This window comes from Curcuma longa, chromosome 16, assembly GCF_044706935.1.
Source record: "Curcuma longa cultivar G26 ecotype Majalengka, Jawa Barat chromosome 16, ITB_CL_G26_1.1, whole genome shotgun sequence".
NCBI classification, from domain to species: domain Eukaryota; kingdom Viridiplantae; phylum Streptophyta; class Magnoliopsida; order Zingiberales; family Zingiberaceae; genus Curcuma; species Curcuma longa.
The window spans coordinates 531888-603976 of NC_133876.1; the positions used below are offsets into that span (position 1 = coordinate 531888).

Genomic DNA, 72089 nt, shown 5'->3' on the forward strand with positions numbered 1-72089 from the left:
AAAGTTGCTAAGTAGGCTTAACCTGTTAGAAACCTACACAAGAGAAGCCAAAAGACATTGAGAGAGAGCTTGAAAGATTAGTAACTAAAGTGAGATTACTATTCTTGAGGATGATTACAAGTGGAGAGAAGGAAGCTATTTTTATGCATCCTCTTGAATATATGGTTAAGATTGGGTTGATCCCATAATGTATGTTACATGTATAGAAAGCATCTACAAAGTATCTAAATATTTCATCCTATAAAATACCTAAATATTTTCATGATTAGAAAATTCTAGAAATGTGTATAATAATCTCTAAAGGAAAAACATAAAAGAGAGACCATGGGCCAAAACCATGGATCAAGAGGGTGGACTAAATAATAGATCAAGAACCTCTCTTGAGCTTGAAATTTAGTAGGTTGTGACAGATGGCTCATAATGTACTACTTGTTCTAGTGGATACAGTAGCAGTAGTGGCGCAACACAACGGACAAATAAAGATGCAATCCTCAACCAAAGGAAAGTTACCGATTCTCACATAGAAACACAGAGGAAAGGAAATTGAAAACTCTATTAAGTCAACGACTGTATCATTATATGAGATTCTAACTATAGTTTGATAGACCCTTTAATTTTTCTAATAAAACTCTAATTTTTCTAATAAAACTTAATAGACTTTTCTAAAAAAACTAAATATTTTTTTTTAAGTTCTAATAAATTATAAAAATTAACAACTTAAACAACTTTTAATAGAATTAAATTTTTGACTGTGTTATTCTCCTCAACTGAAGAGAACTTGACTCTTTCAAATGGGAAGGTGGAGTAGTTGTCAAGCGGAGACACCTTTTAGCTGAATCAAATATTTGTTGGATTATTTCTTCAATCATTGCCTTTTTTGTCAATATCTTTCCTTATTTGGTTGAGTGGGAAGGTGGAGTAGTTGTGAAGCAGATGCGCAGGTCGAGTGGTAAGGTGGAGTAGTTGTGAAGTGGAGATGCATTTTTAGTCAAATTGGATAGTTGTTGACTTATTTCTTCAATCATTGCCTTTTTTATGTCAATGTGTTTCCTTATTTTCATTAAGTAGAGGCTTGTTTTAGTGTTTAGGTAATCGCTTTGTGGATGAGAGGAGCCACTTGAATTAAGAGAGATTGGAGATGTGCATTTGTTTGAAGGATTAGTTACAAGTTGAGGACCACCTATGAGATAAGGGCTACATAACATTTAAGTTTGATAAAGATGAAGTCAGCTCGAGCGAAGTAGGTACACTAGGAGCCATTTGACCAAGCTAGCAATAAGATGATTTACTTGACAACTCATAGGTCTAAGTGATATGGTTAGTATAGAACTATGTGGATCTTGATGCTTCTTAAGGAAGGTAAGTAGGCAACCCTAGAAAGCCAAAAGATGGTGCGGACTCAATATGTATATATTTCATTCCAATAATTATCTATGACATATTGATGTGGTACCAAATTTGAGACTGTTGAACTAAACATAAGATGTAATCATGCAAATATCAAAATTTTAATTATGAAATTTCTTTCTTTAGGTTTTTTAGAAATTTTAAAATTCTTATTTTATCTTTTTTATATAAATCTAGCTGACATGCCTAGTTTGGCATGGGCACAATGTGGCCAGGCTAAAGGCTCATGCTAGGTGTGAACTTGGAACACTCTGGAGCATGTTGAGGATGGTCTGTTGTTATGTTGTGCCCATGCCAGCATTACAGAAACCAGGTCAGCATGAGCCTGAGTCGTGCTGGCCTGGGCATGGCTAATTGACATCACTAGTTGGAGAATACTCAGCCCCAAAACTCAAGACACTGATATTGTGAAATTTATTATTTCTCTTAAGTGATTGCCTTGTGACTTGATATTAAGTGCCCCATGTATATGTTTACAGCTTTTTAGACTTGTCTCACTTGCATTCTTTTAATCCTTCTCGTTTTGCAATTTTTTTCTTCTACCAGTTAACCTTAGTATCAAAGTAATCTTGTGGATTTGTACCCATTTACTTGCAAGTCATAAACATACATAGCTGTTCCATAGCTTAAATGTTATCATGACTTTTCCTTTTTATTCTTGATAACATCTAGTTGGTTGTTTCGCAGCCATGCAAGTACTTTGCTTGCGACTCTTGTTTGAAAGGCGATGAGTGCCCATTTGATCATGAACTCTCCAAGTATCCATGCCACAACTTCAAGTCAAAAGGCACATGTCATAGAGGTGATAAATGCAAGTTTTCTCATAAGGTATCCTCTTGCATAGTGTTTTCTATTGTTTTCCATAAGTTTTCATCTTTAGCTTCTTTGGCCAAAATTAACTTCATTATTCATTTCTTTAGATTGTGGATGTTGAAGGTCCCTCTTTGCCAGATGCTAGAAAGTTAGTTTCTCCACCAACAGTAGAAAATTTGAATGTAGGCATACAAAATTGTATGAACAAGAACCATGCAAATGTAAATGCTTCTGCAAAAACTATCATTTCAAGCACTACCCATGTCTCATCTAAGAATTTGGAAGCCAATTTGGGTTCTGCAAAGAAACCTATGAAATTGCCGAAGGGAATCAGCTTTATTACACTTGGAAATGGGCTGTCAAATATCACGAATAAGCTTGGGAAGAGTTTGCTTCCTGAGAAAAGTATGCACAATGACGAAAACCCAGCAAAGGAATCCAAAGAGGGACATAAAAATACTGACTGCTTGACTGCTAAACCATTTGTCAAACCACAAAATGGATCTAGTATTTTTCTTCCTAAGAAAAGCATTGCTGGTGAAGTTTTGATTAATGGAGGAGCCAGCAGCAGTTCTGCTACAACTTCCATGTCCAAAGCTCTGCAAAATGAGGCATCTGAAGCATCAAAAATTTTGGAGGAGTTTCTATTTGGTGCTAGTGGCTAGCATTTTTTATTTTTGCCTTCTATATATTCTTAGATGATGCTAATTTCATAAGCAATGCTGCTAGTTCCAAATGTTGAACTAACTCCCTACTTTCATGTACTATGCAGCAATTGTATAGTGCTGCTAGATAGCAGACTATCTGCCAAAAGTGTGGATAGTTTTTATAGTAAATGATATATGATTTTTTTAAAGCCCATCAGCAATTTTTCTATATCATTAAATGCTTTTTTGTTTGGTTGTCTGCGCATGCAAATTTTTAAGTTAGAACTGTGTCATGAGATGTGATTTTCGAGTATTTTGTACTCGTAATCGTCGAATGAGTCCTCATGAACAATATTGTCTAATATTTAATTTTTTATTGTGGTTTCTTTTTCTTTCTATTCTACTGCATTTCCTGATATGCCCCTTCTTATGAAAATGATACTCACTATCTTTTCTTAATTTATCTCTATATTTCTAGTTTTCATTCAATTGGAAGGTTGAGTAACTCCAGCTCTTTTTTCCTCATTCAAATTACCATGTGGAAGAAATTTCCATTGAAATTGATATATGTTTTCTTCCACTGAAATTGATATATGTCTTATGCATATATGATTTTTTTCTTCATATTTTCATTATATTTTTAGTAACTTTGTCTACATGATTTTAATATTCCTACCATAAATATTTCATTCTCTTTGATTTATTTGCAGAGTTAGCGACGCTTGTTCAAGTAGTTATATTCATTCGTCTTAGTCAATCAAGTTTGTCCAACCAATTTGATCTTTATTCAACTCATTTGACATGTTTATATCACTTTGATACTACAACTCATTTGTCCATGCGACTACGGTGTAATAATAAAATACTTATATACTTAATTAATTATTCATGGATTGATTTTTAGTTATGCTGTATTATTGATTAATTTTAGAATGACAAATTATTTGTATTTTTCAATTTACTTTCATAGTCAATAGAAAATTTTTATAAAGCAGAATCGATCATCCATTAGAAAATATAATAATATTTTATGAAATTGAGTCGGTCATCATACACCTATTTGCCTCAACTCATTATCTCGTTCAATCTGGAGAAATTAATGTTGATAGTTTTCGGATTGAGGCCCTTGGAAAACAATTTTTAATCAATTACTCATGAACGAAACACTTAAGTTATTTTTATATGTACGGTAAAGTAGGTAAGAAAGGGATATATTAGGTAAATAGAATAAATAATGCTAGCAATTTGCAATCGGACGACGGTCGTCTTCCTTTCCGAATTAGAAATGATAATATATATGTTTCTAATAATCTCTATAGAATTTGAACTGTTTATTAGATCACATATATATCTACTTAAGTCGGACCAAATTCACATGTATTTAAATTTATAAATAGCTATAAATACTTATATATATATATATATATATTATATATATAATATATTATCCATTTAAATTTAGGATATATATATAATTTTTTATAATTCAGATATCTCATTTTTTTCAATTCAATTAATTTTAAAAATGATCGATCTAGTTTCACAAAATTTCTCAATAATTATCAGAATAAATTATGAAGTATAAATGAATCCTAACAAATGATTCAACATCATAAAACTTTCTACATATAATGTATCTAATGAGATTTAAATTTTTATAATCTAACAAGTCTGTCGTATCTCTCCTCATTGCATAATCTAGAGGTCTGTATTTATATATAACTGTGACTACTTTAGATACTCAATACCATATATTTAACTTGTTTCAAAGGCTGCATATTTAAATGGATACGAGTAAAGATAATGGTAATGGATAAGAGTAAAGATAATAATAATAATAATATATAATATATATATATATATATATATATATATATATATATATATATATATATATATATTATATGAGTTCATATATCTTTGTCAAGAAAATCAAAGTATGATCCAAGTACAGATGATCTGTTCTGCTAAGTGCTTATGGATTGATATATCCTTGATCAAGAAAATTAAATTTGATCTAAGTGGAGGAGACATAATTCGGCTTAGTGTTCGACTCCGCAACCCACTCGGCTCAATGCCTGACTCCGCAACCAACTTTGCTAGGTGCCTGTTTGAGCTCCACGCCCTAGCTCTGTGTCCGAGCTCCGATTCTATGTCTGAGCTCGAAGCTTCGAGCTTGAACTTCGTCTGAGTTTTGAGCTCTGAGCTCCAAACTTTGTGCCCGACTGGCTCTTCTCGATTGATTCCATGAATTTCAAGACAGAGGTCGACTCCTCAATCAACTTATTCTCGTCGAATCCGCGCTCTCGACCAAGTAGTCCCACTCCATCATCACTTCCCTCCTTACTCAGTTTGCCGAACCGTTGCCAGAAGGATATGTGGAATAATAAAGTATTCAATGGTAGATCACCTACCTCATTAATACAACATGGTATACCTGTACTAAATACATGGGTGACGAAATCCTCAACTACCGTGATGATAGAATATTTCTCTTATCGTCGATGTGACATCTTCTCTGACTTCTTATATATAAACCTTGCTTCTTGCTGTCGCAGGTACACATACATACACAATTAACATTTTTCACCTTTTGCATTCCTTCTCTATTTTCTGACGACGGACTAACTTGAACATCGGAACATGATTAAGTCAAACATCTCTGACCTCTGACTTCCATTTTAATTCATTTTCCTCTTTGTAATGTTAGGAGCATCTTTCTCTCTCTATATAATTAATCATCTTATTGCTATCCCTTCCACTTATCTATGATATTTATTATACGTTCAAAAAAAAGAAAAAAGAATTTGGACTTGACAGCGATTTGAGCTATTGATGAAAAATCCATAAAAGAGCATACTTTAAAAAGCATACTAAAACAATGTTTTATTTATAATTTTTTATTTAAAATAATTTTGATTAAAATTATATTATTTTAATTTAGTTTGGACCAAAACAGCTCTAAGATCAAACTGTTTTTGACTAAAATAATTTGAAGTTATTTCTACTAAAATTACTTTACTTTTGAACTATTTTAATTAAAATTATTTTAATCTTAGAGTTATTATAGTCAAAATTATTTTAATTAAAACTATTTAATCTTACAATTATTTTGATCAAAACTGTTTTATTTGTAGCTTTGATTAAAACTACTTGAAAATGATGAGACTGATGATTCATTTCTCATTATTAGATCAGTTAAAAATAAAAAAATATTTTAGATAATTTTTTAAAGTGAACTAATATTTTAATATTTCTTTTAATGGTCGATAAAGTGATCTAATATTTTTTTTCTGCGAAACTATTTCTATCCTCTTGTTTCTTTGTCCATCTGTTTTATAACGTGTAACGTGTTTGTGTGCATATTCTTTTACAATAATCATTAATAAAGTAATATAAATATAAAAAATAAATCCCACTCAAGTTTAGACTTTTATAAATAAATATCAATATGTTATTCTGAATTTCAAATTTGTCAAAATTGAAAATACAGCGAAAAATATATCACTCGTCCACTCTAGAGTTGTCAAACGACCATACGACGGACAAGTGGATCGACCCATCAACTTAACCGCCCAAAAAATTTACAATTCAATCTAATGTTAACCGCCGGTTCACGAGTTCGGTTCAACTCATATGCCTATCAAAAAATATTAAAAAATATTAAAATTTTAAAATTTATATAATTGTAATATTAAACGGATCAAGAGAAAATTTTTATAGTTTAATTACGGTTCAAATGGATCAAATCCACTAACGTCATTAAATCTTCTCCATTAATTTTAAATTTTAAAAAATAAAATAAATTTTAGTCAATCTGCAGATCAATTTATGCGGAACACGAATTGATCCCCACGGATCGGGCCTATAACGTATTCGAAATAATTATATTATATATAATATCGTATTGAAATTATGTATAAAAGTCATTGGGGTACAGTAGTGAGCCTAGGCGGATCGACTGTTCGTTCTTCATTCATCTTAAAATGAATTGAAAAATTTAAATATTAAATTCATTTAAATTATTCAAAAGGCATTGTAGAATAGTAGGTGTGATCCAACGATGTATTAAATTATAATTTAATTAAATAAAAATAAATATATTTTATATAAAAATATATTGATGGTTAAAAAAATCATAAAATTAAAAAAAAAAACCAAACCGGCTGTTACTGTTAACGACAAAGAAAAATCAAATAAATATAAAATCAATAATATATAAATTCGAGAATTTGATCTCTTTCACAAACAAATTACTTTCCTTTTGTTTGAATTTTAACGAAACAGTTTCTAGAGAAATGGGAAAATTCAAATACATCTCGGCCCAATTAGTCCGAAGCCTACGGCTGAGCCGTGGTTGGTGGCTGGTTACCGGCCTGTCACCAACCTACCGTTCCGCCTGCACCTGCAGAGATCGCGAGAGGCAAATTTCGGTGTCTGAGTGTCCGACGAGATTCCTCCTTCATCCAAATCTCTTCTTGTCTTCCTCGTTCTTCAATTCCAGAAGGTAATATTTCTTGCTTTTTTTTCCCGTATCTGATTATTCGCGTGATGGATTAGCATGGATTCGTACGTTTGGCTCCGAGAGTTTCTTCATACAAAGTTCTCTCCTTATTCAGTATCTGGAGTTTTCTTTTCTCAAGATCACGTTTGTCGCTGAAATCTCAAGAAGTCGGTTTGTGATCGCTTTTTTATTTTTACTGCATGGAGTCTGGAGACTCATATGAACTTCGTTAGGCGCATTTTTATGGTTGCGTTGATTGGATTGATAATTTGCGTTTTAATGTATCAAATTGTTTAGCTTAGTGGATGCTTCTGTATGAAGAAAGCTAACTAAGAAGATGTTGCACCTGTAGTTACTACTCATGGAAATGCGTACGGCACTTCAAATTTTCTTAATATATTTAGAAAGTTCCTGAGTTAGCTTGTAATTACTATGTTATGGTGTTTGATATCTCAATGTCCGTAAGTGAGCAATATGATTGTAGTTAGGTAGACATTAGCAATTAAAAATAAAATAAAAAATATTATGCCCAAGTCTAGCTGGAGACCTGATCATCTCACTACCCAAAAACATCCTTAATTATTAGGAAGTTGTGAAGTTTTGATTATTGTATAGTCGAACTGATGTTTACGATAAAGTAAAAATGTTGAATGGTTGTTTCCTTCAATGAGAATCTATTTTGGATTTCTTTCCCACTTTATGCAGTTTGTTTAATGAATCTACAATGTGGTGGTTCAATTTTTGCAACCTTATTCCACTTTGGTACTGTATTGATGATGACAAGAGAGGCTGTATAACTAGAAAGTACTACGCTTCAGTTCAGATATCTTTATCGTGATTTCTTTTAATTATTCTCATTTTATGACCTTCATAATGTGTTACTATCTTGTTCTTGCATCCAGATTTTGAAATAATTAGTCTTGACTGCTGACATGCGCTGTTTCTCTTTCTTGTTAACTGTTAAAAGAGTAATGTCAAACTAGAAAATATCATATATATCTTCTAGGACATAAACCCATGTGCTTGGTGACTTACTTCTAAGAAATCATAGGGATGTTATCCGGCCATGCTATTAGTCTTCATGGAAGAAGTGAATCCGATGAACTTTTATTGGAAGATCCTATATCCGAGGTCGGTGACGAAGAAGAAACATCTGGAAAGGTGATATATGCAGCCTCCTTTGACGAGCTTTCTAGAAACCACGTGCAGTATGATACAGTTATATGGGTCCTAATATCGCTGTTGCTTGTTTTGGCCTGTGGAGTTGGTATTGTTATGCTCTTGTACCTTCCTATCAGAAGATATGTGCTCCACAAGGATATTGCTTCACGTAGACTTTACATCACTTTGGATGAAATAGTTTACAAGGTACTTGCTACAAACTATTTTTTTTGTAGTTTTAGATTTTGAAGAAATTTATTTTGGTAAATCCTTTTGCTTAAGAGAGTAAGTTGTTTATGATAGTGGTTTGATTTGGTAATTGTCAAATTGTAGAATGGGAGATTTGTCAGTTCAATTGAGTCCTTTAAGTACAGGATTATTTGTTTGCTAGAATAAATTTTCAAATTTTTATCGATCGGTCCTTTAAAAGAGATCTTAATTCCTCCATATTAACCATCTTCTTCGTAACAATATTGATGCATTGAGTTTTTATGTTGCATATCAAAGTCACATTCTTGATTCAATTTGTTGTTTCATCCCTCTCTTTTGCAATCAATTCACAAGAACTTCTCATGTGCACCTCTTCCCCATTCATACAAAACTTATAAACTTCATGAATCTCTTCAACTTCCCTTATATCAATGGAGTCCTTATCTCTCTGAGTTACTGTTGTGATCTTTGTTAAGGAACACACTCCTCCATAAATGACAATACTTGTCTTCAATGAGCATTACAATCCTCACAGTCAGATCAGACATTGTTGGTTGCCCCTTTAAGCTCACAACCTTGGCACAGTGCCTACAATTGTTCTTAGTATTAAAACAATGAACCAAGGAGGTTCACCCACCTTTTCCTTGCCATCACTACCTCGGCTGCCTCCAAACCCGCCATCTCCCTCCAACCCTTCCTCTTCCAAAGCAGCACTAAAACAATCTCTCCTTCATCTTTCCCTAGAGTTGCTACCTCCACAACAAAAAACCATCTTTGGCGCTCCACACTTCTCCAAAATTGACCACATCAACTCCTCTTCGCCTACACCAAATCTGCATGTTGCAACTTTCGATAGATAGATTCCTTCTTTGAAGTGCCTTTCTATGTGCCTTTCATTTTCAACCGTGTTAGAGTTCCAAAACTCTGAATAGAGACACAAAACACAAAATTGTATTAGGGTTAACACAGACAATTTGGTAAAGAAACTCTCTCCGCTAGCCAAAGCCAATGCTCTCTTCTGATAGTAGTTCTTAGATCCCCTCCCCTTTAACTTCCCACAAACTTATAACTACACACATACTCTAAAACATGTTAACATAACTGCCACAAAGATATAATTGACTCTAAACATAAACTGTCTACTATATATTAATTCTATTCGGCCCCTTTGTGTTTTGCCCCTCTTGGAATATACAAGCCATGTTTTGGGCTTGTTTCCCCCATGATCCAGCATGTTTCCCCCATGATCCAACACCTGGTCCACATCTAGAACTTGGTTCCTATCAAACCGCTTCACATGGATGGCTACAAAGCTTTGAGTAAATATGCCTCAGGAGCTCTCCTCACCATGCATCAGGTCTACAAATGCCAAAGTAACAACAATTGGGTAACCTAAGAGACCTCTTTGTCTCGACAGATTGAGGCCCCTCTTATTTCTCACCTCCTCCTTTAATCATGTGACAATCCAAATCCCTCGTTGCCCTAGTAAACATTCTGCCTTTCATCAACATGTGGGACTTTAAGGAGGTATGTTCTTTCAACTTGATCTCCTATTAGTGGTCATAGGTGACAATGTTAACAAGAAATCTGATCCATGCAATTCTGCTTCCCTACAAATCCAAGTTGTTCTCCTTGCAGATCTACTTGCAAAATAGGCTCTCCATAGGGTATCCCACTCTCTAATTAATTCAGGTGGGCCTCATCTGATTTAGAAAAAGGAAATTATTGAATGATGATATCATTGTTGGATCTGATACAAGGATTACCTAGATTTAGTCCAATTATCTTAGCAAATAATAAACTATGATGCCTTCTGGGATTTGGTCCAGTACCTATCACAAACAACTCTCATAGTTATTTATCAAACTCGGCTGATTCTAATACAATTCGATTAAGTTGGAATGAACAGTTGTAACAAGCTATTATTTCTATAATATATTCAAACCAACTTGAGAAGAAGTGTTAAGGTTATGATGTTTATGGACAATTGTAAAGCGATAAAACTGGAAAGTGTGTTACTAATGTCTTTTATTGATCAATAATTCATATTAGGTTGAAGGGAGTTACCAGTGTGATGAACAATAATTCCCCTTAATTATATCACATGCTAATCTTATGATATGATGCTAGATTATTCAATATGATACATATTGTACATACGAATCTGATAATAATATTAGATTGTTATATATCATACATAACTTATTAATCTACTAACATGATTTCAGATTTATTTATAATAATAATTACATTTAATATCATTGTCACCATTAATATTATTTGATTTTTTTTTCACAAACTTCTCTTTAGATTCCAATCTAACTGATTCTACTAATTTGCTATTGCTGATATCCAATTTTTTTAAATGGTCAATGTCGATATTGACTGCCATGACAATACTTGTAAGGTAGATTGGGATTCATTTCAAGGTGATACAAATTCAATGGAAAACAAACTTGTAAAATTACAAGAGAAAAGAGGGGCACCCTTGTGAATTTGATTTGAGACTTAAATTGTGGCAACTTTGTTTGTGGATTAAATTCACATAACCTTGATACAATTACAATCTTCTTTTCAAAATTATTTTCAAATTAGAGGTTTTGCTATCTCACCAACAAACATTATAGACTCCATTCCTATGTGTAACTTTGTCATGGGTTGTACTCCTTTGGTTTTGGTGATTACACTCTTATCTTTCGTAGCACTATCATTTTCAGATTCTATGATGGTAGAGCTATAGAGAGCATTTTTGCCTTGTGATGAGTTGCAATGTTCCTTACTTAGGAAGGGGTGGCCAAAAGGGGGAAAAGTCAAAGATTCATTCCTTAAGGATTAAAAAGAAACTTAAGGTGCAATTAGTTTTTATTCATTGGGAGGAATGAAATAGAAAATATAAAATGCATAAATTATGTTCCTTGGAGGTTCAAATGGTGTAGCTACAACAAAACACCTAAATAGGAGATGCTGACAACCCACCTGGAGGTGAATTTTCCTTTGTAGTGGAAAATGATGTAAATTAGGAATTTAATTTTTTAAGTTTTAGACTTTGTAAAAGTTCATTTTGGCAGATCTTTTTGTGTAAGAGAGTAAATTATTTAAGATAGTTCTTTGATATGTTAATTATCTTATTAGAGAACAGAGGATCTATTCCATGTCCATTTGAGTTCTTAGGTATAAAATGATTTCTATCCTCTAATTTTGCAATTGCCTAATTTCCCATGTTAGCCATCTTGTTCATAATAATATATTTTTTTAGTGAATTGTGTTTTTGTGCTGCATCTAATCTAAACTTGTTTCTATTATTGGTTTATTACATTTGCTTCATAATTTTGTAGGTCACCAGACCATCTATTTTACCCTTATTAGGGTTGATCAAGGTTGAGCAGCGCATTCCTCTTCATGCAGTTATTGGCATTGTTATTGAGCAAGGTGCATTACTGACTATAGAAGTTTTTTACCGTTAGATTTCTTACTGTAATCCATTGATGTTCTCATGTTATTGTTAAAGACTGCATTTAAGAAACCTAGTCCATCCTCCATCATGGTGATTTAACCCATAGTTCAATTTACTCCAAGTGTATGCGATTTACTTGAAATGTAGGGTCACTTAAGATCACTCTACGTGGACTGTGGCTAGGTCCCTTTTCAAGATTCCCACTTATGTTTTTTTGAATTGCTCACTATGGCTCCAGTGTTAGTAGTCACCTGCCTTACCACATTCAATTTCAACTTATTATCTTCCATATTTAATTCATCTTCTTCCTCTTGAAAACCCACTGTTGCTGAGGTGATGCCGCCTGATCTATAGTTACCTAGACCTTGGTTGGCTACAATTAGATTTGCTAGTTGAGTATATGATTATTCTTGCATATAAGTCTTTTTTATAGGTCTGACCAATTTTGGATTGCACAACTATAAGTAATATTTTACAAGGAGTTTTTCCTTATAATTGTTTTATATCAACTGTCATGACAATCTCTCTAGCTCTTTAGAAGAATCATAATATGATTAAATATACAATTCCTTAGAAAGGAATCGTGAACATCTAGGGCTGCTGATCACTTATCCCATTTTATCAATCAATTTGGAGGAAATTTATTGCATTGATTTTCTTGTTATGGATGAGTCGTAGCATTTTGTGCTATTCGTGCTTTCAGTGTTTTATTCTGCATATTTGGTCCTTGTTTTATACTTTTATGTGCCAATCTCTCTATCAAGAACTTGCTTATCTTTTGTGATAAAAAAGAAATCGAGTAGCCTAGACTTATTCTACACAATTGCAACACACACGACTAGTAGTTTGTGAACATACTTAGGAGAACCCTAGGAATACAATGATGTTTATTCGACTTGAATTCAAGGCCTATAGGACCATCATACATTTTTATCCAAAGTAGCTTGATGGCGATTGATCAATTGGAATCATATCCAATCGACTACCAGTTGTTAAGTTGTCAACCTTTCTAATGGTAGCCATGTAGAAAATGGTAGATGAACTAACATGGCTAAAATTTGAGCTTGCTTGGGGGGGTGGGGGGGGGGGGGGGGGGGGGGGTGCTAGTAGGCATAGTCAATGCTAGGTGATGTAATGATGTCAAAAGAATCATTGTTAAAGAGAAGAGTGTTGTGTTGATATCTCATATGGATGAGGATGCCAAGATGGCTTCACATAGAGGAGGTGCTCGCAAAGGGAAAGAGTTTGTTGTTTTTGTATTCACACAAACATGCCAAGACTCACTTAGCCTAAAGGAGGAATTGGTGATAGGTATCACCATTGTGATAAGGAAAATTGTTAGTGTTTGATATTCATGTAGTTTCGTTTATTTGTGGTTGTTATTCATCAATGTAAAAGTATACTTCACCCTTTATATGAAATGACATTTGCAATTAGATCTTTAGTATTTACAACTAAGTTCCGATGATGAATTCTCTAGTGGAAATCCATCGGCAAAGAAACTCAAAACTTGCTTGAGCAATGCAAGCCCTTTTCCCTCATACTTGGGTGGAAAGGTCTTTCTTTTTTGATAATCCAGGTATCCAGACATAGCCAATGTTTCAGATTTTTTATCCCACTGGAGGAAAATATCCTGCAGTGCACCGTAATTGAGATTCAAACCGTGGGTGCTTGGTTAATTGTTGAATGCCTTGTCGTTGCACCATGCCTAGGGGGGGGGGGGGGGATGTGGAAAGGTCTTTCTTGGAACTTGAATGAAGCATAAGATGGAAATTGGAAGCACTAATCATAAGCGAGCCAACACTTTGTCCAACCATGACCTTCTGTTTGGACAACGATTGCAAGGACCACAAATTCCATCAATTCACTTGCACCATTAAAAATGCACAAACACAATATCTTCTAGGGGATTTACACTAGCAAACTTACTCAACAAATACAACAAGATATAGAACTTATAGATGGGTTTCAAGCACATTTCCTAGAAATATAAAAAGTGTGCAAATGTTAGGTTTTTACCTGGAATTCAAATTCTAACATTGCTTGTTACTCTAGCACTTCTCTAATGTTAGATGAACCAAGTGCTCACTACAAGAGTCATTCAAATGACGCGGTCTTCACCTTTGATATTATCTTCCTCACAATGTTGGATCTAAAAGAAATTGCATACTCTTTCTAACTGGTCCTCCATACTTGATCATTATTATCCAAATCAAAATTCCATGGGATTATCAATGTCAATGAGTCTCCACATTAACGTCCACATGATTGGTCATTATAACTCTTTTATCTAGGTCGATTTTACCTTCATCCAATCCACCACCATACTCCTAAGCCCCTTTGTGTCCTCATTGCCTCAAACATGATTGTTGCTTATCATCCTTTGCTTTGCATCTATCACTATGACAAACAACCAATGGTCTACTAATCCATCAAGTTGCACTCTAGATCTCCTCACAGAAAACCTAGGCCCAAACCAAGCGGCCTAGCTTGGACCTAATTCTTTTTAAAAAATAATAATGATAAAAGGGAATGTTGAAGCAACAATTATTTTTTTTCTAAAAAAACAAGATTTGCTTAAAAATAAAAATGTATTAATTGGAAGAAAGGGAGATTTGATCTAAAGATGAAAGATTTTAAAGATTTTTTTTTTAAGTGTCACAATATCTTGCTTTTATTTCTCCTCATTTTCTCAAGTATTGCTAGATTATGTCTCACATTCTCCATTTTTGTTGAGTGCTTGATTTAAGAGACGCTAGTTCTTGTTTGTCTCTTTTAACATCTCTTGTCTAAATGTTGGCATCTCTTTTGATGACTTCTCTCTCAAAGTAAAATGACCAAAAACTCAGTCTCCTCTCGACATTTCTCCCTTCTCAAGAAATATAATGGAATCCTAAGCCCTAACCCAAATTCAAATTTTCAGTTGTGCTGAAGATTCAGTCTTTGACTGGAATGTTACTGTTTTGATACCATGCCAATATTTTGACGTATTGTGTTGGTGGTAGATTGTAGGTGAAAGGTGGAAAGACATGAAGAAGAAAAAGAAGAGAACACATCTATATATCTAATTTGGACTTTATGTTCCCTCCCCAATGGTATAATTTTGACATTATATTGTATGAACACAAGGTCCAAAAAATAACAAATTTTATTTTAATTCATCTTGACATATGTTGTGCCAAGCCAAAGGATGTGTCAAGTGTTGGCATGACACAATTGACACAACAACATATAAGAGATTAGCTGTACTGAGTAGTATTGAGTTATATTAATTTATTGGAATGATACATTTTAATTGAGTTGCTTGACACGGTACGAGTTCTAACCTTAGTTTTATGTGCAACAATTCCTTCCAATACCCTCACTCTCAAGTAGGTGTTGGAACTTTAATCGGTTTTCTTTCGAACATCCACGTCTCTCATAGTAATATCCTTTTTTACTTTGTTTCTAGTGCAGTAATTCCTTGTCTTGTTGATACATTTTAAAACTCTTCACTCTGCAATATATAACAACTTGTCATTATATCCTTGCAAGCATCATAATTCTATAGTATCTTCAATTTGAGGGAGAATTAAGGAAGAAGAGTAGATCAGATGTGTGAAGATCATCATCAACTTTGTCCTTTGAAGATACTCTCTTGAATATTTTTACTCACTTTAACTGTGAGTATTATCCCTCAATTGCTACTGAACTATTGAATCACCTTTATCCTTGTCAAATGCATTTGCCAACTTTATTTATTTTTCTTTCTGTAAGATTTTTTCCATTTTGTGTAACAAGCAGAACTTATATATAATAATAATATAAACAACTTATTGTATATATATGTATGCTCCTGTTTGAAGGTGAGTGTTATGAATTATGGGACTCAATAGTTATGTGTTACGGGTTTAGTTTGGATGCTATGTCTGAGTCCTGTAGATATATATGCATCACTTATGAAAAATAATTCTTGATTCTTTTCCTTAAGAGTCTTTTTTTCTCCTTACCCTCTTTCTTTTCCTAGCTGTTGCTTCCTTGTGGGGAACAGGGAAGTTATTTTGTGAGAGATCTCCCCAATATTAAATTTTCGTTTCATTTATCTTTTACATTATAGGTTCTGCATGAAGATATCAGTTGCATCTCTAGCTTTGCTTGTATGGAATTGGGTGTTAGATGCTGTTTTATATTCCACAAATTGTGTGTTAAATGGTATTTTACTAGCTAATGATTTATGGAATAGTTGACCTTGCTAACGTAATGAATTAGCAAGTAAAGGCAAATTCTATAAATCTTTTCATCTCTGCACTTCTTTACAGTACCCTAACTAACTTGTCATTCTTTATAAACTTCTATGCTGTGTATGTATGTAAAACTATATGCGCAAGTTCCAAAGTTGCTTTCAAATGGAAAAGTTCCTAAAATATCACTTGACAAAATTTCTTAATGCTTCCAGGTTGCTTGCAATCTATTTATGGAGTACATACTTTTAGGATTGAATGTATAACTCATGGAAAAGCTGCACCTGTGGGTGAACTGCAGTTTCAAGGTGTTTCCAACCCAAGACTACTAAGCAAGGTATTTTGCCCAACTCTACAGGATTATATAGAAGTGAAAATTGATGATGTGTTAACTACTGTCATGATAACAATAAACATCATTTATGTTCTTGAGAATTCGATGAAGATACGCATCATATATTTTTCTCTCTATTTAATTCAGTTTAAATTAGCAGTTGTTCCAGCATAGTCCTATACCTAACAGCTTCTAATAGTACCTTTGGAGCACTCCTTTTTTTGTATGTATAAAGAATTCTAGTTCTGTTGTGGCAAAATAAAGAATATATTCCCTTTGAGAAAAAAAGAGAAAAATGTATGTCTTTAGATTTCTTTGAGAGACTCGTGAACACAATTTATAGTGAGGATATTGAATAAGATAGGCTCTCTTGTTGCTAGTGCTGAAGCACAATTGTTTCTGTTCTTCAAATTCAATTATTTTACAAATTTAATGCATTGGTGAGGATGATCTAATTTTGGTAACATGTTTTCTTGGTTTGAGGTTATGAATAATTGGAAAATCAGTGTTGCTGTGAATGCTTAATTTTGGGGTTCGAGAAATATGCTGTCCAAATGATCATAGGTTTGCCATTTGCTGCATGGACAAGGGAATTCAATGAATTATGGGTGGTTCAAATTCTTTACTGCAAATGCCCCTTGCAACTGTGAATTTGCATTAGAATAAGATCTTATAAGAACAAGATCTTTTCATGCTAATAGTATCTTACATAGTTACATTGCACCTCCCACTTCCACCGCATTACTGTACATGGCCTACTTATGAGACAGAACTGGATGGGTTGAAATTTGGCTGCAGTAAGTGATGGCATAATTGTTCATTGACATAGTCAAATATTCATAATTTTGTCACATTGCCCTTGAAAATTTGTATGGTTGATAGTCATGTGACATGGTGATATTGCACGAAAGCTTGTAGAAAATGTTCAAACACAGATGGCTGTTCGGAAATATATAGAAATATATTATTTTTATTTGTCCATAACCTGAAACATTTTTCTTTTTGAGCAGCATATTTCTAGCTAATCAAGTGATGCAACACTAAAATAAACCCTCAAATCACATAAAAAACTAAAACAAATTTGATGAAGCACAAAGATAACTATCTCATACAGAGAGAACAGAAACTCACAGACATAAAAAGAGAACTTATCCTTTTCAGTTATAACAATGCTGTTTTTATTTAGTGCTGGAGAGCTTTATCATGTGAGATTTGATGACACTCCAGTTGTTATATTCTCTTTTCTGAAGGCTGTTGTAGTTACATAGCTGTCATATATGATGTTGAAAATTGAATGCCAACATGCAGATTTGGTTGGCTTCTTGAAGTGCCATATTATAGTATTATCCTATATTGGTCTGAGCAAGAAGGATTAATTTCTTATGAAACTTCTCTTACTATGCAGAAACCCTGCAATAATGGTTGTTTCATCATCTCATATTCTTAGCTAGTCAATTCTGTTCCGGTATATTATACTTTTGATTTGATGCATATTCTTTTTGGTGTTTGTGAAATGGATAATTTCTGAGTCATGTTTCAATCAAGTTTTGTAGAACAACAATTAACCCCAGATTTTGCCCTTCCACCTTTCCTTTTGTCTTTTTGCAATTTCCTGCTACTCTGGTAATATTGTAATCTTTGTTATGGGTATCGTCTTCTATATGCCCTAGGTTATTATTCTAGAAGCAACAAAGAGGATTCAGGAAGTTGGTAATTGGAAGCTTACATCATTCTCTGGGGATGCATTGTCAACACCGACTATGAGATCATTGACTGATGTTCCAAATTCAAGCAGATGGAGATCTCCAAGCATGAAGGTTTGTTTTCTATAATATCTAGTTGACACATTCACTAATCTAAAATTTTGTGACTTTTCTTCTATAATGTGCTTTTTCCATGTATGATAACATTTTTGTTTAATGCCTAACCTTCATCTAATCAACATTAGTTATGTTAAGGCGATTTAGTTTACATCAGGTCTGAAGTTATGGAGCAGATCTTTGTTACCATTTTTCATTTAATTCTAGGTAGGGGTTCTATGACAGTTTTGTTTTTTAAAAAAAGGAAGGAAAATCTTTTAGAAGGATTAGTGGTAATGTTGAATTTCTTGTTGGATTTTATGTTAAGAAACCACATCCAAAATTTATGGTCAGGTTGGGTTCTATATTCACATTTGAATATATGCCCTAATATTTTATTAGGTGATTAAAATGTTTATTATGATTCATGTTTTGTTGAGAAGGACGTTGACATGTTAACTGCATCACGGTGAGAGCACCAATTTCATTTCATCTAATTCAGTGTCTCTTCTCTTCCTCAAGCCTCAAATTAAGCTTTTCAAGTATTGATCAAACCTTGCAACATCCCAGGATTAATCGGTGTAAGTTAGATACCTGTTATATATAAAAAAAAACCTTGCGACATCCCAATTGGTTAGCATATTTTTTGATTATTCAAATGCTGTATTGGTTGAGCCTGCACTGAACTGGTGGTTCACTGACAGGTCGGAGTTAGAAAAACTGCATTAATGAAACATTAACATTATACAACTCCACCGTTCATTTTCGTTGTCATAAGCAAATGCTAATAATAAGATTGAATTTTAATAAATTCAGACACTGGAAATCAACTGAAAAATATTGCAGGTCAAGGCTTCACCAAGACATGCTTTTTCTGAGGCTGGGGGTGTTGTGTCTGGTGATCTGTTGCTGCATAAAATTGAAGAAGTCAAGGAATCTGTGCAAGTAAGGATTTAAATTTCATCTCAACTACTTGATCATCCACTACTTATCGTACCTTTTCTTCTGCAGAAACTGGGATCTATGCTTGTGCAATCCAATGCTCAAGGTAACTGAGAATCTATCTTCCAAAAGCTACATGAGAAGTTGTCTCTCAATGCCTACATTGTAGATGTTTCAGATCTATATTAATTGTATTTTTTGAAACATCATTTGACATGAACAGTAAATTTACACGCAATGTTCATAGTAATAAGTGCCATCTTCAATTTCTCTTAATTACAAGCTTTCCAATTTTCTATTTCGAACCTGGCTTCTAGGATAAAAGCTTGATTCTCAAAAGGTCCTAATTTATTTTTCATATGTAATAGGTAATCTATTGTATAAAGTGCTGATATAAGAGTCTTTTGTTGGTTCGGCTAGGCATGCCAACCTATTGGGCATAACTAGGCCTGAAATTAGATGATGGGCCATGCTCGGTGGATTCACCCTAGGGCGAATTACCGCGAGTATTTCCGGATTTACTTAATAGGTGAATCACCATTGACCTCCAAGATCTAGAATTAGTTGGGTCTGTAAAAATCTAAATGTTGATAGTGGGAGATGTGGATGGTTTTCAAAATTGTCCACTTACCCCACATATAATTCTCATGATAAATTTGATGTCCAAGCAAAAAGAAAAATGAAGAGAGATCTGGGAGATCAGTTCGTTCTTGGAAGAAGAAGAACATCTAGTGTAAAAGACGAATTTGGTTCGTGAATAGTGTGAAGGGTTGTTCGTTGGTAATATTCCTTCCGACGACAAGCAAAATCATCATTCGAAAAGTGACATCTGTAAGTTTTTATTTGCTTTTATAATTAATATGCAATTATTCGTTCATGCATGTGAAATTAGTTGCAATGGTATCAGAACAAAAGTTTATTTCATTTGCATTTTTATCGATTGTTTATTATGCATGTTCGTTAAGTTTGCATAATAATCTGTTAATACAGTAGTGGTCATATGGAACATGGTTACATACAATTTGTGTTTTTCAAATGACCCATGATTTTTTGTATATGTTCGTGTATGCATGTTTATCTTTGATACACTATGTATGAACCTTATCTTTGTTACAATATGCATAAACATATAATATTACCATGTATGTTATGATTGCAAAATATTAACGTACATGCTTAGGCCCAAGTGAATTTCATATGCATGTTCCTACATGTGAATTCTGTAAAGTTTTTTTAAAAAAAAAAGATTTAACTCTGAATGTCCCAATTTTTTGTTGTGTTATGCAAATGTTCATAATTTTTACATTGTCCATAAATAAAAAAGAAGTCAGATGGTGGCGGTTGTGTCAGATACAGAGAACACATTGATGGTGCGTAAAAAATCACACACCACTATCGGCGCATCGGATAGTGTGATACTGGCACAGACCGAATATTGTCGGGTGGTTACGCTTAGAAGACGCATTCGAGATTCGGCAACTCACTTGGACTTGATCAACCAAGTGCTACTTGTGCTTTGGTACTTGGGAGCATAGCTGTTGAGTGATTTGGCACAGCTGTTGAGTCCTGCTGAGTGGATTCCATACGAGGATGTCAAATGGTACTTGAGATGATAAAGTTGAGTTAGACTCGAACTCAACTCACATTTGAGGCAAGAGAATATAAAAATTTTTATTAATAATTTTGATAATTTTTATTTTTAGTAGTTTTTTTTATATTTAAAGTAATTTTGAAAAGTTTTATTTTTTTATTTTAGAATTTTTAAATTCGTTTAGGATTTTTAAGAGTGAATTTGTTAAGAATATTTTTTAGGATTTAATATTTGAAGTTCGTTTAGGATTTTTAGGATTTCGAATCTATTAAGAAATTTTCCTTTTTATTAAGATTTTTTTTTGAGTTTATTAAGAAATTTTTTTATTAGAAATCTTTCTTTTTGAGTTTGTTAAAAAAAATTTTTTTTTATTAGGAATCTTTTTTAGGATTTGAGTCTATATAAATATCTTATGAGTTAATGTTTAAGGAGAAAAAATTTTTAGTTTAATAAAATTTTCGACAGAGCTGTTTATTATCATATCTCCTGGTATTCTTTTGAATCAACATATTTTAGAAGATTATTTTTGGCTTTCGCAGTTGAACCAACGGATTCAATATTGCCCGCAGGATAATCGCTATCTCGCTTGACGTCAATTGGTATCAGAGCTTTTAGATCCGATGGATCGTCGTCAAGGTCGTGATCGTGGTCGTGACAGGTAAGTTTCGCCTGAGGAAGTCTCACACCGTGATCGTAGCACTCGAGATGAGATACTTCAAGATCTACAAAGACAAGTCACAAAGTTATCCCAGCGTCTAGCAGAGCAAGATCGTAAAAGTCAACTCTCAAATCCGATGGATGGTCGCCATGGTCGTGATAGACAGATTTCGACTGAGGAAGCCTTACACTGTGATCGTAGCACCCGAGACGAGATATTTGAAGATTTACAAAGACAAGACACGGAGTTATTCTAACGTCTAGCGGCGTAAGATCTTAAAGATTGTGAGGTACGTGATCGAGGTCGTGATAGACAGGTTCCGACTGACAGGGGCGGCTCAAGTCTCCGGGAGGCCCTAGGCAAATTTTTTTTAAAATAATTATTATTATTTTAAAAAAATTTCTTTCATCTTTTTTTATTCGGATTTGAGATCGATAATGGTGGGTTTAAATTTTTTTTAAAATAAATTAAAATATTAATTTTAAAAATAAATTTTTTATATAAAATTAAAATTTCTAGCTTTTTGATATATAAAATTATTAATTAAATTTCTATATTTATTTCATTTGCAATTTCTTTTAGAAATCATAGCAGATATGAATCCATTTTTTCTATACTCATTCAAAAAAGAAATAAAATCTTTTAATTGATCTAATACAATAGTAATGTTCATATCTTTATATTGTAAAAATTTGCTAACAGTATTAACTGCGAATAAGATTACAAGTTTACAACAGGAATCATTGATAAGAAAATAAGAAATTAACAGAAGCATAAAAAAAAATTTGATAGGGAAATAAGGAAGACAATACCTTTAGGTTTTAAGATCATAGAAAAATATGTAACAAAAGATCTTAATTCTGATCGTTACTCTCCTTACACCCCTTGTGATGATTTCAAAAATGTCTTGAGGAGAGAAAATAAACTATCAAATAAGTAAAATGTTTGAAGTTGAGCAAAATAGATTATTAGGTTAATAAAGAAGGAAAAGAGGAATATAAAGAAACTAGTAAAATTAAAGTTTTAAGAATTGAGAAATATTAAATATATTGGAATCATGCCAAAATCTTTATGAAATCCAATGACCATGCCAAATCTCTACAAAATCTAATGATCATGCCAAATCTTTCCAAAATCTAATAAAGATATTTTAAAAATTTCTTATTATCTCAAAATATATATATATATATATATATATATATATATATATATATATATATATATATATATATATATATATATATATATGATATAATATTTTAAAAAAAATAGGCCCCAATTTATTGGGGGCCCTAGGCATAGGCCTTAGTGGCCTATGCCTAAAGCCGGCAAACAACCGCCCTGAGATTTGACTGAGTTAATATCAGACGATCTTCCTCTCATTCTACCACTTACACGACGACTTTTGATTCATCAACACTTAAGGATTTTTTATTTTGAAGACACTATCTTGAACTCGAGGATGAGTTCTTTTCAACCTGGGGCGTCTAATGCAGGAGTATCCAACAACATGATTAGTTTATGTCTTCCAATACAACTATATTCCCCTTCGAGTTGTGACGAAAAAACTCGAGCCTACCAACCTCCCTTTTGGGCTTTGAAAAAGGACGACTGAGACTATCGACAAGGAAGATGATTAACCCGTGACCTCTTGATGTCATACTCATCAGCGGATCGACGATGCTTCCTAAAGTCCAGCAACTACTAATAAATTTTATTGATTTGGTGCCAGACGAATTTCTTCCTGGACGACCACTTGATACTACTTTAAACTCGAGGATGAGTTTCTTTCAACCTGGGGCGATTGATGCAGGAGAATCTAAACATTTTTATTATTAATTTTGATAATTTTTATTTTTAATAATTTTTAAAGTTTTTGATATTTAGAGTAGTTTTGAAAAATTTTATTTTTTTTATTTTAGAGTTTTTAAATTTGTTTAAGATTTTTAAGATTGAGTCTGTTAAAAAATTTTCTTAGGATTTTATATTTAAAGTCTGTTTATGATTTTTAGGATTTTGAGTCTATTAAGAATTTTTTTTATTAGAAATCTTTTTTTTGAGTTTGTTAAAAAAATTTATTTTTATTAAAAATCTCTCTTTTTTTAAGTTTGTTAAGAAATTTTTCTTTTTATTAGGAATTTTTCTTAGGATTTAAGTTTATATAAACATCTTATGAGTTGATGTTTAGAGAGAAGAAATTTTTAATTTAATAAAATTTTCGGCAGAGCTATTTATTTTTCTATCTCCTGGTATTCTTTTGAATTAACAAGATTTAGAAGATTATTTCTGGCGTTCACAATCGAACCAACGGATTCAATATTGCCCGTAGGATAATCACTATCCCGTCCGGCGTCAACAACCCTCGGGCTTCAACTTCATAGTCGGTTCAATCCCACTTGGACTCGATTAAAATAACTCAGACTTGGGATGTTGAGTAGATCTTCAGCATGCTGAGTGAGTATTCAACATGCCGAGTGGGTGCTAGAAAATAACTCGGATTCGGTTGACTTTGAGAATTAGCACTCGGACTTGACTGGATCATGGAGTCCGCATTGCTTTTCTCTAACTTGGGATGACCAAGAATCGAGCAGACTCAGGGTTGCCGAGTGGGTGTTCGAAAACCCACTTGGACTTGGCTCAAACACGAGTGACACAATCTGTCGAGTAGGTATGCTGGCTAAGTCGTCTGAGATGAATCTACAAGGACTCAACTTCGACTTGAGGAGTCTGTCTTGACTTGACTCGGGTAGACGAAGCATAGTGGCACTCGGAGTGCTCGGGAGGAGTAGATCACACACTCAAATCCACTCGGACCACTCGGGATTCGATTTCCAGAGTCAGCGGTCGATTGGTTAGTCAACTGAGTTATCATCAATCGATTAGAGTTCCTAAAATCAAGAAAATTTATTTTTCTTGATTGTTTATGTGTTCTATGTGTTGGTTCTATGCATATTTTGAATTGGAATGAGTCGATTTTGTTACTGATTTTTGTTAGTTATGTACTGACTTTGTTAATTTCAATTTCAAATGACATGGATGATATGCATTATGATTCATCGTGATGTGTTGTAAAATAAACTTAGGGAGGCTATCCAAGAGATAGTGCATGATTCTACTTTTGGAATCAGAGGATATATTGAAAAGTTTGATAAATTATTTTAGAGACTCAAGTAATAAGATTTTCCTATCCTAGATAATTATCAGATTTGGATTCTAGTTTGATTGCTACCGATACACCTCAATGAAGTAGCACATCATAATTAGGGGGGGGGGGGGGGGGGGGACTATGAAGGGGGCGCATCACATACGTGGAGTTAAAAAAAAAAGCTACTTCGTTATCTAGACCATGTGGATGGTTATGAACTATCTCTCCGAGAGGATCCTAAAGAGATTGAAGAGGATTCAAGAGTGGATTCAGAGAATCAAGATGTCGATTTGTCTGAGAAAGCCCTAGTGGAGCCTAGATAGATAGAGATTATATTGATTACTATACTAGTGTTTGTTCTAATGGGAGTAGTAATAACTTATCTAAATTAGAGTTGTTATGTTTTGAGTTAATGGAGTATGTTGTGTTAACAAATTTGAAAAAGGAATGAACGCTGAATTCATTTAGTGATGAGTTCATTTAATGATTAATTCATTTGATGAGATGTGTGTAATATAATTGATCGATATTGATTAGATTAGATTATACGAATGATGAGTGAAAACATTGTTATCACTTGATTTTGTATATCAATTCAAATTGGTATTGAGTGAATCAAAAATTACATACATATGAATTACACTGAATAATTAAATAATGTATTTATTTATAGTATATTATGGCTACTAAGAACATCATAGTTGAACTGAGAAAAACTATATGAGGATAAATACAAAATATGACATCTCAAGATGTAATATGTTTTCGAAGAACAAAGTTATAAAGGCAGTAAATTGGACTATGGAAGAACCAGCTAATGGTTCAACAACACAACATAAATGTGATCATGATGCTTATAAAGTATGGAAGAAAAATGACTTTACTGCTAAGGGTATATTGATTAGTTCAATAGTGGATGATCTGGTTTATGAGTATGCGTCATTACCATCAGCTCATGCTGTCTGAATTACCGTTAGAGAAAAGTACAATAGAGTAAGCTCCGTCAGTTGACAATTAAGTTTGACAGCTATAAAAAATGTCTGAATATTTTCATAGTCCAGTATTTGTAGAAAATGATTAATATAATTCAGGAGCTAAAGACTGTCGGTCATGAGTTGATTGATAAACAATAGGTTCATACAGTAATTTGTTCCTTTCTTGATTCTTGAGAGACGATGAAAAGAATCTTACCCAGTTTATGCAATAATAGGTTCATGCAGAATCTTACCCATCGATTCATGCAGTGATAGGTTCATGTAGTAATTTATTGTTGCACGAATTATTTTTCTTTGAGTATGAATTGAGTGTTCTTATATGATTTTTGTGGTTGGACTTAGACGAGTTAGAGATGTTGGTGATGAGAGATGTGGACAATTATTAATACCGTCCACTTACTCAAGGGCGGAGCGACGTTTGATTCTACCTGGGCTTTAGCCCGGGGGTCAAATGGGTTGAAAGAAGCATTAGCATTTAAAATTACTATAGAAAAAAATAAAAAATATATATGAGAGAGGAAGATAGCCCGGGGGTTTGCAATGGGATCGGAATTAGCCTGGAGGCTAAAACATTTCTGGCTCCGCCATTGCACTTACTCCACATATAATTCCCATTATAAATATGACATCCGAGCAAAAGAAAAAGGAGAGAGATCTAGGAGATCAATTTGTTCTTGGAAGAAGAACATAATTTGGTTCGTGAATGATGTAAAGGATTGTTCGTTGGTAATATTCCTTCCGACAATCAGTTTTGAAATTAATTTCACTAAATACTTAAATTATAAAAAAAAATTGACCTAGCATAACACGACGCCCACAAGCCTATCCATATTTATGCTTACTCTACTCATAAATAAACGTTTTGAAACTTAAAATCCTGATATTTAATGCTAAAATCTTTCAGAAACATTTAAAAATTCTTATTCCAACATATTTATATATATATATATATATATATATATATATATATATATATATATATATATATATATATATATATATATATATATATATATATATATATATATATATATATATTACTTTTAAATTCTCACATACTTATTATTATTATTTTCAGCCCGATAGATAATCCCTTGATGGACACAATTATAGCTATCAATTTGGATTAGGATCGTCGAATTGACTTATCCTGTCAAGTAATTTAGAAGGATTAGGTTGAAATTTTATCAATCCATTTTAAGATGAGTTCAGATGAAGTTATAATTCAAATTTAAAAATTTCTACTTAATGAATTGAAATTATAGTTTAAATTTAAATTTTTTTTATTTTTTAACATGCTCATGGGTTAGTTCTCCTTGAGTTAGATTGGATTGGAGATTTTCTAATCCGCTAAGTTAGTGGGTCAGCCCGTCCCACCCTGCCATGGGCACAATACGGGAACGGGCACGTGTGCTGTTATAGTTGGATTGATTAGGTTGAGTCCTTAGTCATTTCGGTGAAGTTGATATGTTTTTTTCTGGCACGTTTCCATTTTAGTAGCACAAAAGGAAACTAAATTAATCCTTTTACTGCCACACCATGCATAAGAAAAGTTGGGTATCAGCATTGAATAATAAGGGAATTTTCATTAACAAATTGCATAATAATATGATAATAATGCAATAAAGAACCTTTTGGACAAAAATTAAATATGGAACTACTGTTTACAATCCATTTCTACCATATAAATGAAACGTTGTTTATAATTTCTCCAGGAAGATAAATGGAAAAACAGAACAACATCACATTATTTATAAAAATGTACATTCTTCTTCGTATGATATTTAGTTTTTCCTTTTTCTACCTTCTATTTTTGAATCGGTAGTTTTTTTTTTTTTTTTTTTGTGTCCTCCGCGGTGCAATAGAAAATTTTAAAGTATCATAAGTCAAATCTCAACTATTATGCTTTTTGATTGACAAAACACGAAACACATATGTGAGTTATGATTTTTAGTCTTTAGAATATAGTTGAATTAGTTACGATGAAGCAGACTTGTTAAAGTGAGTAAAGATTGAATCTCGTGAAGCTGAGATAATGCCCTCCTCCGTCGTGGTCAACTGTAGGTTCTCGATTTACCTCCTTACAAATGATCGTAGAGTCGATCGTGTGAGTCCGTTGGAGTGGCGGATTCCACCTTTTACTAAAGAGTTATGATTGAATACTTGAATTGGAAAAAATATGGATCCCTTTGTAGGTCATGATTCAGTACTCGATGGAACATGACTATTTTCAAACTCTAAAGCTTAAATCCTAAAGGCGAGGTAATGTCATCCTTCTATCGTGGTCAACTATAACTTTCTCATTTACTTCTTCATAGATGGTCGTGGGATCGACCGTGTGGGACTGTTGGAGTGGTGGATTTCCACTTTTTACTGAAAAGTTATGATTCGAGTATTTGAATTGAAAAAAATATGAATCCCTTTGTAGGTCATGATTTAGTACTCGATGGAACATAACTATCTCCAAACAAGGAGCGGATTGTAAATACGTCGAACAACACGAATGCTATCCAGATTTACTATGGGGATCAGTAGAAAATTTTATTGAATTGATCATCTCAGAATTATTCGGAGAGGTTATAAAAAAAAATATAACAGAATTGACATCAAAAGAGTAGTTGAACGTCGACTTTATCAATTCAATCGCATTAATTATTAAACAATCCATCCACAAAATCAACGACAATTTTTCCTTCCCTTTTCTTTTCCTTTTCCAAAAAAGTCAAAGAAAACCACCAAAAGAATCATAAAATGCAGAGAAGCGAGGCCGAATTCGCCGCCATATTTTCCATTTACTATATACGCGATGCAGCAGACCATCTCGTCTCCTGCAGTCGACATCCACCGTCCAAATGGACGATGGACGACCGGTCGCATAGTTAAAGGCGACCAATGGCCGTGATACGATGCGCCCCGACCGGGCACCGTTATTTTCTAAAGCATCGATACCATATCGTGTGATCCCACCAATTAGGAACGCCCACGTTTATGTCCTCGTTCAATTCTCCGCATCAATTTTATTCCCTGCGTATGATGCCTCGCGGACCGTTATAAACAACTTCTATTATTGGCGAATAGCGTTAACCTACCCGCAAGTCTCTGGCTTATCCTGCTCCGCCGCTTGCGCACGTGAAATTGCTATTTTTTGATGCAGATAAATATCCGCAAGACTGCGCTCGTCACTCATCGGGAGAGGTCAAAGAAGGAAAGGGGAGGAGGGGAAGGAGACCGCGGAGATCCGTCGTCGAAGGATCGTAATGTGGAAGCTCGCGCGAGTGGCCTGGAGCCTACGCCAGGCGCGGCGGATGTCGATCCCCGGCCCTTGCATCGTCAGCAAGCGGGGCACCGACATACTCCATGATCCATGGTTCAATAAGGTACGGTCGGCCTCCGGCTCCTCCTATGGGATCCTGTTTCTGCTTTCCTGGAGATCTCTTTCGGATTGGATGGGTCGTTGGGCTTGTGAATCCCTTTTCTCAGGAAATTTATCTTTTTTTTTCCCTCTCCCTTATTGGTTTGTGGGACATTTTGTTTGTCGGAGATCATGAAACTGCTTTACATTAGCAGGTTAAGGATTAATGAGACTGTTGAACTGAGGCCTTCGGTTTTGGTGGGGATTATATTTTATGTGATTGTATTTGAAGAGATTATAAATGCTGATTTATGTATCATTTGCGACGAACTAGTCAATCACAAAGGAATCCAGTTGAGCCTTAGTGGCACACAATGGAATTTTCTCTCAAGGATGTATATTTTTTATTTATATCTCAGTCCTGGTTCATTGACATTCTTTTGTACAATATCTTTAACATTCCGTCGATCTCGGTGCTAACTTTGTCATTTCCACGATGATGTATTCAAAATTAACTTTTTCTTTCATCCTTCAAAGCAGTTCAATGTTGATGCATCAAAAAATGTGAAGTATGGAATATCCTTTTACAATGTCTCTTTACTCATGTGTTCTTTTTTTTTTTCTTAATATATATTTCATTTCTAGTTTATTGACTTATATACTTTTTCTGAAATATCTTAAGATACCATTGATTTGGGTGTTAATTTTGTTGTTTTTCACCATGATGTATACAAAGTTCTATTTTTCTTTGGTACTTCTAAGCAGTTCAATGTCCTTATGCACTAAAAAAATCAGAAGAATGATCTTTTTCCTTTTACAATGTCTCTTTGCTTAAGTTCCATGCATTTTGACAATGAAATTGAAATGATCTTTATGCAACACATTTCCCTCATCACATTTGAAATTTATTTTGGTCAGGATACTGCTTTTCCTTTGACTGAAAGAGATCGTCTTGGGCTTCGTGGTCTTCTTCCTCCTCGTGTTATATCATTTGAGCAACAACATCAGCGTTTTAGTGAGTCAAAGGAATTTTTTGTAGCCTGGGCATGTTCAATTATGTGGAGATTTTGTTGTTGATTATACATATATTTCTGCACATAACAGTTTTTGCTTTACATTTCATATAGCTTATTTTGGTTGCCTAAATTGTGTAAACATACTTTGTCAGGCCGGTGCATATCTTCTGCATCAGAAGTTTCCTGATTTAAAACTATTGCTTATTTGCTTGTCTACCTAATCATGCATGTGTTTAGGTAAACTTCTTGAGGCTAATAAGGTGAATTCTATTGAACTAATTGAAGCCTAACACCTTTTATTATGCACTTAGAAGTTTATGTATGATACAAGTTACTTATTAAATATATTATGCAACATTTATTTTATATAATATTTTGTTCTTTGAAAATCTATAAGATAATTACTGTAAAATGCAATTCAATAAGTGTCTTTTCTGCATAATGCAGCAAGTTTTCTATAGTAAGTTCAACATTTATGAAAAGCTGATTAACTTATTCTAACCTTCCTGAACAACTTGTTGCAATGCAACATAATTAGGGCTAGTACGATAATATTTCTAAACTATTGAAAGCTATCTGCATTAAACTGATGTTTTCTATTGGTTTGACTGGATACTTTTACTAATCTGGGCTCTCTTCATTTGGTCTTTCTTTTTCACTTTTAGATGACTGTTTGATCAATAAATTTATCTAGAACTGGGACATTCTTCTAGTATAAATAATCTATTGTATATTTTGTCAATACTAGTCCTTATTTGTGTACATGCAATATGAAGTTTCAGATATATTGTAGTTTAGATACCAGATGAAGCTATCATATAGCAGTGCTATCAAAAACTGGACTAGATTGGCATGTTCGACCAGTTAAACTGGAAACAAAAGCCAAAGCATTCCAGCTTGATTAATGGAAGATGGGTTGCTATTGTGTTTTTAAATTCCTAGTGAAATTGAAAAGAAAAGAACACTAATTTCAATATTAATTAGCAATACAAATAAGTTTTAGATTCTTTGGTTTCTATTTTCCAAAATGGATAGTGAAAATGTTTATCCAACCAAACATGACCTTAATCTTTTTGGCTATTAGTTAGTAAGAGAACTTTTCTCTAGTATGGATAAGAATCATACAGCACTATCAAGACATTACAATTTACATTTGTTTTTTTTTTAAAATACTAGAAGTTCATTTTCTTAATTATTGAAACTATGATGCCAAATGGATTGAACTCCAATGCAGCCTTTATTGCACTTGTACTTTACTTTTCTCATTGTGAACAAATGTACTAGAGTAAGTTTATCCTTGAGCATGAAATTCTTAATTGTTCATTATTTTTAATTAAGAAGAATAACATTTCTTATTTTCTTTTATAGAATAATACCACAGATATCAAGCTTAACTAAATTGAGAAACCTATACATATTATTTATCCCAAACTACTAACCATCATGGTTATCTTCATGCATCTGAAGGCTTTATTTCACATCTATCATGCATGAATTTCACTCACCCATTTGATATATGTGGTCTGTAATTTGTTTCTAATTTTCTTCTATATATTATTTTGTTTTAATATTTCTTCTGGGTTCTTACCTCCTCTTTCTCAGTGGACTCATATCATTCGCTGGAGCATAATACCAGAGGTGAAAAAGAAACTACTGTATCTCTAGCAAAGTGGCGGATACTGAATAGACTGCATGATAGAAATGAGACACTATACTACAGGGTGGGCTTGTTGGGTTACAGATGCCTCTTAGATGTTTCAATGATGTTTATAGACAATTCTGATGAAACTTTTGATATTCTTCTCTCTTCAGGTTCTCATTGACAACATAAAGGACTTTGCTCCAATTGTTTACACTCCAACTGTGGGTTTGGTGTGTGAAAATTATGGAGGCTTATATAGACGGCCACGTGGCATGTATTTCAGTGCAAAGGACAAAGGAGAGATGATGTCCATGATTCATAATTGGCCTTCTAAGCAGGTATATATACATACTCACGAAGGAATCACCAACAAATAGTCATAGGATGTGGACAAGAATGATTTTTGAGTTAGGTTTTATCATATAGATAACTCAGAATTGGAGAGCTAGAATTGTTGGTTCAGAGTTTAATTGAAGAATTTTGAAATAGTTATGGATCCTTATGAGATGGAACAAAAACTAGCCCACCAATTCCAAGTTATAAGATTTTATTAGAAGAGTGTTATAAAAGAAAGTGGATAGCTAGTACTACTTATGATGTAAGATTTGAAGTGATAGTTGCCATCATGAAATTCCATAATCAAGGCTTACTTTTGTTTATTAATTTTAGACTAATATTGAAATTGTAGTTATCGAAATTTGATACAACACAAACAATGTCTCCTGACATGTCAATCATGTTGACAAATATTGTGTCATGCCAACATTTGACACCCTTTGACATATTTAACACAAGTCAAGATAAATTGAGATAATCTTATTTTTCTTAGCTTATGTTCATATAAGACAATGTCAAAACTATACCATTCTAAATGCTACACAAAATTCAAGTTTGAACTTAATATATAGTTGTCTTATTTTCTTTTTCATCTTCTTCCTCCTATTTTCCATTGGTTCCTTACATTGAAATATCGATATGATGCCAAAATAGTATTGTTCTAGTCAAATACTGAAATTGAACCTCAACTTGTACACAATCAAAGACTTGACTGGATCATAATCAAAGAGACTTTTGCATCCTCAACTTGAAGAAACATATTAGCTAGGTATTGAGAATCACCACAAATTCGACAGTTCGAGAGTCATAGTGTTTCCTTCCAATGGTGAAGAAGCTTCTCTAAGCAGAAATGGTCAAAGTTGAATATGACTATACACCTTTGCGCCCAAATAAAGTGCATCCAAGCATGACTGAAAGTGCAACAAACATTTTGGCATGCAGATATCAAGTGATAGTAATATTAATCTCTTAATGATTATATTAGTCTTGGATAACATTTTTAATTCACAATTAGGTCTATATAAGTTAAAGGGTTCAATTAAAGATTAAAATTACTAGTTATCCTTGACGCAATGGTAAAGCTGCTGCTGTGTGACCTGGAGGTCACGAGTTCGATTCTTGGAAATAGTCTCTTGCAAAGCAGGATAAGCCTGCGTACAATAGACCATTCCCTGGGACCCTGCATTGGCGGGAGCTTCGTGCATCGGGCTATCCTTTATCCTTAAAGTGTATTGCCTCGCATGATCTAGGCCCGCCGAGTGGTACACTTGATGCATATGAATTGTAATAATATCACTTTTATTGTGTGTGTGGTCATCCTCGTGGGAGAAGAATAGATCTGATGATGGTATCGTCAAGGACATGAGCTTGTCCTCTCAACTTTTGTGGTTAAGGAAGTGTCGATGCTAGACCCAACCACGGTTCTGAATCGATTGTTTGGAATTGCCGATTCGATAGGGTGAAAAATCTCAACCCTTAACCTTTAAAGGCGAACGATTCATGATTCGGAATTGGCAATTGTAGTTCGCTTCATGGTTTGCGATGATTCAAGAATATTATTTATATTTCAATTTTAAAAAATATTTAAAATAAAAAAGGCTTGAACTTATTTAAGTTGCTTACATATCCCCTTAGTATATATGGGAATCAAACACACGTAGTTTATTTACATTTTTACCTTTATTATCTTAAGAAGTGAGATTGTTTACTCACTTCTACTTTCGTTCTCGTAGTGGTAGTTCCTTTAGTATCAAAATCGTCTACCTCGCCCTTTGAAAGTTGCATTCCTTATATTTTTTTGCAGCTCTTGTCCAATCTTCAAGTAATGCTTAGGCTTCAAAAGAGTAGGGAGATAAAATATATCCTTTTTCATCTAAGATATTACTTTCGAATCTAAATGTTTGTTTTAAACACAGGACAATTTAAAATCTCCTTTGCTATGATAGAAAGGATGAGATAACTTTGGATCTTCTACGACCACCATCATAAAATATCAAAATCCGACTCACTATCTATTTCACTGGAATCTAAAGAAGTCATAAAATAATTCTTACTGTCTAGAACTTGAGGATTGAAGGGGAGTCTTGGCGCAACGGTAAAGTAGTACTAGTACTGTGTGTTTCAACGACATTACTTTCTAATTCGTATTTTAAATTATAATTTTTTAAATATCATATAAATTCTTTCTAGTATTTTGTATAATAAAAGTAGGGTCAAGAGAAGAAGAAACTTTAAATGATATTAAAATATTATAATACATAACTAACATTTCAAGCAAAACATCTAATTTAAGTTTATGATTTAAAACAAATGCAACTAAATCAATATCAGGAATATGATAAAAATATTTTTCTCATTTTGTCTTCATTGCTAACATGCAGAGAGATAAAATTTAATTCGTGATATATTCATTCAAAATCAAAGTTGCATCATAAAAATTCATTGTAGCTAAATGAGAAGTAAGATAATTGTTCAGGTACAACATTAAATATTTTTAAAATTTTACAAATGCTCTACGTATATTCTATTGGTGTGAAAATAAATATACTTTGGTCTTATTAGCATTTTGTGTAAAAAATGAACACAATAATTCTCTATATCGAAATAAATCTTATAATAATTTATATGTTGAATTAAATGCATTAGTACATCATGTGGAAATTTTTAAGATCTTATTCCATTACAATGTGACCACAAATAAGAAATAACAATTTTAATTAGTCTAATTTAATTTTCTAAAGTATTTAATCCATCTTAGACGTATAGATTTAAAACATGACATACATATCGAATATGTAAATATAAACAATTAGTAGCAAGTTGACATATAATTTTAACTTCTTGAATACTTGCAGTATTAGATTTAGTATTATCCAATGATATTGAAATATTTTAAAAGTTAATCTATATTCTTCTAAATTAAACATATCAATTGAGATATGTTGTGAGGTGTGTGTGCTTCATCAAACACTCGATATGCTAGTAAACATTTTTGGGTTAACTAAGAGTTGTAAATCCAATGGCAAGTCATTCCCATATATGGGAATGACTTTGCCAATGGTTACTCTAAATATCTGAACTTAAAAATACCTTATTATTTAATTTATTAAATTCTTCAATTAAAATGTTTTATCTTATTTTACTAATTTTTTAATTGTACGAGTGAGTATGGTTCGGGAAACATGGTAAGCAGTTGGGTTAAGTGATCGTACAATGGATCCTTTAAAAAAATTCTCAAATATGCATTTAGAACCAAAACTAAAGAAAATATATTCTACATAAATAAATCTAGCTAATGATTCTCTTAATTTAATATTAGAATACTAGAATAGATACTTTCACTAGTCGATGAAAATTTGGATAATTGTGTTTGAGAACAATCAACTCTAAACTCGATTAGGTGTTTAGTTTCAACGTGTCCCTTCAATGATCCATAACCGTCACCTAATTGAAATTTATAAGATGCGCTATAATACTTACATTTTACACACATTTCTCCAGAGAGAAGAGTGATTTTGTCAAAATATTTAATAAAAATATATGATTTTAGAGATGGAGTATTTCAAGCCTCGGAAGTTTCATTATTTTTTGCTTCTCGGCTATGAAACCGAGATGAACTTCCTTCCATTTGAATTAAAGACTTGAAGTTGAAAATAATCGAGATTTGAGAATTCAGAGACAAGATTAGAGATGTTGATGTAAAAACAATGAAATGGAGTAGCCTATTTATAAAGTGTGGGGAATGATGGTAGTTGATCATAACTATTGATCAAAAAATAATCAAATAATCTAATATGTTCAGAAAAAAATCACTTCCAACAGTTGGAATTGTCGGTTAACCGTTGGTTCCAACATTCAACTTTAAAAAACTTGCATGAACCACTAGTTCATGAATAATTTTAGGTAGAATTGTAATTAACCCGTCCTTAAACGGGTCGATTATGGTTCCACCTTGTCTAGGGATGGGCCGATTATTATTCTAGCACATCTAATCGGGTTTACAGGTAATCGACCTATTGACCTTGTTTAGGTTCCTGGCCGAGTCTAGTTCGGACTTGGTTAAGGTTCCGGGTAGCGGGTTGCAATTAAAGCTCAAGCTAGGAAGCAATGCCAATAAAAAGGCAACGTGGAGATTGAGTCGGAGCAGCTTTAGTGGCGTTAGAGTTGGCATTAGGAACTTGTGTGTCACGTCTACTTGACATCATGTGTTTGAAGTAAGAAGATGGGTGGAGATGATGGAGAACGTTGGATGGGCGCATTAGGCGAGCTGAGATGCACCAAAGACATTGTGTTGGTTGTGCGGGCATAGAAAGAGGTCATGGAGTCAGACCATGGGGCGATATTGTCGATTAGGAAGTAGTGTGTCACATTGGAGAAAATAAGGCATGTAAGAGGCGACTGAAAACTATGGGAAGAAATTTGCAGTAGAGACTAATGTATATCATGTAGTTCAAGTGAGAGGAGGGAGCCAGACAGTAGGGCTTATATTTGGTTTGCATCGAATGATGGACAACATATCCTAGGGGTATTGGAACATGTATAGAGAGGAAAGAGGGCGAGGAGTATAAAACTGAACCACCTGTCTTTGACCCTGAAACCAAGTTTCACGAGAAGAAGATATTACTAATTCAAAGGGGAGTTGGGTTCCTGTTAAAGGCTTCAATGCAACTAAACTTGGAAAATAAAATAAAACAAATGGATAAGAAATACCCATTTACCTAATATATTCGACAACTTATGAAACCAATTGTGTACCACTTGGACAAAAATACTACCGAATAACCTTAATACCAATATTCCCTCCTAAATTGGAGAGATTACCAAATAATCAAATTAAACAGCTAATTAAACTAAATGAAATTCCAAATTTGCATCACCAAGTAGTCATATCTGTAAGAAACAAAGGAAGATGATAAGTGATCTAAATGACAAGATGATTCTGCATGATGCCATGACCAGTGGGCTCAAACCAAGTTGATCAAAAATGTCTCCTGCTAAGTCACTATGTTTATCTATCTATGATCTGATGACTTCTTGTGCATCCACTGCAGAACTTGCCCTAAAGGCAACTTGTGTAGATGGGCCAGTTCGTCGATGAAATTGAATAGTTTAATGAAATGTGGTGCATAATGTAATGCTTATAATAGCTAAAGAATCACTTGGAACGATACACATTTTATATTTTAGTTACTTAAGCTCACACTTTTATAATGAATACAATACATTTTGATTGAAAGGAAAAGAAGTACATATTGTAGGGTGGTATTAAGTTGGGAGCCGAAGTTTGAATATCAAAGTTCTAGACTATGCACCAATTTTACCCATTGGGTAATGAAATACATGCATTAATATTCCTTTCTGCATTTGGTTTATAAAACCTGTTTCTATTCTTCCTTTTTTCTTATAGATCTTTAACTTTTGGTAAATGTTAGGCAAATTTAGGAAAACATGTTTCATTGTGGCTTACAATGTGATTATCTTATTTATTTTAGGTAGACATGATAGTAGTGACTGATGGAAGTCGGATTCTTGGTCTTGGTGATCTTGGAGTTCAGGGTATTGGAATTCCTATAGGAAAACTTGACATTTATGTTGCAGCTGCTGGAATCAATCCACAGAGGGTTAGTCTTTTTTCATCTCATAAACATTTAATATTGAGTTAATGGTGCCTTTCAGGGTTGGTGCTTTCTTATATATGAGAGAGATGGTTAAGTTCTATTTCTTTTCTAGCTATGACAAATGACAATGACAGTTTATCTATTCCTTGCATTAATTATGTTATCTTTTCTAGTTATGAAAATGACAGTTTGTCTTTTATCTATTCCAGTAATGGTGCCTAATATGCTTTCTTTTTAATTCCATAGTCAAATGATTGACATATCATTCTTTATCAACATGGCAGATTCTACCTGTTATGCTGGATGTTGGGACCAATAATCAGAAACTTCTTGAAGATAAGCTTTGTGCGTATATTTGTGAATATATTTCATCTTTTCCCTAGTATGTCTGAAGTTTCGAAAGATGTAACTGTCTTCCCTCATTTTTTTTTCTGTCAGACTCAAACTCTTCATCTTTTTTACTGATTATCTATGATACTTGGACTACCTCTTGGACTCAATGAAACTCTGTGTTGTAGCTAGGAGACAAATTCTATGGAGCCTCCTCCATAGGTGATCTTATGGAAGGGATTGCCTCATGTAAACACTACATCCTAAACCTCCACTTGTACAAATCCAAAAGTTTTTATTCTACTGAATGTGAAAAATCACAGTATACAAATGTAGTAAACTGTAATACATGGTATAGTGTAGTTTTTAGTCATATACTACAGTGTCAATTTTGTTTATTCATAATTTTGAAATTTTTAGTTCTAAAACTGCATATAGAACCACAATGTATTGTAAAATTCAAAACTGTGGTAATATGATATAACTGTAATATATAATTACATAAAACCACTGTGTACCATATATTGTAGTTCAGTACATTCATACATTGGGGTTTTCAAATGCAGTATGAGAGAAACTTTGGGATTTGTGCTAGTGGAACTTTGGTATTGGTGTTAGTATGATGAAATTTCCCCTATAAGATCACCTATGGAGGGGGCTCTGTGGAATTTGTGCCCCTATACCTATGTTGCCATTTGACACGACATAGAGTGGGTATGTGTATAAAAAATGCGCTTGAGGAGACCCATTTGTTTACTCAAATGTCAAGTGAGGAAGAGTAGAGGTGCATGAGGAAGAAAAAAGGTATGAGAAAGAGGAATAATAAGAGATGGAGGAAGCTTTCCATGGTGAGGTGCATGAGGAAGAAAAAAGGAAGGAGAAAGAGGAATAATAAGAGATGGAGGAAGCTTATCATGGAGATAGCTGCCCAAACTCAGAGATTCTCACTATGGATGGGAGATTAAACTGTGGAAAAATGTTGGAGGTGGTAGGCTCATGGATGGGAAGAGTAGGAGACATCATGTGATGAAGGGCTGGGCTTGTGATCTGGATAAAAGAAGAGAAGAAAAGGTGCGATATTGCTGAACCTATAAAAAAATCCCTACTTTATCAATGAACCATCTTTTATTTCCATTGAACCTTACCAGTTTTCTGCAGGAAATGCTGATTCAGGTTTAGTTATGTGAAGAAGCACCTGTTCACCCCTTTTCTAGTCCAACTTGAGTCCCAACCAATCCAAGCTTAATCCTACACACTGGGAATCCAAGATTCTTGTTATTACCACAATCTGAGTTAACTATTTTATTGTAATTAATTATTTACTTAATAATTTAAAATTTATTTGTAGTATAATTATTTAATTATAATTATAATTTAGTGATACTTATAATTGATTATTTATTTTTAGTTTATTGATAGTTGACTTGTATTACTAACAAAAATTAATTAAATTGTTATATAATTTATAAAAAATTAATTAACATAATCTTAATTAATCTTTATAAATTATATAATAATTTATTAACCTAACCTATGCATACTTTTATAAGGCTGAAATTGAAACTCATCCGTTGCCAAGTTGAATTGAAAGAATTGTACCATAAATACTTATTGATGGCCACACTTGTATATAAATATATGTTACATTGGCGATTAATTATTTCTTCCATTCTAGAATTAATCGTGAAATGAAGAAATTGCGGTTGCCAAACTCTATCAGACCTTTGTCATTCCACCTTAGTCGAATCAACCTCGGAGAGCTCATGAAATCCCCTTCAACCACCTTCGGCCATTGTCTCCTTTGCCAATGTGGACTACTGCAACTAGTTGTGCCCTTCACCCGTTAGACTTTAGGTTTACTTAGATTTAGGTCTCTTCTCCTCTACCCATGATCTTGTGACCTTGTGCCATTATAGTGCTCACAGACGACTCGAACGACGAATTTAGTGGTGGTGGGATGTTTCATGTGCCAATCAGTAGGCAAAATAATATGTTTTGATGTAGCTGTCAACTATGATGCAACACTTGTGCTCATTTGATTGTCTTTAATGACACAATTCTCTAGAGTGAAGACATTGATTTGTTCGCTGAAGATAATGTCTTTTCTTCTCAAACTGATGATATGCAAGAACATGGAGTTTGCAAAGATGGAGGGAAGCAATTTAGTTGATTTTTAAAGAAAAAAATTAGGATACTGGTATTTTCTCTTTAAGGTAAATAAGAGGAAAATCAATCAATAAAAGTCTCATATTTATGCTTAAGTTCTCACATCTAGCATAAGATAGAATCATAGAAACATTGGCAGGAGAACTAATGCATTCTGTAAACTTGCAATCCACAGAGAATAATTAACCATTAAACATGGCTTAGCTGATAAAAGTGAGGGGGTCAAGATTTAATTTAAGATTTAAGAAAGGAGAAAATTTTATAGTATTGGCCTTTAAGAGGAGAAAATATTAGAAATTAATATTTTTTCAACCTGTAAATACTGTAAACACTAAATCAGGTAATCAAGCATTAAATCAAATATGAACAAGACTTGCATAGGATGGTAGCAGCAACAAATGGTGAGAGAAATGCAATCACCTTTAAAACTACCTGCGTCGATGAGGGTGGTGCATATTAACAATGAGAGATTAAGAATGTCTTGTGAGATGGTTAAAATATGATGGGAAGCAAGGTTTAAAATCTCCCTAAGTGTCAAGATTTTAGTGGTTGCCCAAAGGACATGGTTCTAGTGTCAGATAACATATGGTATGCTAGCACATGGTGTTTCACCCATCAGGTGCTGAACAAAAAGGAATGAAGAAAGAGTAAGAGGAGAGGTAAGACCACATGCCGTACACTTTAGAGGCCCTGGAAAGCTACCAAGACCTCCATTTTTTTTCTTGCTAGCCTTTTTTGCCGGTGTGGAGACTTAGTGTTGGACCTTGCTTGTCCAACTCAGACTTGATGCCATGATTTTCGCACAAATGATTTTCACACCATTTTGTGCTGCAGAGTACACTAATATGTAGGTAACAAGATTTTAGTACAAGTGGGGAGGGAAGGAAGAAAGAACATGGGGACACTAAAAAGCAGTCTAGGTGACTGCCAAGGTGGGAATGGAAGGGGATCACTTCATCTAGTAAAAACATAGAACTTGCATCAGCTTCTACTGTTCTCTACTAATATCCTTTTTCAAGAACTGGATACTTTATACTGCTCATACCTACTTTAGAAAACAATTATAAATATAATGTCTAGGTGTTGCCAAAGAGGGAATGGAAAGGGATCACTTCATCTAATAAAAGCATAGAACTTTCATTAACTTCTACATTTCTCTACTAATTTCCTTTATCAAGAATTAGATATTGTAAACTGCCTATACCTACATTAGCAAACAATTATAAATATAATGTTAGAGTCAGTAGTTTAGTCTCACATTTTGTTGGTCCAAATAGAATGAGAAGTTAGATATCTATTAATATCTGTGCTTGTCCATAGCCGCATGGTAGTGACAATATGTGGATTCTCCTGTGTTGCTCTATCAATTGTTCTATCCATTTATGTATCACAAAAAGCACATCCATTGATGTATGTATGTATAACCTATTTGACATCTAAAATCTCTTTTAAGATTTAGGATTACGACAACCAAGACTAGAAGGAGATGAATATTTGTCTATCGTCGATGAATTTATGGAAGCAGCATTTGCACGATGGCCAAAGGCAGTCATTCAGGTTTAAATGGTCAGATGATATTTATAACTAATGCATGATAATATGGTTGCTTTGTCGCATGATGAGTTTTTATTGTTTCAGTTTGAGGATTTCCAAATGAAGTGGGCATTCGAAACTCTTCAGCGATATCGTGAAAAATTTTGTATGTTCAATGATGATATCCAGGTTTATTTCTCTGGCTCCACCATGTCTTTCACTTCCTTGAGGACATCTCTCGTGTTTTATGAAATGTTGGTTTTGTTTATCACAATAAAGTTTCATTAACTTGAATGAAAAATAAGGGGGAGGGGAAATGAAACAAAAGATGTAGAGTTCCATATGTAATTTGTGATCTTTCTCTGCCCCTCTTGACTTTCCATCCAAATAAACAGACCCTAAAAGATGTATTTTAGAAGGCTTTCTTCTTTTTTTTTTTCTTCTTCTTTTTTGTGGCAAATGCTCTTCTTCATCAGGGAACTGCTGGTGTTGCACTAGCTGGATTGCTTGGAGCTGTGAGAGCACAAGGGAAATCTCTAAATGATTTCATGAAGCAGAAGATTGTTGTGGCAGGAGCTGGAAGGTAATACTAAATCTATGATTGCTGCCTTTGTTGTTACAAATAAAATCCACCAAAATTCATGAATACAATTCCTAATCATTTCAATTAACATAATAAGCATATGCTGAGATGCGCACATATTATGTGCTCGATTTTTTTTTTTTTTTGTGAATATCCTGTTCCATCAGTATTAGTTGTATATATAAAATGCCTCGACTAATGAAACTTTATGAGTAGATGCATTCTATAGTAGATTTCCTTGCATCCTATAGTAGATGCATATGGGTGAGCAGGTAGATCCATGTCCATATTGTTCTGTTGTAAGCATCCGTATGCCAAATTTTTAGTATGAATTTGGTAAAACATGGTTCTGATTCAACCTGCAACCTGCCCAGTCTAAAACTTTATGAGTTACACAGAATGCATCTACCTATTGTTAGTGGGATTATGCTTTAATTAGTGTAGGGAAAGTGACCTAATAGGGAACAAAATCTGAAGAATTCCCAAACAAGTGTCTAGTTTTGTAAATGACGTAGCTGGACCCTCACATGATCATCATTTAGATGGATCCGAAAAAGCTTCTAAGTGATATTAGGGAAATATTACCTAGGGGCTCTTCTAGGTCATTTTCAAACATGGGAATCTTGTTGGTGCATTTTTAACATTGAAATCCTTATTAGGGAAATCCCCCAATTTTGTTTCTGAAGCATTTGTTATTTGTTTTGTGATTGTGAATATTTTTTGTGATATTCAGTGCAGGAATAGGTGTCCTCAACATGGCTAAAAAGGCTATTTCTAGAATGTCGGGAAACGATGAACCTTCTGATGGAAATCAATTCTGGCTGATTGACAAAGATGTCTGGTTCTCTTCTATATGCCTCAGAACATCCAACTTGCATGAAATTTGAAATATATTCAATTGAGTTAGTTTTGTGTTATTTTGTTTGGAGTAATAGAAGTGTGGCAATTGGAATTCCATGTTCCAAAAGGTGGATTCAACAAATATCACCAAGCAATTAGACATAAGAAATTTCACACCCTTTTTTGATGCAAGATTACTATCATACATATAGTGAATTAGTTAAACAATGTATCCAACATGATAGTTCAATGAGAGTTCAGCAGAAACAGGCTGCGAGAAATTAATATCATTCTGGGTTCCCAAACACGAGATGCAGTTTAAATTACTTAAAATTTGTCTCTTTTAGAACTTGTATCTTATGTAAATTGGTTTCAAAGTTTGTTGAGAACTTTGTTAATATGATTTCATCAAGTGATCAAATCTTAATCTTGTGCAAACTTTGTTTTTTGTTTGAACTGATAAGATCTCATGCCAATCTTATTGACTCAAAACATTGGTCAGCTCCAGTTTCTTCCACCAATTTGAACCAGCTCAGTCCGCTAATGTCAATTCCACAATATTTGATTCATCTTCATTAACTAGAATTTATTAGTTTAGTCGATTTGTCTCTTCAGTCTATTTCCCTCAGATTTGAATAAAAGGGAGAGAATATAACCTATCTTGTTAGTAGGAACCTCTTTACTAAGTTAATTAACATTATGTTACTGGGAGCAGCTCTTACGACTAATAAAATGAATTTCGTGCAGTATGAGAATGGACTTTGTGTTGAGATTGTCTAAAGCTATTTTACATCTTTAGAATCATAACTCAAATACATTCATGATATCCGGTACTGGACTACTGGAAGGGTATGTCACATATGTTTGTGCTTTAGGGAATCATGATGTACTTGTACATTTTACACTAGTATGGTTTGATGCAAATTTAATATACTGTCTCTATTAATAACATAGGTTACATATTGATTTTATTGCAACTGGAGTGGTGTCATCAATTATTAGAGTTGCAGTCCCATGGTATATTTTGTTGGCAGATTAAGAAAATTTTCCATTTATCCATGGGCGCTGACATCTAGCATGTGAGATCTTATTCATGGCATGCAAACTGCTTTGTCTAGCAGTGTGTTTGTGTGTCACCATCAAGAAGTTAAATTCTTGCCATCAGATGTCAATTACAAGCAGATGCAAAAGAGGTCGAAAGGAGATTAAAGTGGTCAAATGAACTCATCCCTTGCAGTTAAACTAGTCAGTGCATGAATCAAAATAGGGTTCTGTATTGGGCAATACAGCTTGATACAAACAAGTCCAATAAGAATTCACTGGGTTGAATTGACTTTCTTTCCTTACTTTTTTTTTTTATCTTGTCAACAAGATCACTATTATTGCTAAAACTTCACTAACGCTTAGCTGCCTACATGCAGTGGCTGTTCTGCATAAACTTTTACCATAGATATGAACCAAATTATCTTAAATATCTGTACATGTTTTAATTATTTTCACCCAAGCTTTTTACGATATTTTCCGTTGGGTAAGACTTTCCTCACTTATTTGTTTGGCTTTTTCTCACTCTGAGATTATTTTGTTCTACTCCATAAATGTGATGCAAGGAAGCCACCAATTAGTTTAGATGTAGTTGTTCAGTCTTCAGATTGTATGAACTGAAATATTCTTTACACATTAAAAATTTATTGGCCAAAGTTTGGCTTTTTTATATGGCCACTTGTAAATCTAACAGGTCTATCTTAAATTATTATATGCAGGGTCTTATTACAAAGGATAGGAAAGGAATTGATCCTGCAGCTGCTCCATTTGCTCGTGGCTATGGTCCAGAGGAAGTCGAAGGACTTAAAGAAGGTGCTAGCCTACTAGAAGTAGTAAGTATTCATTGGAACTCATCTTGTAGACTGGATTAGATTAGATACATGATGCTTCGTAATTTTTTTGAGGGGTAATTTTATTCTCTTAGGTTTTTGTTATCAATCTGCAACTTATTGATTTTTCTGGTGGTTAACTAATGAAAATATCCAGTACCTTTAGGTGCTAACAAATATATGCTTGCCTTCCAATTTTAACCAAATTGTCCTATCCAATTCAATTTTATAACAAATATATGGGTAGCATGACATCCCAAATAATATAAAGCAAATCCAAATCATTTGGTGATAGAAAAGTTTAAAAAAATATAATTTAGATTTTTTTCTTAAAAATGAAAGGTTAGACTGAATTACTAAAAGGTTGAAAGTATAATATTTTTTGAGTACTTAACCCTTTTATTTACATACAATAGCTGCTTGGTATCAATAATTTCCATACTTATGATAATCCCTAATCTATAATAGGTCAAAAAAGTGAAACCCCATGTGCTTTTAGGATTGTCAGGAGTTGGTGGTATCTTCAATGAGGAGGTATGCTGAGCTTTCCTACAAATGCATTCAATGGTTTAATACAATATAATTCTATAGTTGCATGGTGATGATCGCCATCAAGTATGGACTTCTTTGTCATGAAATGAATTAAATGTTCATATCCATAGGTTCATCTACACCATATGATCCAAAAATTTGCCTTTAGTATCCAACTGATCCATACCTTTCTATAGGTGCTTAGGGCCATGCAACACTCTGATTCCTGTCACCCTGCAATATTTGCTATGTCAAATCCCACAAAGAATGGTAATTTTTATTAAGCTTCACACAGCATTTAGCTTTACTTTTGGCTGGTAGTTGTTTGTATATGTTTAAAAGCGTGCCTTTTATTTTGTAGCTGAGTGCACTCCTAAGGATGCATTCAAGTATGCTGGTGAAAACATAATTTTTGCTAGTGGAAGCCCTTTTGAAAATGTAGATTTAGGTAAGAACTATTTTTCATGGAAATTATGTATTTGTACTTCGTGAAGTTTTGGTTCCTAAACTTTTCCTTTCCTGTTTCAGGAAATGGGAAAGTAGGTTATGTCAATCAAGCAAACAACATGTATCTGTTTCCTGGGTATGAGTTTCTTTCACGTTGCTCATGTTTCACTAAAGTTAAAAAAATTGGGGGCATTTTTACGTTTTGTCCCTTAGGTAGACCCCTCTACTTTGAAAGTGATTACCATTATTGTTCTTATTCATTTACATCACTGAAGTTGGTATACTTATAATTGTGTCTTGTTCTATGTTTACTATTTTTTCCTCGACACTCCTTTTTATGTTGGTTCAAAAATATTATAAAAATTAGCTTATTATGAATCTACACAATTCTAGTACTTATAGTTAGTGAATATGTTAATTAAGTGATCATTCAAACTAATAAAAGATGAGAATCTCCTTGGACTGTGCGACACCACTACTGAGAGCAATGTGCATAGCAATTTGATTATTACAATATAATTGCATTGGCTCACTAGCAACATTACCTAGCTCATTCATTAACTATTTGAGCTAGATAAGCTCAAATGTAATAAAAACCAGAAGTGTCGGGTTCATGCAAGTAGGAAAAGAGAAGATCTGTTGCAGTATTAAGGAACAAAACATAAACAAAATAAAGAAAAAGAGATAGGATGGCTTATATGAAGATATGGTGGATGAACAGACAAGATGATGTGGAAGAAGTAACAAGGAAGGCCTACTCAAAGTCAAAGAAGCTTCAGATTGATTGCAGGTGATTGAAAGAAGATTGCAAGGGGGAGTAAGCTATCTCACTCCCTCGGCTGCCTGTGGAGCTCCAGGCTGTGGAAGAGATCAGTGTGTCAGACATTGGTTGGATCCCAGCAAGTCATGCATAGAGCCAATTGGCGAACAAGGGAAAGATCATGAAGAGGGCCTTATGCTGTAAAGGTTACATAGAGGAGCTCATCACTATGCTATCATGTTAACAGTGCAGTTGGTTAAATCAGATCGAAAATAGCTAGGAAAGCTCTGAGTCATTGGTCGTAGTTGAACCAACGGATCACTTAGATTGCAATGAATATCAAACCAAGAACTGATCCAAATAAGTTAATTGGTTGGACCAATTTTGATTAATTGGACCAATTGCATAACTATTATAACAACAACAACCAAGTCTTATCTTACTAGGTGGAGTCAGCTATATAGATCCTTCTATGTCATTGGACTCTATCCCTTATTATATCATTATTTATATTTAAATAAATTTTATCTCGTTTTATTATTGCTAATCAAGTCTTTTTTTATCTTCTTTGTTTGATGTATACATTTGTTATAATTTCACATTGCCTAATTGCAACATCTATTGGTAGTCTATGTACACGTCCGTACCATCTTGAATGTATTTCCCTGAGTTTTCCTTAATAGGTGCAACTTGATTTTCTCTTTAATATTTTTATTTTTTATCTTGTTCATCCTTATGTCCACATATTTAAACATCCTCATCTCTGCAACTTTCATCTTTTACTCATGTATTCGAGTCAGAGCCCAACATTCAACTTCATATAACATAGCAAGTCTAATTGTTATTTTGTAAAACTTTCTTTTATGTCTTAAAGGTACTTTACGATCACAAAAAACACTTAACGTTCTTCTCTATTTCAATCATCCCGTTTGTATTCTATATAAGACATCTTTCTCGATTCCTCCATGTTTTTATAGAAATGATCCTAAATACTTAAAACTCTTAATTATAGATAATTTATCATCTCCTATCTTAACAATTGTCTCATTACGTCTAATATTACTAAACTTAAATTTCACATATTTTGTTTTTACTCTACTAAGCTTAAAACCTTTCACTTTTAGTATTTTCCGCCAAGATTCAAGTTTAGTTAGCATTTACTCATTCACGTGTATCATCCACCAAAATAATATTATCTGCAAATAACATGGACCGTGGTATCATATCTTGAATGTGTTCAGTGAGTTCACCAATGATTAGTGTAAAAAGATAAAGACTTAAAGTTAATCATTGATGTAATCCTATCTTTATGGGGAATGCATCAGTTAATCTATCTGAAGTCTTCACTTTTATCATCACATTCTCATACATATTTTTAATTAGTTCAATATACGTTATGCTAACACTTTGCTTTTCTTAGAGAACCCGTAATGCGTTACAGTCGGATTCTGCAACGCGTTCCTTATAGGGAACATCATAGCATTAGCATAATAGTTTGATGGATCCATTTATTAAATATTTGTCTGTATTGGCAACCTAACACACAACTCGCATCCTTTTTCAACCGGGCTTGGAACCCGCTTTGGCTGGTTTTTCATAACTATTATAACATTTTTGAATTTTAGTTATAAAATTTGTACTTATATTAACCATTATAGATCAAGTACACCTTTGTCCATCTAATATTAGAGTAGATAAATGAGTATTTTAGGAATTTATGGGAGAACGATAGCTGGTTTTGATAGAATTGGTCAGTTCTACCCTTTATTAATCAGTTCTAATTCAGATCTGGTCTAATTGGACAACCATGTTAGATCTGAAACCAGGTCCTTTTTTCCTAGTCGAACTATGTTGTCTGGTCTGATTTTTACCTCAGATTGCTATTGTTATTTTTTAACGTTTATACTCTTAAAGTTGGCATATTTAAAATTGAGCCTTGTTCTACTTTTTTTGCCCTCAACAATTAGTACAGATTAATGCTACTGAAGGCATTAAAATTTCAGGATTGGATTAGGAGCTCTTCTTTCTGGCGCTAAACATATTTCTGATGGGATGCTTCAAGCTGCAGCTGAATGGTAAGTCATTACTTTTTTAAAAAAAATTTACAATTTCTTAAAAAAGAAACCTTACCACATTGGTTGTGATAAGGGATTGAGATCATTAGAATTAAGTGCGTTTACCATGCAAAATGGATTTGGTTCATCTCTGTTACTGACTGAAGTCTCAACTTAATTGTTCTTAAAACAGCCTGGCATCATACATAACAGATGAAGATATTCAAAAAGGAATCATCTTCCCTTCTATTTCAAGGTAAACTGTAAAATATTGATACCTTATAATTTATCTTCCTAACTTACCATCTTTATCCAGTATTAGGCATATTACAACACAAGTTGGGGCAGCCGTAGTACACACGGCTGTCGCTGAAGGTCTCGCCGAAGGGCACGGTGACGCGAGTATCAACGAACTTTCTCACATGTCAAAGGTACTGCAAAAAATTTAAGTTGTCTTTTACTCTTAATTTGATCGTTTACCTTGTTATCTAGAAATCATGGAAGTGCCTTTACATGTATTGTTTCAGGAGGAAACAGCTGAGTATGTTGCTCGCAATATGTGGTACCCTGTTTACGGTCCTCTCGTTCATGATTAATAAAGCGATGTTATAAGGAAGAAGAAGTCTATGTTATGAACTCGATGAGCTCGATATCATCTGGCTTCCAGATCAATTTAATTAGTTAGTTATACGGAAAAATATTTCCAAATAGAACAGTTTTGCTGGTGCTTAATGTTCATTACTTCCTATTCACAATGGAATAACAAATTTTAACCCACCCTCTAATAATTCACGGTTTCAGGTTTGGTTAGTTGGAAAACACCAAATCATGTGCATGTTTGTTTCTGCTTAACTTGCTTGTTAGCGTCGATAGTTAAAACCTGCTTCAGTTTTCAGACAATGCCTGCATCGAATATTGGATGTATCAGTTTGGGCATTGTTTAATCACTAGTTCTAGTAAAATTCACAAATCACGGGCCTTTCACTTTTTCTTAAAATCATTTATCAATTTAGAAATCTGCAGAAATTTGTTTATATCAAAGCAAATCTGCCTTTTCTTTAATTTTTTTTAAGTCAAAAATTTTATTAATTAAAATAATACATAAATCTAACCCAATAAATATACTAAATTGTGCATCCAAAATTCTGTATTACTCAAAACGCACATCCTATTTATGTATTTACTAATTTTCACACCACATTTCCACGCTGAAAACATGTGATGTCTAAATCATTATTATTATTTGCATTCGAGCCATATTTGAAATATCAAATATCAAAAACGAGATTTTTTTTTTCATTCGCCTACTTTTCTTCCACTCACTCGGTGGTTAGCCATTTTTACTTAGATTCGGGAAAGAGAACTCCATTGCTTCCGAGGCTGAGAGTTGCTTTCGATGCTTAAAGGTCGCTCCTTTCCTCTTCGCTTTATAGGAAACAGAAGAAAGGTTCGATTTTTAGCGTCGACATCGCGGTTCCCACCGGAGGCACCAGGTTCTTAGAGGCCGAGGCGGAGATGCCTAAGTTGTTGGGGGTCGAAATTGCAACCCTTTAAGTTGGGAGAGAAAAGGAGCGATAAGGTTGCGACGTCGGAGAGAAATTTAGAGGCGTGTGGCGTTACTGTAGCCGCGTTTTCGTATTTTTTATTTGTCAGCCGTAGTTCTCATTGTACGTAGAAAATGATATTTTGTCATTTTCTATTTTCTTAGAAAATGACTTCTCATTTTTCAAAGAATGAGATTGGAAAACACAAAGCAAACAATAATTTCTAGAAAATAAGAAAATGAAAACAGAGAAAGATCAAACCAAACGCTCCCTAAATGTCCCTCACACTCTGATTTCCTTTGACTGTTTCACCTAATTAACTTCTTCCAGAAGTTGCGACTTTCACAGCCTCCCAACCTTCTTCCTTTGATTGTTGCTTTCGTCTTCAAAGTCACTATTTTACACAATCTCGAAAGGTCGACGATCAAGTTGTTATACCTTCTTCAAAGGTGAATAGTGTAATTTAAAATCACATGTTGTGAGTCTGTCACTCTCCTTATTATCAATGCATTCTTACCATCAGCGAATTATTAGCGAAAAGTCAATGATGAATATGAGTTTCTCTGTTTGAGATTTATCAACCATGATTCCTTTCTTTTCAATCTCCTAATCCTATGCAAACCTTAATTACTTGTGGTTGAGGTCTCATTGCTTATAAGTGAATTTTGATCAAAACTCACTGATGATTTTAGTCACCTCAAATCCGACTCAAATTAGGATTAGTAGGTTCCTTGTAGTCTCTTAAGTTTCACTGTACCCTCAAACTTAAATTCTGGAGCTTAGAAATTGAATCATGTGAGTTATTGAAATCTACACATCTTTTAGTAAATTTGACACAAAATCACTTTGGGACTTGGGATCAATACACCTACTTTCAAACACCGCAAATGGATTCCTCAAAACCTCTAGAGTTTACCCATGCCCAACATTTTTGATTCTGCACATTGTACAACCATTAACGAGTTTTGGTCGAAACTCACTAATGACCTTACACAACTCAGAACCATCCCAAACCAAGACTAGTGAGTTCCTTGTAGCCTCCTTAGTCTCACTATACTCTCAAATCTAAATTCCAGAATTTGGATTGCGTTCAATGAGTTTCTAAAATTTGCACAGCCTTGAGGGCTTTTTGCAAAAACTCACTGAGGGATTTTGGATCATCACAACCACTCTTAAATACCACATGGATTTTCTCAAAACCTTTGGACTATGCCCATGCCCAACATTCTTGATTCTACACATTATACGACCATCAACATTCTTGATTCCTTGTAGTCTTTTGAGCCTCATCGTGCCCTCAAACTTAAATTCCAAAGCATGAATTGCATTATATGCATTTCTGAAATATGCACACTCTTGAGAGCTTTTTGCACAAACTTACTAAGGGACTTTGGATCATCACTGTTAGGTCCAAAAGGATGTTCGTATCTCCACAATAGCATGATATTGTTCACTTTGGGCCTAAGCCCTCATGGTTTTGTTCTTGGGCTCTCCCCAAAAGGCCTCATTCCAATGGAGATACTTTCCATCCTTTTAAACTCATGATCTTTCCCATGTGTTTTAGATGTGGGACTATGTTTGCACCTTTGCAACCCAACAATCCCCCCCTCAAACAAAGGACCACAGACCCCCCCCCCTCAAACAGAAAGCCTCCGTTTGATGTCTGAATCTTCGACCCACCAGGACTTCATGCCCCTCGGTCCACCCTGACTTACTAGGACTTCCTGCCCAGCCGCAACCAGGACTTCATGCCCCTCGGTCTACCCGACCTACTAGGACTTCCTGCCCAGCCGCAACCAGGACTTCATGCCCCTCGGTCTACCCGACCTACTAGGACTTCCTGCCCAGCCGCAACCAGGACTTCATGCCCCTCGGTCTACCCGACCTACTAGGACTTCCTGCCCGGTGTCTGGTCCTCTTGATTCAAACACGGGAGCCCCTACTTCCTTTGTTTTTAAGGTTCAACCCACATGGTTAGATCCGGATCATGGCTCATCCGGCGGTTAGTCCGGTGAAGAGCGGCCTCGCTCTGATACCAATTGTTAGGTCCAAAAGGATGTTCGTATCTCCACAATAGCATAATATTGTTCACTTTGGGCCTAAGCCCTCATGATTTTGTTCTTGGGCTCTCCCCAAAAGGCCTCATTCCAATGGAGATACTTTCCATCCTTTTAAACTCATGATCTTTCCCATGTGTTTTAGATGTGGGACTATGTTTGCACCTTTGCAACCCAACAATCACACCTACTCTTAGACACCACAAATGAATTCCTCAAAACCTTCGAAGTTTGCTCATGCCCAACATTCTCAATTCTGCACATTATATAACCATTAATGAGTTTTAGTCAAAACTCGTTGATAACCTATATAATTCAAAATCATCCCAAACCAAGACCAATGGATTCCTTGTAGCCTCCTTAGTCTCACCGTACCCTCAAATCAAAATTCCAGAGCTTAGATTGCATCCTATGAGTTTTTGAAACTTGTACACCCTTGAGAGCATTTTGCATAAACTCACTAAGAGACTTTGGATCATCACACTCACTCTCAGACATCATAATTGGATTTCTCAAAGCCTCTGGAGTCTGCCCATGCTCAACATTCTTGATTTTGCACATTGTACGACAATCAATGTGTTTTAGCTGATACTCGTTGATGGCCCTACACAACTCAAAACCATTCTAAACCAAGACCAGTAGATTCCTTGCATCCTTCTTAGTTTTGTCATGCCCTCAAATCTAAATTCCAGAGCCTGGATTGCATCTTGTGAGTCTCTAAAATACACACACCCTTGAGACCTTTATGCACAAATTTACTAAGGGACTCTGTATCATCACACCTACTCTCAGACGTCACAAATGGATTACTTAGAGCCTTTGGAGTCTGCCCATACCCAACATTATCAATTTTGTACATTATACCACCATCAATGAGTTTTGGTCAAAATTCACTGATGACCCTACACAACTCAAAACCATCTCAAACTAAGACCAATGGGTTCCTTGTAGTTTCCTTAGTCTCACCAGGCCCTTAAATATAAATTCTAGAGCTTTGATTGTATCCTGTGAGTTTCTGAAATTTGCACATCATTTAGAGCTTTTTGCACAAACTCACTGGGGGACTTTTAATTATCACATCTACTCTTAGACATCACAAATGGATTCTTGAGAGCCTCCAGAGTCTACTCATGCCCAACAATCTCAATTTTGCACACTGTATGACCATCATCGAGTTTTAGTCGAAACTCACTAATGGCTCTACACAACTCAAAACCATCCCAAACCAAGACTAATGGATTCCCTGCACTCTCCTTATTCTCATCATGCCCCCAAATATAAATTGCATAACCTATATTGCATCTTGTGAGTTTTTGAAATATGCACACCCTTGAGACCTTTTTGCACAAATTCACTGAGAGACTTTGTATCATCACACCCACTCTCAGACACCACAAATGGATTCTTCAAAGCCTTTGGAGTTTGCCTATGCCCAATATTCTCGATTTTGCATATTGTACGACCATCAAAGCGTTTTGGTCAAAACTCATTGATAACCCTACACAACTCAAAACCATCTCAAACTAAGATCAGTGGGTTCCTTGCAACCTCTTGAGTCTCATCATGCACTCAAACCTAAATTCTAGATCATGGATTGCATCCCGTGGGTTTTTGAAATCTGCACACCCATTAGTAAATTTGACAAAAACTCATTAAGGGACTTGGGATTATCATATCCACTCTCAGACACCACAAATGAATTCCTGAGAGCCTCATGTGTTTGCCCATGCCCAAAATTCTTGATTTTGCACACTGTACGATCATTAGCGAATTTTGATCAAAACTCGTTGATGGCCCTACACAACTCAAAACCATCCCAAACCAAGACCAGTGGGTTCCTTGCAGCCTCATCAGTCTCACTGTGCACTCAAACCTAAATTCCAAAGCTTGGATTGCATCTTATGAGTTTTTGAAATCTGCACATCCTTTAGTAAATTTGGCACAAATTTACTAAGGGACTTGTGATCATCATACCCCTCTCAGACATCACAAATGGATTCCTTAGAGTCTCATGAGTCTACCTATGTCCAAAATTATCATCAATTTTCACATTGTACGACAATCAAGGAGTTTTGGTCGAAACTCGTTGATTACTCTACACAACTTAGAACCATCCCAAACCAAGATTAGTGGGTTCCTTCTAGCCTTTTGAGTTTCACCATACTCTCAAACCTAAATTCTAGAGTCTAGATTGCATCCTGCGAGTTTTTAAAATTCATAACACTTTAATAAATTTGGTACAAATTCAATAAGAGACTTGAGATCATCATACCCACTCTCAGGCACTACAAATGAATTCTTTAGAGCCTCAAGAGTTTTCCCATGCCTAGAAGTCTCGATTTCGCAGATTGTACGACCATCAATGAGTTTTGGTTGAAACTCGTTGATGGACCTAGACAACTTAGAACCAACTGAAACTACCACCAGTTACTTCCTTGCATCTCCCTGACTATATCCATTTCATCATTCTATTTGTTTTGAAATTATTTTTTTCTATTATAGCCATTCAAGCAACACTTTTGGAATGAAGGTTGAAATAATAGATTTGGAGAAGAAGTTACATTGGATGAGTATCTTGGGACATTTTATAGGATTTTTTTTTAAATTTTCCTCAAAGGGTTCAAGAGTACACCTCCATGAAAGACACTCATCTTATTAACACTACTCCCGTTGCTTTATTCCTCAACCTATAAGAAATCTCACAAATTAGGAGGCTGCTAATAAATATATTTGAGAATTGAAGCAAGGACATTTAAATTCTTTGATGTGCATATTTCCTTCACAAGGAAAGATGTTGCATATTGCTTGGACTTCCAGATAAAGGGATAACTGTCCCAATAAATTCCACTATTGCTTTCTCAAAAAAAGAACCTACTTGATCGAGACTAGATAAACTTCTAAAGAATTATTATCTTTGTGTTGATTTAGATACAAGATACTCTCAAGTTTTTATAAATTTTATATCTATTTTATTTGCTTCTAATACATATAAGGTACCTTTAGGGTTTGTGAATATTGTTGATGATTTTATCAACTTAGGAAATATTTTGAGGCAATCTATAATTTTATAGCTCCTCAACTCTTAGTATTTGACAGCCCATTCTCCAAAAAAAATACTAGTCATGTGCCTCCTCACTCTCTTACATGAAGGGATTTGTTAGTCTATTTGATGTAAGTGTTAATTAGTTAGTTGATATCTTACCTAAATAAGTTTTATATATATTGTAACTTTTGAATTATGACATAGGTCTGGTTCTTTGAGCGTGCCCCTATCTAAACACCAACCAGTATAGTAGAACCTCAAATAACCAAGTGGAGGTAGCCTATTCACATATTAATAGGGTCAGGGACATTTTCAAAGGAGTCTCAGCTGACCAGGTAACCATAGTTTATAGTCAAGTAACGCTTTTATTGATCTATAGTTTATGGTAATCAATTAAGATTATATTACAATTGATTTTTTAGATGATTATTAAGATTAATCCTACCCCCAAGGAAGCTATTTTACTAGGCATCTCCCTCCCTCTTGGAGGTTACACCACTAGTAGCTCATAGACCAGCTGCACAACACGCTCCACAAATCACAAAAAGCAACTGGATGTCCAAATTGCATACAAAAGGATAAGCTTCTTGAAATCCTTCATCTACGAATTGCAGAGTTATCTAAACATAATGAAGAATTACTTGATCTGCTGAATAGGGAAGGATACCACCCTTCAAGTACCCACCTACAATTGATTCTCATCCTGAAATTGTTGCAACTTGTGAGATGACAAGGACAGGATGCAACATAAGTCGATATGGCCTAAGAGTTATTCCAAAAGACACACCTAAATGGATTAGAATCTTCCCTGATAGGAAGAGGGCACGTTGGGAATTGAAGGAAGATACCATTGATGCAGAATATGTGAGTGTAGTTGAAAAAGATTCTGAGAGAGGTATCTTAGAAAAGAAGTCAGTTGAAGGGGATTTTGGTAGAAAAGTTATTGTGGTTGAAATATCTCGATGCTAGAAGAAGAAGAAGAGGATGAATTTAAGTCTATCATTGAGGAGAATGAAGAAGAGGCGATCCAAAATTAAGAGGCAATAAACGATGCAATTAACAAAATGAGATTGTAGATAGTTAAAGTAATTAAGTAGACATTTGAGTAGTAATATTTATGTTTCAAATTAGTTGAATCTTCATTGAATTCACTATATTTTTGAGAATTCATTGTCTTTTTTTTTTTTGCAATATCTAAAAGAGAAATATAAAGAAACAAAAAAGTGATAAGTAATTGTTGCCTACCTAATATTGATTCCCCAAAAATGAAGTGAGATTCATTAATCCTTGTTGTTCTATTTGGTTAGTATAATATTTGTGTTGTATTTATGAAGTGAGATATGCTATTGAGGTTCTATTATTATAGTAATATAATATTCATTTGTGTTTTTCCTTGTAGGCTTATGGCAGGGTTTGTTTGGGAGGAAGGGAATTACACTTTGACAATGACCTCCTTCCTAACTTGTGTCTTAGGAAATGGATTTATAGACGGGGAGGTAATAGACACATACATTTCAATACTTTCAAAAAAGTCATCTCGTTTACTAAGCCCATATATTGCCCAATCGGATTACTTGTAAGAATTTGCATTCATATATCTTCTAATTCTGTTGGTTATAATATTGCAATAATTATATTTATATTTTCGCTTTTGTAGACTTTATATGAATATGGGACACAATTTTATCCTAAATTATCAAAATTGATCTGGTTGAGTATGATTTTAGATATGTTTTTATATATGTTTTTATACTTTTGAATACCAATGAATCATATTACCATCTGTTAATCATGGACAATGCGATTAAAATTTTCTATCATTATAACTTATTGTCCTGCAACTCCAAACATGATGATACTTTTCATGAAGTGTTGACTATACTTTCCCCCCCTAATTTTACATTCTAGCATGATCACATTGTTGTACCTATATATATGTTAACTTAGTTTGTCCTTTTTATGATCCTAGATATCAGTGTTGAAAAATTTTCCCAGCAAGAAACTAAAGCAAATGCATGTTGGAATTCAAGATTACGAGCCACTTCACCAATGGTCCACCACTAAAGTTGATGCTCCTCAACAAATGCTAATGTAAATGACTTTACAATTTACTAAAATTTCCCATGACACATACAATTATAATTTACTAATCTATTTAATTTTTTAATATTGCAGAAACGATTGAGCCATCTTTGTGATGAAATATATCCATTGTCTACTATATAGTATGAAGATGGATTTCAATCAAGCAGATATTGAGAAATTCAGAATAGAAGTTACAATTACAATATTCAAAGATAAATTTTTTAAATTTGAATTAGTTGATTGATTACTCTTCCTAGCATCTGGAGAATCAAAGATTCAGTCCATATATTCAAATGTTAAACAAGATTTGTTGAAACTAACAATCACTTAGTGCTCAGTGTTGGATATTTGTTATTTGTTGAGAACTATTATTCAAAAAATAAGATTTGTTGGTGATGCCTAATTCATCTGTAACATCATTTTATTTTTTGGTTGTGGGATTCTTGTGAATTTTTTGTTTTTTATGTTCATAATTTAAAAAACTTTTCAATGTCATTAAAAGTTTCCAACCCTTTAACTGCATGAGTGGCTAATTCATTTTATTATTGCAAATACAATGATCATTTCATTAATAAATTGTATCATGTATCCAATGTTGCCACTGAACCATGTATCAAAAATTCTTACTAAGTTTTATTTTGCTTTGGAAGTTCATGGCTAAGCAAGAATTAGATTTTAGCACTTAAATGCTAGGTCCCTCAGTGAATTTGTGCTAAAAGCTTTCAAGGTTGTGTAGATTTCAAAAATTCACAGGATGTAATACAGATTCTGAAATTTAGGTTTGAGGGCATAGTGAGACTCAAGAGGCTGCAAGGAACCCACTAATCTTGATTTGGGATGGTTCTGAGTTGTGTAGGGTCATCAACAAGTTTCGATCAAAACTCATTGATGGTTGTAAATGTACAAAATCAAGAATGTTGGGCATAGAGAGACTTAGGAGGTTTTGAGGAATCCATTTGTGGTATCTCAGTTCATGTTCAAATCTGTAGATGGTAACTTGATTTATAGTGCACATAGGAACACAAATCTTATAGATTCTAAGAAACACAACATTAGTATATTGAAACCATCTGAGAAACACAACAAGATTTGAATTTCAATTGCACAATTGAATATACAATAACCTTTTGACAACAATTTTTGAAAAAAAAATCCTCTATTCATGAAAACATATCATGTATGTATTCCACAATTATAGTAATACAAATCCAAATTTATTTATATGACCAAGTTTACATAAAATTATATATCACAACTGTAACGCCCGAAAAATCTCAAAAATAGTTTTAGAAATATTCTATGATTTTTCTGGAATTTTAGAATATTTTTCTGGAATTTTTAGATTAGCGGAAGTAGCAAAATTAAATAGGAAGAAAAAATATTCAAGGCGAGATTCGAACCCATAACCTATAGGAATCTGCAATTCTTTAGATATTTCCAATAACAAAAAATCCAACAGATCCGTTCCGAAAAAGAAGGAACCGAAATTTAATTATAGGCGAGTTAGTTTAAAATAAATAGGAAGGAAAATGTCCGAGGCAGGATTTGAAACCCGCAACCTTTAAGAATTTGCAACTTCTAAAATATCTCCAATAACCAAACGGCCCAGCAGTCTATTCCGAATAAAAAGGAACCGAATTTTTATTTATCGGCGAATTAGGTCTAGGCATCACTTAATATAAATAGGAAGCTTAAGAGAAGGTTTTGATTATCTTCGAAAACCCTTCCCTCCCCTCTCGCCCAGAACGCCGTCGCCCTCTTTTCTCCTCTCTCTCGGCGCCCCAAACTCGAAGAAAGAGGAGTCCGTCCCCTAGGATTACAAGGAAGGCTTCTGGAGAACTTCTTCTACAAGGACACTCCTCTCCGCGACAAGAACGCGTAGATATAGGAAAATCGCCGAGAAGATCTTCTTCTCTAACGGAAGATTTGTAAGGAAATTAGCGCAGAAGGTAAGTACATCTCTCACCTGCAGTATGAGTAGTTCCGTTGTTTTCCGTATTTTTCCATAAGCATGATTTTATTGAAGCATATGCATGATTTTGTTAAAGCATAGGTAAATGGTAGAATTGCATGATATAAGTACATCTGCATAGTTATGACATGGATGATATAATATGAAAGAAAGTACTTTATTTTGATGTTGACAAGTACCGGACCGTGAGGTGTCCAAGGGATGGGCTCCATAAGTTGCCCCTAGGCCGCGAGGTGCCTAGTACGCTCTAATCGACTTCGGTGACTAGCTACCCCGGATCGGTTAGGGATGCGCGCATTGGTACTTTGTCAGGGCCCAAAGGATGGATGTTTAGTATGTTTACTTATTATGAAATAGTATGTTTTAAAAAACCCCCTCACATGTTTAGATACGAACATTCATGTTTGCATTACGAAGTTTCTATGGTTTTGTGAGATAGATGATGTACTTACTAAGCCTTGCTTATAGTTTGCATTCCTCATATTGCAGATAAATGAAAGGAAAAGTTATAGGAAAGAGGAGGCAGCTGGAGAAGTGTTTGATGTGTGGTGTCGGCGGAACCGCGGAATAAGATCAAGAATTATATAAATGTTTATTTTATGTCCAAGAATTTATATTTGTTTCTTTTGCTTCCGCGTGTTAAACAGAAAAAGAAAAGTTTATTTGAGTTATTTTATTTAATGAGTAAAAGTAAGGAAAGTTTAAGTACGTAACGTCTCCCTACTAGTATAAGAAAGAGGTGGGGCGTTACAACAACAAAACACACATTTACATGTATCAGTCAACTGGAGTCATTCTGCAGGATCTAACATTATGACTAAGTTGTTTGCACCTACTACACTTGTTTTTAACCTTTCCCATGTGCTTGGACTTAATCCTTGCCTTCTTCCTCCTTCGAGGTTGCACAAGGTTAGGAGGTGGTAAAATAATACAATCGTGTACACCTGTTGGCCAAGATTGCTTACTTCTACAATGATAAATATGATCCATGTAAGTACGTTTCTAAGTTTCAAATTTGAGGAATAATGCTCACAATATTGATATAGATTCATGTTCTTGAATGAACACTCTACAATAACGCCTGAGCAAGGAAATCTTGAAATCTACAACTCACTACAATTGCATTTACAAATGTCCAAATCAACTATATAGGAGGATGCTGGAGTTTGTATCTCCATTTCAGATATGCTATATGGAAATACTACAACAACCTAGTTTTATATCTCCTAGTCTCAATCTCCTTCATAGCTAAAAGCATCAATACTCTTACATAATAGACACTTCTTCCCTATGATTATAAAATCAAAGTGCAACTTTTCTTCCTGTGTTATTTATTAGCCTTGTAATTGAGAGTACTCGAGTCTCCTTGAACAATGCATTTAAACTTTCAGAATAATTTATAGTTAATATTGAGTATCATCTACTAGGAAAGTGTGCACTTGTTTATTTCGTAGGTTCTATATTTTGCAACCATCTGTAAGCATATGCATGTCTCTCTAACATGATATGCATAACTCGATCATATTGAATAACTATGTTTGCTCTAGTCAACATAGGCTTATCGTGAGTATATGTAACTATATTCAATGGCGGAGCCAGCCTGGGTGATTTGCCCGGGCTAATCTCTGACTGTAGACTGTTCCGACGAGACAACCCGGGCTGTCTCCTTAGTTTTCTTTTAAAAAAAAATTTCTTCCGTAAATTTAAGGCTTTTCACATCGAGCTACCCAGGCTATAGCCCGGGTAGCATACAACATGGCTCCGCCCGTGACTATATTACAAGATAAGTGATAACAACATAATGCATAGTGAGCAGTAGTGTAAACTTTTCTCACTGCATATATTATTCCACGATATTTTCTGATACAATTGTCATACTTGATGGATCAACTACAAGACAAATCTTTAGATAATTTAGAAACCACTCCCAAGTTGGCCACACTCAACCTCAACAGTTGAAAAGCCAACAAGAATAAGTTTTCTAATATCATCTACTGTTGTAGCCATCAATAGAATGCCAAGATACTTGTCACTCAACTGTGTTGCATCAATTCTAATTAATTGGTGAAGATATGCTCAAAAAACTCTTCCATATGCATCAAAAGACTAAAAACAATGTTGGGACTGATTTCCACTATTTATCTTTAGTGCAACATATGTATTTGAATCTCTATATCTTAACTCATGTAAAAGTCTAGGAAGGTCCAAGCTATAAAAGAAGAGGTGTATGCAATGTGATCGACTATTTTTAAGGCAGTACTGTATCGGTGAGACTCTATATATTTTGTAACAGTGAACTCGATTCAATATATCCTATTGCAACTATTCTTCAAGTATAATTTTCCTTCTTGTAAACTGCCTTAACTCTAGTCTTCTTGGAGTCCCTTGATTTTTATTCAAATTGTCTACTCATTGCATCCTTAAAATCTTATCATGTTGCAAAAACCTAAAATGATAATAGATATATAATTATTTTCATAATCTTCAAATATGATAGAGTTAACAATAACCCATTTATAAAAAATTTATAAAATATATTACCTGAACAACATAGAATATAATTCAGTAGTCTCATCTGGTAATTGCTTTTATAGTCCAAGTTTAGAGTTTATTATATATGGATATTTAGCTAAAGAAAACTATTCTTCTAAGCCACTGTATTCATTATAGTTGACACACTACATTGAATATTGCATATCATTTGCGAAGAATTCTTCTTATGAGAGATTCATTTCAATTTTCTCTTCAACACTATTATCATTGATTTCTTGTTGAGTCCAAGTATCCTAAAAAATATCTCACAATCTTGTACTCATATAGCCTAGACCATCTTCAAACCGTGGAGCTTGTTGATTCAAGTCGAAGTTGTAATAGATAATCTATGTGTTCACAACATCACTAGAGCTAGAGGAACATGTCATATTTGTAGAATCCATATTCATATTTTGATTAGCAGATAGTTTCATTCCTCTAATTGTGATTCAACAGATTCAATGAAAGAGAGCACTCATTAGGAATAAGATTTTCCCAACATTAATCAAGTTAATCAAAACAACAAGAAGTTAGATCATGTTTTAAAAAGCTTATGCTCCGAAACATAGTTCAGTTGGTTGCGACGGAGCAGACTTATTGAAGTGGACAAGGGTTGAATCTCGACGAAACCGAGGCAATACCTTTCTCCGTCATGACCAACTACAACTTCTTGATTTACCTCCTCACAGATGATTATTATTAGAGTTTTAATACTTTTGACTAAAAATGCTCAACGATCCTAAAGGATTGTAGATTAACAATCTATCAGTCAATTGAAATTATATCTAGTCAATCACTAGTTAGATAGTTATCGATCTAGCGAAGTTGGTTGGGTAGAAGAAAATTTTAGGAAATAAATCCACCTTTGGCTAAATTTCAAATTATGATACATCTTTTGGGCATCCCCATTATTAAATTGTCATTAAAAGATAACATAAGATACAAAATGAAAAATTTGTTTCATGCACATTATATCAATTCAAGTTACAAAGTTAAAATTTTCATCCTTAAACACTGCATCAATGCAAGCAACAAATTATAATTTTCTATATTGCAGGTTACAAAGTTACAATTCCATTTAATCTATTCCATATGACTACTCTGTAAGCACATATGCCCTTTCAAAGACTTCTTTCTTTCATAGCATGCTTCATATAACACAAAAAGAATAAGAAAAATTAAGTTTTTTTTAATCTCCATTTAAGTTTTCACATTTTTCAAATTTTTTTCTCTTCTGTTTAATTATAGCATAGTAGAGTCATTAGATTTTTTCTAAACTTAGCTAAGTATTTTGTATGAGTTTTCTTTTAATTATTTAATATTTTTTATTCTATGATTGTTAAATGATATATATTTTTTTCTTTTTTTTTCTCCCAGGGGTTGTTAATCTTTCCATCAGTTAGTTTTGTATAATTTATAATCAAGATTAAAAGATTGTTAGAGAAAGGAAAGGAAACATTACTTATCAAGCAAAAAACAAGAACTTGACCTTATTTCCCATTGAATTCCCTATAACTTAGCAAGAGAAAATAAAGAGAATTATGAATATTATAAGGTGGAACAAATAAAATGACAAAAGAATCTTGATTTTCATGATAAATTAATTAGTTTGAAAGGCCTGATCAATTAATAAGAAGAGTCAAAAGCCAATTAAATAGGTAAAAAAGGAAAGTCTCCTCACAATTCATTGCTTGTTTGCCATCGGAAGAAGAGGCTTGGTGGAATCATCTCGAAGGATCGTTGCCCACACAACGTTCGAGAAGAGGAAAGGTTATACAGTTGAAGATCAAGGGGTCATCCACTCCTTCAAAGACAATCCCGCGAGAAAGGTTCAATTTATTGTTTCCGCATTTAATAAATTATTTTTCTCTTCGTGGATCCTGTAAACCAAACACAAGAGCCCAATGATCTAAATGCGTCGATCAAACTTTGTTTGATTGACTATGAGGACAACTTAAATCCGTTTTCGGAAAAATTTTTATTCTACAAGGATTTAGGAGAGAAAATAACGATGATAGTGTTTACATGTTATAGTATACATAAGAAGTAAAATAAGAAATGAAGTAGGTATAGTTGTAGATAGTTCGCTAAAGGATGAAATAGTAGAAGTAGTTAGAAAGAATGATAGGATTATAACTCTCAATATAGTGGCGGTGAAAGAACTATTAATATAATTAGCATATATACACATCAAGTAGGATTAGATAAAAATATCAAATCTAGATTTTGGGACGACTTAGATGAGGTATTACAAAATATTTTATCAGACGAATTAATTTTAATAGGAGAAGATCTAAATGAATATATCGAAGTAAAAAAAAATGAGGAATATAATAGGGTGCATGAGGGTCATGGGTTTGAAACAAGAAATAAAAAAAGAAAAAATTATATTAAATTTTGGGATAGCATGTGACCTTATACTAGCAAATACAATTTTCAAGAAAAGAGAAAAACACTTAGTCACATTCAAAAGTGGTAATAATAAGTCACAAATTAATTTTCTTATGGTTAGAAAGAATGCTAAAAAGATCTATAAAGATTGTAAGGTCATCCCTAGAGAAAACTTAACTAGCCAACATAGGTTAGTAGTATTTAATATGCACCTTAAGCATAGTATCAATAGAAGATCATAAATGTGCATGACCCCTAAAATTAAATGATGAAAGTTAAAGGATAGAAAAAAAATATATTTAAGGAGAAGATAGGATAACAAGTATTAGAAGAAATACATAACGAGTTCAATACTACATGCATGGGATAAGATAATATTAAAGTTGAAAATAGTAATCAAGAGTGTACTTAGTGAGTCAACGGGTTATGCACCATCAAGTAAAAAATTTTAATGATGGAATGAGAAAGTACAGAAGAAAGTCAAAGAAAAACAAACAACCTATAAGGTATTATATATTTGTAAAATTGAGAAAAACTTAAAAAAAGTATACAGAAGCTAAGAAAGAGATCAAGAAAGTAGTGAATGAAACAAATTGGATACTAAAGAAGGGGAAAACGATATTTATATAATAGCTAAAGCAAAAGAAAAGAAGATAAAAGTTCTTATCCAAATAAGATGTATTAAAGAAAAATGCAATAGAGTATTATTGAATGATGAGGAAATAAAAGGGTGATGAAAGAAGTATTTTTATTAATTTTTTAATGAAGGTGTAGGTGTAGGTGAACAACTTAAATAATTTAAGTAAGTCAAATGAGTATAAAAATTTATTCAATAAGCTTTAAATGAGATATAAAATAAAAAAATAGTTGGATCTAATGATATTCCGATAGAGGAATAGAAGTGCCTAAGAAGCAAAAGTATTGAATATCTTACAAAGTTATTCAATTTGATATTGAAAATTTAAAAAATGATTAGTAGAGGGTAAGTACTCTAGTTTCTTGTATAAGAACAAAAGAGACACAGAATTGTGCAAACTATAGAGGTATTAAACTAATAAGTTATACCATAAAACTTTGAAAAAAAGTAATAGAAAAAGACTAAGAAAGGAGACCATGATGATCAAAAATCAATTTAGATTTATGTTTGGAAGATTGACAATAGAAGTTTTACATCTTCTCAGGTAACTAATTAAAAGTATCAAGAATAAAAGCAAAACTTATACATGATATTCGTTGACTAAAAAAGCTTATGATAAAGTTCCAATGAAAATTATATAAAGAATTCTAGAAAAGAGATATGTTAGTATAGCGTATATTGAACTAATTAAGGATATATATGAGAATGTAATGACAAAAGTAAAGACTTTAGATGGATTAACTGAAACATTTCATATAAGAATATGATTATATATATCAAAGATCAATTCTAAGTCCGTATCTTTTTATACTAATTATAGTCCATAGCCCTTATAATATGGGCGTTGACTTTTAACATTGGTTAACATATGTCAACATCATTTATAACAACTATAAATCATAGTTGTTATAACATAAATAGTTTATTTCTGATTAATACTAGTGAGTATTATATTATAGCAACTATGGAATCATAACTACTACAATTATGTAATTATAATAGCTATAGAATCGTAGCTGAAATAATTATGTAACACCTATGAAATCATAACTGCTATAATTAAGTAACAATTATAAACTTATAACTACTATAATAATATAAAAAATAAACATAATTTTGAAAAATAAAAAATATATGGACAGAATGAGACATCTTTATAATAAATAAATAAAAATATCTTGCCTAGGAATGAAAGTCTCCTCACATGTTATTTGACTTGGGCATGGTCAAAATGAAAAGTCACAAGCCAATTAAATAGCTAAAAAGACATACTGATGAAGATGGTCATTTCATCGCAGAGAATGAAAGTCTTCTCACAATGGCCATGAACTTTTCTCCATCACATGTTATTTGACTTGACTTTTGGATGTTGGTCACATGTTCTTTGACTTGACTTGTGGATGTTGGTCTTTGCAAGAAACACTAAATGCTTGAAACAGACAATCTCGGGGGTAGTGTATATTAACAAAATTAGAGACCACTCTCCTATGATAAACTGACAACCATAATCTACTAGTCATGGCTAGAGGGAACGCCCATTTTCTCATCCTGATGCTGTCTTTACTAGGCATTCATCTCCAAGAAACCCATCTATGCAATGGAGTTCTAAACTCAAGCTGCAACCCTGTTGAGAGAAGTGCTCTGTTGGAATTCAAACAAGGCCTCAAAGATACTACTAACAGGTTGTCTTCTTGGATGGGTGAAGACTGCTGCAAGTGGAAAGGTGTGGCATGCAGTACTGGGCATGTGATAATGCTCGACCTTCGCAATTCACACCCTTTTTCTAACGAGAGTTTAGGAGGTGAGTTGAAGCCTTCTTTACAGGGTTTGAAGTACCTCAAGTATCTTGACCTGAGCATGAACAATTTTGGAGGGGCTAATGTTCCAAAATTCATCGGATCATTTCACCATCTTCAGTATCTTAACCTCTCCGGAGCTGGATTGGGTGGAGTCCTTCCTCATCAACTTGGTAATCTCTCCAATCTACAATATCTTGACTTGAACAATGATTTCGGATTGGATGAATTTAGCATTGATGATGCATTATGGATTTCTGGGCTTTCTTCTCTGAGGCATCTAAATATGAAGAACGTTAATCTTCAAAACGTTAGTAATTGGCTCCGAGCTCTCAATGTTCTTCCTTCCATTGAAGAGATCCATTTATCTTCATGTGATATTGAACACGTCCCGCTCTCTCTCCAACATGTAAACTTCACCTCACTTGCTTTGCTTGATTTATCTGGTAATCGCATTTCCCCTTCAATACCCACTTGGTTATTCAATATAAGTGGCCTTCAATATCTTGACCTTAGTTATAACAATCTTCAAGGTCATATTCCATCCCTCTTTGAAAATTTGGTTTCTCTCAACAACCTAAATTTAGCTGGAAACTCTTTTATAAAAGGGGGAATACCTATTTCATTGAGGAATCTATGCAAGCTGCAAAGTTTAAAACTGTCAGGCATCAATATCAGCATGGATTTGTCAGAGTTTGATGTTATATTTTCAGGTTGTATCAAAACAAGTTTAGAGATTCTTGAACTGTCTTCTACTGGACTTACTGGCCAGTTACCTGAATGGCTATGGGAACTCAAAAGGCTTAGATCTCTTGATTTGTCTAAGAATCAAATTTTTGGCTCTATTCCTGCATCGCTTGGACAACTAGTTTCATTGGAAGAACTTTATCTTTATGACAATCAAATTAATGGGACTATATCAGAAAGCATAGGGAGGTTATCAGAGCTAGTTAACTTGGACCTCAACTCCAATTTCTTTGTGGGTGAAATTTCAGAAGCACATTTTGCCAATTTGACAAAGTTAAAATATTTGAGTTTGTCATCAAACTCCCTGGCTCTAAAGTTCGAGCGCAATTGGCTTCCTCCTTTTCAGCTTGAGTCCATTTGGATGAGTTCTTGCATCTTGGGTCCTGATTTCCCAAGATGGCTTCAGAAGCAAGAAAATATATTAATCTTTCATACGACGAATGTCGGTATTGTTGATGCTATGCCAGACTGGTTTTGGAGCATGATTTCTGGAGCATACTACGTGGATATCTCAGACAACCAAATTAGTGGCAGAGTACCTAATTTAATGCATTTAAGCAAGCTAATCGACTTTTATATAAGTTCTAACAACTTCAGTGGCCCTCTTCCATATTTCCCTATTAGTTTAGAAGTATTGATCATCTACAACAATTCATTCTCAGGGCCAATTCTTCCTGGGATCATCATGGGCATGCCAAAACTCATTTACTTGTCACTCTCCAACAATAATTTTACTGATACTATTCCCTTGCCTTTGTGCCACCTTCCACAGTTGGATGTTCTTGATCTTTCAAACAATCACTTATCAGGAAAATTGCCTGATTGTTGGAATAGCTCTTCAGGACTTAGAGTGTTTGATTTTTCAAGAAACAATATATTTGGAGGGATTCCTAAATCAATGTGTTCACTTTCATCACTTAATTCATTGCATCTTAGCAATAACAATCTATCCGGAGAGTTACCTTTGTCCTTAAACTACTGTCAAAAACTAGTCATTCTTGATCTGGGATATAATGAGTTCAGTGGTGAAATACCAACATGGATAGGAAGAAGGCTCACCTCACTCCAATTTCTCAGATTGAGATCCAATAAATTGGGTGGAAATATTCCACCCAATCTTTCATTACTAAGTAACATCCAAATCCTTGATCTTGCAGGAAATAAGCTCTCAGGCAACATTCCGCAAAGCTTTGGAAACTTCATTGCCATGACAGTCATAAGAAGATCTCCTAGTTTTCTCATGCATGTGCTTGAAGTTTATTATATGGAGAGCATGCTAGTGTCAACTAAAGGAAATACTCAAGAGTATGATAGGTTGCTTACGCTTTTAAATATAATGGATCTCTCAAACAATAATTTGAGTGGTAAAATCCCTACTGAAGTAATGAACCTATCAGGCTTGGTGGGTTTGAATTTATCTGGAAATCATTTTACAGGAGAAATCCCAGAAAGCATCAGTGCATTACAACAACTGGAGTCCCTAGACTTGTCCAGAAACAATTTATCTGGAGGAATTCCTTCTAGCATGGCCCAGATGTCGTCTTTGGGGTTTTTAAATTTGTCTTTTAACAACTTATCAGGGGAAATTCCACTCGGTAATCATCTTCTAACATTCAGTGATCCATTAGTTTACATGGGAAATCTTGAGCTTTGTGGGTTGCCTCTTAATCGAAGTTGCAAGGGCAGTGAGACATCAGAAACTCCAAGTCGCATGGATGACAAGGATGAAAACGAAATGATCTGGTTTTACGCAAGCTTTGGGCTCGGATTTCTTACTGGATTTTGGGCAATTTGGTGGGCATTACTACTGAAGAAGAACTGGAAGATTTGCTATTTCAAATTTATCGACAACACATTTGACAAGGTTTATGTGTGCATTATGATGAACCTTCGGAAATTTGCTTTGTAAGAGGTCAGCATCGTATACTTCTTGCTTTAATTCTAACAAAATAATAATAATAATAGTAATTGAACTCTACTTCTACGATTATATATGTTTCTTCACACTGAATTTTCTTTTCATGCAAATATTAGGAAATTATTAATAGTTCTACTTGTTGCTCTACTTCTTGCTATTTTTCAGTTCTCTTTTGTATTGAACTTTCTATTTCATGCATCTCAGCGTAATTATGAGATTTTCTATACCATTGTAGTACGTATTGCACTTGTAATGATCTAGAGATCTAGATTTGCTCTTCCTGTGAAGAGCTCTTTTGTTGGGAATGTCTCACACTGATGCGACGTAAGTTATGGAACAAGAGAGGTCGCTATCAATAATCATCTTATACACTTTATAGTAACTGTGCAAGTAGTGTGGAATATATTAGTTCTCAATTAATCATCTTCCGAGTTGATCTTTGGAGTGAGTAGACTCTTACGAACAACTAAAGTTTCATGACTATCACCATAAAATACCTTGTCAACTTCATCCTCATCATACACTAGTTCATCGATTGTCTCATTCTCATCTTTCATGTCTTCTTCGATCAATAAATTTTTACCTTTCTGATTAACAGGAGCAAGAGCAGACATCCTCTATTTGTTTGCCTTGTGATCCTGTTCACCACAACGATAACATCTAATAGATTTAAAATTAACCTATGGTGGCTGTTATTATGATTGTTGTTGTGAAGAACGTGAATCTTGAGGGCGGGATTGACTATTTTGGTCACCTCTAACTATTGACTTCCAGTTGTGTTATTTTTCAACGGTCAGTACACGTTGGTAAGCCTCTAAAACGGTCCATAATGAATGAAGAGTGAGGACATCTTGTAAGGGCTAGCGCAATTCCCCTAAGTATCGTACCACCATCTATTTCTCTATCTCCGATAAGTCATTTCGAGCAATGAACTGATAGAACTCCTCCGTATAATCGTTGACAAATCTCACACCTTGCCTCAACATGTGAAGTAGTTGAAACAGAGTTTGAGTGTAGCCGAAAGAAAGGAAGTAACCTCTCATCTTCTTTTTCATCTTCTCTCAATCTGTGATTTTGGCTTTGCCTTGTTTCTCTCATGAGCGTTACAATTGTTCTTACCTTGTGGATACTCGGCCCTTGAGTCCAATGGCAACCAACTTTACCTTCATCCGATCGGGCACTTCCTTATAATAAAAAATTCTTTCTATCTCGTTGAGTCAATCAACGAATCCTTCTACTTGTAAATTCTTGAAAATTTAGGTAGAGATTAACTTGGAAATTTAAATCTACATACTGTTCCTCTCGACCTTGACGCTCCGAGGTGGTGGTGGTAAGAGTTATTGAAGATGGACGCGGAATCACGGTCATAGCTCTCTCGATTTTCAAAACCCCACATCGTCAAATACTGGTTAATTCTGGACTTGCCTCTACAAATCCTCAATCGTCACATTTTGAACGGTACGATCACAGTACTGGATTTCCTCCATCATAACTTAATTATTATTGCGACTACGACTGTCACGACTACGACCATGACGACCTTCTATTGGATTTGATGCGCTTTGATACCAACTAACGCTGGATAGAAAACGATTATTCTGAAGACGAAAGATTGGAGGAGAATTATAGAAAAAATAAGTTTGAGAAAGTGGAAAAAAAAAAGACAAAGTCACGACGACGTCACCTCTATAATTTTCAAAAAAAAATTTTATTCAATCATCCAAATTAATCATAAATGATTAAATATGCATATAAAATAGATAGTAAATCAAATTTTAATTTAAAAAAATCAACAAAATTTTTTTAAAATATAAAATTATTATAAATAATAAAAAATAAGTTCCAACTAATAATCATGCCTCATGCTGATATGATATTCGTGTCCGTTCTGATATTCGAGTCCTTGTTATGATCACTGCCCACGATTGTTCTCTTTTTAGGTAATTGCTTGAGGCACAGTTCGCAATTAGGTTATCGATCATCTGTTGCGACGCAATCTCTCATCCACTTTCCATCAACCGGAGAAGCAGCAGGATGTTGAGCAGCAATCAGAAACTTCGGCAAGGACGGCCAACCAAAAGTTCCGAATCACCGTCAAAGACAAGGACCGTCTGGAACGAGCGCTTCTACTTAAACGCCTCCGACGCCTCCGCGCTCTCCAACCATACCCTCGAGGCCTCCGTCTACCACTTCAACCACCGCGCCTCCAACTCCAGTTCCTACATAGAACCTAGCAAGCGGGCGGCGTGATGAAAGCGGAGCAGCCGCCGGTGATGAGGATGTTCTCCTCGTTGGCACAGCAGCAGCAGGTGGACTTCCAGCTGAAGGAAACCAGTCCTTATCTCGGCGGCGGCCGTATCGTTGGCGGTCGGATGATCCTCAGTGAGAAGGCCGGCGCGTACGACCTG

The 72089-nt window shown here is 34.1% G+C and overlaps 5 protein-coding genes across 5 annotated transcripts in view; all 5 read left to right on the forward strand.

Moving 5' to 3' along the window:
- The window catches only part of LOC141847692 (uncharacterized), a 10780-nt gene extending 7706 nt beyond the window's left edge, over positions 1–3074 (forward strand). The window contains exons 6-7 of the mRNA XM_074735757.1: positions 2095–2235; positions 2328–3074. Coding sequence (XP_074591858.1) covers positions 2095–2235; positions 2328–2885 — 699 coding nt within the window. The 3' untranslated portion in view covers positions 2886–3074. The remainder of the gene's footprint in view (positions 1–2094; positions 2236–2327) is intronic.
- Positions 3075–7242: 4168 nt separating this feature from the next.
- LOC141847770 (uncharacterized) lies at positions 7243–19767 on the forward strand. The gene is made up of 7 exons (XM_074735855.1): positions 7243–7374; positions 8423–8739; positions 12078–12171; positions 16632–16753; positions 18421–18567; positions 19396–19494; positions 19561–19767. The coding sequence occupies exons 2-7, from the start codon at positions 8425–8427 to the stop codon at positions 19603–19605; spliced, it is 822 nt and encodes a 273-aa protein (XP_074591956.1). The 5' UTR covers positions 7243–7374; positions 8423–8424; the 3' UTR covers positions 19606–19767.
- Positions 19768–29081: 9314 nt separating this feature from the next.
- Positions 29082–49833, forward strand: LOC141847774 (NAD-dependent malic enzyme 59 kDa isoform, mitochondrial). Its single transcript, XM_074735859.1, has 19 exons — positions 29082–29257; positions 30151–30247; positions 31851–31969; positions 32061–32228; positions 37719–37847; positions 38129–38189; positions 41794–41897; positions 41979–42062; positions 42350–42456; positions 43190–43292; positions 45057–45170; positions 45636–45701; positions 45896–45968; positions 46060–46146; positions 46227–46281; positions 48909–48980; positions 49153–49215; positions 49276–49390; positions 49487–49833. The coding sequence occupies exons 1-19, from the start codon at positions 29138–29140 to the stop codon at positions 49553–49555; spliced, it is 1806 nt and encodes a 601-aa protein (XP_074591960.1). The 5' UTR covers positions 29082–29137; the 3' UTR covers positions 49556–49833.
- Positions 49834–66738: 16905 nt separating this feature from the next.
- On the forward strand, positions 66739–69672 carry LOC141847928 (receptor-like protein EIX2). The gene has a single exon (XM_074736038.1). The coding sequence runs from the start codon at positions 66739–66741 to the stop codon at positions 69670–69672; it is 2934 nt and encodes a 977-aa protein (XP_074592139.1).
- Positions 69673–71930: 2258 nt separating this feature from the next.
- LOC141847286 (multiple C2 domain and transmembrane region protein 7-like) overlaps positions 71931–72089 on the forward strand; it is a 2555-nt gene continuing 2396 nt past the window's right edge. The window contains exon 1 of the mRNA XM_074735292.1: positions 71931–72089. This exon is cut by the window's right edge and continues 2396 nt beyond it. Coding sequence (XP_074591393.1) covers positions 71931–72089 — 159 coding nt within the window.

Coding starts and splice junctions, on each gene's coding strand:
- LOC141847928 (XM_074736038.1), top strand. CDS start 66,739: ATGGCTAGAGGGAACGCCCATTTTCTCATCCTGATGCTGTCTTTACTA.
- LOC141847770 (XM_074735855.1), top strand. CDS start 8,425: ATGTTATCCGGCCATGCTATTAGTCTTCATGGAAGAAGTGAATCCGAT. Junction 8,740..12,077: donor TGGATGAAATAGTTTACAAG/GTACTTGCTACA, acceptor ATAATTTTGTAG/GTCACCAGACCATCTATTTT. Junction 18,568..19,395: donor GGAGATCTCCAAGCATGAAG/GTTTGTTTTCTA, acceptor AAAATATTGCAG/GTCAAGGCTTCACCAAGACA.
- LOC141847774 (XM_074735859.1), top strand. CDS start 29,138: ATGTGGAAGCTCGCGCGAGTGGCCTGGAGCCTACGCCAGGCGCGGCGG. Junction 31,970..32,060: donor ATGAGACACTATACTACAGG/GTGGGCTTGTTG, acceptor TTCTCTCTTCAG/GTTCTCATTGACAACATAAA. Junction 43,293..45,056: donor TCTGGCTGATTGACAAAGAT/GTCTGGTTCTCT, acceptor TATTATATGCAG/GGTCTTATTACAAAGGATAG.